The sequence below is a fragment of the Eubalaena glacialis genome, chromosome X, assembly GCF_028564815.1.
Source record: "Eubalaena glacialis isolate mEubGla1 chromosome X, mEubGla1.1.hap2.+ XY, whole genome shotgun sequence".
NCBI lineage: Eukaryota > Metazoa > Chordata > Mammalia > Artiodactyla > Balaenidae > Eubalaena > Eubalaena glacialis.
Genome location: NC_083736.1, coordinates 20,899,244 through 20,971,332, shown reverse-complemented (window position 1 = coordinate 20,971,332; position 72,089 = coordinate 20,899,244). Strand labels below are relative to the sequence as shown.

Sequence of the window (72,089 nt, the reverse complement as noted above, 5' to 3'; positions counted from 1 at the left end):
TTGCAGATAGACATAGATCAATGGACAAAATAGAGAACCCAGAAACAGACCCACACAAATATGCCCAAATGATTTCTAACAAAGGTGCAAAAAGTAATTCAGTGGAGGTAGGAGAACCTTTTCATCAAATGGTGCTCGATCAACTGAACAGTGATAGGCAAAAATATGAACCTCAACCTAAACCTTATACCTTACACAAAAATTAACTCAAAATGGATCATGGACTTAAACGTAAAACATAAAACTATAAAACTTTCAGGAAAAAAAATAGGAGAAAATCTTCAGGACCTGAGACAAAGTGTTCATAGACTTAACACCAAAAGCACCATACAAGGGAAAATGGATAAGCTGAATTTCATTAAAATGTAAAATTTTCTTTTGTGAACAACTTTAGCTAGAGGATGAAAAGTCAAGCTACAGACTGGGAGAAAATATTTGCAAAGCACACATCTGACAAAGGATAGTATTTCAAACTCAACTGTAGAAAAGTAAATAATCCAATTAGAAAATGAGGAAAAAACATGAACAGACATTTCACCAAAGAGGATATACAGATGGCAGATAAGCCCATAAAAAGATGTTCAATATCATTACTGTAAGAGATGCAAATTAAGACAACAATGAGATATCACAACACACTTACCAGAATGGCTAAAATAAAAAACAGTGACAACATCAAATGCTGGCGAGGATATAGAAAGACTGGCTACCTTGCTGGTGGGAAAGTAAAATAGTACAACCATTCCAGAAAAGAGTTTGGCAGTTTCTTGAAAAACTAAACATGCAACTACCACATGACTCAGCAATTGCACTCCTAGGCATTTATTCTGGAGAACTAAAAATTTAAGTTCACACAAAGACCTGTACATGAATGTTTATACCAGCTTTAACTGGAATAGGCAATAACTGGAATAAACCAATATCCTTCAATGGGTGAATGGTTAAACTATGGTATATCCATACCACGAAATACTATTCAGTAATAAAAAGAAGTGAACTACTGAGCTATTGATACACGCAACAACTTAGATGAATCTCCAGAGAACTATACAGAGTTAAAAAAAAAAAAAAAAGCCCATCCCCATAGGTATGATTCTATTTATATAACATACTTGAAATGACAAAATTATGAAAATGGAGAACATATTAGTGGTCACCAGGGCTTAAGGACTGAGGGGGAGGGAGAGCAGGAGGAAAGCAGGTATGGCTGCACGAGGGCAACATAAGAGACCCTTGGTGATGGCAAAGCCCAGTATCTTGTCTATGACAATGTCAACATCTTGGTTGTGAAATGGTATTATAGTTTTGTAAGATGTTACCACCAGGGGACACTGCATAAAGAGTACATGGTCATCTCTCTGTATGATTTCTTAGAACAGCATGTGAATTCACCATTATCTCATAGTAAAAAGTTTAACCTTAAAAATAGGATGCTATGGGGCTTCCCTGGTGGCGCAGTGGTTAAGAATCCGCCTACCAACGCAAGGGACACGGGTTCAAGCCCTGGTCCAGGAAGATCCCACATGCCGCGGAGCAACTAAGCCCGTGTGCCACAATTACTGAGCCTGCGCTCTAGAGCCTGCGAGCCATAACTACTGAGCCTGCGTGCCACAACTACTGAAGCCCACGCGCCTAGAGCCCATGCTCTGCAACAAGAGAAGCCGCTGCTGCAATGAGAAGCTCACGCACTGCAACTAGAGAAAAGCCTGCGCGCAGCAACGAAGACCCAACGCAGCCAAAAATAAAATAAATTTATTAAAAAAAAAAAAAGGATGGTATACAGAGAAAACAGTGCTTACAGGGAAATTTATAGTTTCAAATGCCTATATGAGAAAAAAGAAGATATCAAATCAATATTCTATCTAATATTTAAAGAAGAAATATTACCAATCCTTCACAAATTCTTTCAGGAAACAGAGGAGGTTAGAACATTGACCAATTAATTCTATGAGCCTAACATTATCATTGTCTGGTATGGACCAAACAAAGCCATCACAAGAAAAGAAAACTAAAAATCAGTATCCCAGGAATTCCCTGGTGGTCCAGTGATTAGGACTCCGCACTTTCACTGCTGAGGGGCGGGTTCAATCCTTGGTCGGGGAACTAAGACCCCGCAAGCCGCTTGATGCAGCCAAAAAAAAAAAAAAATCAATATCCCTCACAACATAAATGCAAGAATCCTTAACAAAATATAAACCAACTGAATTAAGCAACATAAAAAGGATCATACACTATGACCAAATGGGATTTATCCTGGGAATACAAGGTTGATGTAACATCCAAAAATTAATGTAATACACTGTGTTTAAAAAGAATAAATGACAACACATATTCATCTCAATAGATGCAGAAAAAAATATTTCACAAAATCCATCACCCATCCATGATAAAAACTATCAACAAACAAGGAATCAAAAGGAGCTTCCTCAACCTAAAAAACCCACAGCTAACATCATACTTAATGGTGATAGACCGAATGCTTTCTCTCTTAAGATCAGGAACAAAACAAAGATGTCTGCTATTGCCACTTCTATTCAACATTGATCTGGACATTCTATCCAGTATAATAAAGAAGAAGAAAAAAAGTTAAAGGTAACCAAACTGGAGAGGAAGATGTAAAACTGTCTTTATTTGCACATCATATGATCCTATTTGTAGAAAATCCCAAGGAATTCCCAAAAAAAGATTAGAACCGATAAACGAGTTTATCGAGGTCACAGGATATAAGATCAAAATATGAAAATCGAAAATCAAATAACCCAATTAAATAAATGGGCCGAGGAGCTGAATAGACATTTTTCCAAAGAAGACACACTGATGGCCAACAGGCACGTGAAAAGATGCTCAACATCACGGAAATACAAATCAAAACCACAGGAGATATCACCTCACACCTGTCAGAATGGCTATTATCAAAAAGACAACAAATAACAAGAGGTGGTAAGGATGTGGAGAAAAGGGAACCTTTGTGCACTGTTGGTGCGAATGTAAATTGGTGCAGCCACTATGGAAAACAGTATGGAGATTCCTCAAAAAACTAAAAATGAACTACCAGACAATCCAGCAATTCTTCTCCTGAGTATTGATCTGAGGAAAATGAAAACACTAATTAGAAAAGATACATGCATCCCTATGTTCATTGCAGCATTATTTACAATAGCCAAGATATGGAAACAACCCTAAGTGCCCATCAATAGATAATGGATAAAGACAACGTGGTATATTTATAAAATGGAATATTACTCAGCCATAAAAAAGAATGAAATCTTGCCATTTGAGACAACATGGATGAACCTAGAGGGTATTACATGAAGTAAAATAAGTCAGACAGAGAAAGACAAATACTGTATGACTTACATGTGGAATCTAAAAAACAAAACAAAGGAACAAACATAATAAAATAGAAACAGAGTTATAGATACAGAGAACAAATAGGTGGCTGCCAGAGGGGAGAGGGGTAGGTGGAGGAGACAAATAGGTGATGGAGATTAAGAGGTACAAACTTCCAGTTGCAAAAAAAATGACTCACAGGTATGGAATGTACAATGAGGGGAATACAGTCAATAACCATGTAACATCTCCGTACAGTGATGTATCCTAACTAGACTTATTGTGGTGATCATTTTGAAATGTATAGAAACATCAGATCAAATTATGTTGTGTAACAGGAACTAACATAGCACTGTAGGTCAATTATACTTCAGAAACAAACAAACTCTTAAAAAAAAAGAGATCAGATTTGTGGCTACAAGAGGTGGGCGTTGCGGGGAGGGGGAATTGGATGAAAGCAGTCAAAAGGTACAAACTTCCAGTTATAAGATGAATAAGTACTAGGAATGTAATGTACAGCATGATAAATATAATTAACATAGCTGTACATTATATATGAAAGTTGTTAAGAGAGCAAATCCTAAGAGTTCTCATTACAAGGAAAAATATATTTTTCTATTTCTTTAATTTTGTATCTATAGGAGACAATGGATATTCAATGAATTTATTGTGGTAATCACTTCAAGATGTATGTAAGTCAAATTATTATGCTGTACACCTTAAACATGTCAATTATATCTCAATAAAACTGAAAGAAAAAAAATAAGATCAGGAGTTTCCTGGTGGCCTAGTGTTAGGATTTGGTGCTTTCATTGTGGAGGCCCGGGTTCGATCCCTGGTCAGGGAAACCTCCCGCATGCTGCATGGCGCAGCCAAAACACACACACACACACAAAAAAAAGATCATATCAACTGCAAAAGAAAAAATAACAACTAATTTTTACATATGAGCAACAAACAATCCAAAAATGAAATTAAGAAAATAATTCTATTCACAAGCATCAAAAATAACTAAATAGGAATAAATTTAACAAAAGAAGTGCAAGACTTGTACAGTGAAAACTAACAAAACATGACTGAGATAAATTAAAGAAAATTTAAATGGAGAGAATTCCATACTAAATGAATTGGAAGAATCAATATTGTTAGGATAGTAATTCCCTCCAAACGAGATCTATAAATTTAATGTGATTCCTATCAAAATTCTAGCAGGCTTTTTGGGGGAAATTGACAAGCTAATTTATATGGAAATTCAAAGGACTTAGAATAGTCAAAGCCATTTTGAAAAAAAGAACAAAGTTGGAGGATTTCTATTACCCGATATAAAAACTTAACTGTAAAGTCGCAGTAATCAAGACAGTGTGTCATACAGATCAATAGAAAAGAATTCAAGAAATCAACCTTTACACCTATGTCAACTGCTTTTCAGTAAAGGTACCAAGACAATCCACTGGAGAAAGGATAGTCTTTCCAACAAATGGCTTGGGACAACTGGATACCCATATAGAAAAAAATGAACTTAAATCTTTACCTCATACCATAAAAAAATTAACTCAAAACAGATCAGATTTAAACGTAAGAGCTAAAACTGTAAAACTTCTAGAAGAAAACACAGGAGAAAAAAAATCTTTGTGAGCTTGGGGTAGGCAAAGAGTTCTTAGATATGACGCCAAAAGCATAATCCATAAAAGAAAAAAGAAATAAATTGGACTTCATCAAAATCAAAAACTTCACTTCAAAAGATACCATTGATAAAATCAAAAGACAAGCCACAGAAACGGAGAAAATATTTGCAAATCATATATGTGATACGGGATTTGTATCGAGAATATACAAAGAACTCTTACAGCTCCGTAATAAAACAATCCAATCAAAAAGTGGGCAAAAGATTTGAATACACATTTCACCAAAGAAATATGAATGGCTAGTAAGCACATGAAAAGATGCTCAACGTCGTCATTAGGAAAATGCAAATTAAGACATTGAGATACCACTGCATATCCACTAAAATTGCTATAATAAAAATCAGATAATACCAAGTGTTGGAAAAGATGTGGAGAAACCAGAACCCCCCATACATTGTTGATGGGAATATAAAATGGTACAGCCACTTTGGAAAACAGTTTAGCAGTTTCTTAAAAAGTGGAACACAGACTTACCATACAACCTAACACTCCATTCCTCAGAATCTACCTACTCAAGAGAAATGAAAACAGGGCTTCCCTGGTGGTGCAGTGATTAAGAATCCACCTGCCAATGCAGGGGACACGGGTTCGAGCCCTGGCCTGGGAAGATCCCACATGCTGCGGAGCAACTAAGCCCATGAGCCACAACTACTGAGTCTGTGCTCTAGAGCCCACGAGCCGCAACTACTGAGCCCACGTGCCACAACTACTGAAGCCCGTGCGCCTAGAGCCCGTGCTCTGCAACAAGCCACGACAATGAGAAGTCCGCGCACTGCAACGAAGAGTAGCCCCCACTCACCGCAACTAGAGAAAACCCGCGCACAGCAATGAAGACCCAACACAGTCAAAATTAAAAACAAACAAATAAATAAATTAAAAAAAAGAGAAATGAAAACATATATCTACACAGACTTGAATGCTAATGTTCATAGCAGGTTTATTCTTAACAGCCAAAAAGTGGAAATAATCCAAATGTACATCAACTGGTGAATGGATAAACAAAACATGGTTTTATCTTTACAGTGTAATACTATCCAGCAATAAAAAGAAACAAACTACTGAATCTGAAAAACATCCTAATTAGAATTCAGATGCCAAAAGACTATGTATTGTAGGAGCATGAGAGAATTTTCTGAGGTGATGGAAATGTTTTATATTTTGTTTGGGCTGATGGATACATGGGTGTATAAAATAATCAAAACTCATCAAACTGAGTACTTGAGATTTGTGCATTTTATTAAATGTAGATTATACCTAAATAAATAATAAGATTTGTTTGATTCTGCTATGAAAGTCCCAAGTGGAAAATGCTTGGCCTTCAGTGTTTATATTAGAAAGAATAAAAGCTAAAAGAAAATTAAATAGTGCAATAAATCCAAAGAAAGTAGAAGAAAGGAAATAATAAAGGTAAGAAATCAATGAAATAAAAAGCACAATAGAGACTCAACAAAGCCAAAAACTGGTCCTTTGAAAAGGCCAATACAATTTTTGAAAAAATAGTCCATGAGGCATAATAGTAGTTGATGAGAAACTTCTGAGACAAAAGATCGTTGGAATAGTGCTTTCGAGAATAAAAACCACTGGACTAATGGGTTTTGTTGTATTTTTTACAACCCTTTGGAGAAGTTTGAAGATGATTTACAAACCATAAAGTCCCTAAGACTTAAGAGAATTTGAAAGGGAAAGATTTTCTTTAAGTCTGAGCTATAATCTGCATCTTGCCATCATTAAATGCATTCCTGGTTAACTGAAGCTCCTACTGCGATATTCTTGACATACATATCATTTATAAAGGGTTGATTTTTAACTCTTGGAGTATACTACTTAAAATTATGATTTCTGCTTAGTTTTTTTATATGTTTGTTGTAGGAAATATATTAGTCACTGTATGCTTGTAACAGGAAATTATATTTTATAGAATGTATTTATTGTAGGAATATAGATTGCAACGGATATACCAGCCTGATGGTGATAAACTTTAATGTATAATTTCACTATTATGTAAGTGGCATGAATTCACTTGCTGGTCTTGGCTTTCCCCCAAAAAACTTGTTTGAGAAAATAAACTTGTCATTCTAATAGATTCAGTGCTAACACCGACAAGGAGCATGTTCCTTTGACACTCCTCTCGATTCTTTTTGCTAAGGTGAGCAACAACCAATACTGTATTACGAATTCTCAAAGCACTTTAAGTCAGAGATTATTCCCTCTCGGGATTTTCATAAAATACCTTTGGGACCAATATTTTCACCTTTCATTTTAACCAGGGCTGAATCAAAGGTGGCTTATAGTTTTATTTCATAACAGAATAAATGTACCACAAAAGCTACTTAATGATCCCCTTTTGACTAACATTTCGGTGCCCTACAATTGTTGCCATACTAAACAATGCTGGAATAAACATCCTGCTACATAGGTCTTTGTGAACATGAGCAAATATTTCGTTATGATACATTCCCAGATACAGAATTCTGGGTCGAAGGGTGAGATATTTTAAATCTCAATAGATGTAATCAAACTGTCCTCTTTAGAGAATGTACCAGTTTATACTTCTCACCAACAATATATCCTCACCAACACTGGCTGCTATAAATCCTTTTAATTTTTGCCAATTTTAATGAGTGAAAGTGAATCACATTGTTCACGTTTCTTATTACTAGCCAGGCTGAACACTTCACAAATGTGTATTGGGTACTTGCATTTCTTTTATAAACAGTCTATACATATTTGCAAGCTGGATTTTCCCTGTTGCCAAAGAGCTGAAGTCAGACATATTGTTCAATAATGGTGCTTTATCCTCCAGAATAGTGTGATTACCCTGCTGCCCAATGTTTGTAAACACTCCCTTAAATGCAAGCATTAAGAGGAGTATTTGTCTAAGTTCTTCCTGAACAGTGATATGATCCCTGAGCATGAAAGTCAATGGCTCAGCACAGAACTAATTTTCTCTGCTCTGCCAAGACCCTACCGTATAAGAGTCACTGGCAGCAGCACAGCCCTTCCCTGTTGTGGAGCCTGAGGCACAAAGAAAACTCTATGGAGATGAGATGCCGTGTCTGCTCCTGCCTGTGGGACTTCACTGCCACTAACTTCCATCTTTGCCCAAATCAAATCAGCAGCACTCAGTGTGCTCATGAGTCTACATGAGTCCTCTTCCTGCTAGTCTTTAGCCCATCTAAAGTGATGCAATATGTATTTTGTCCCATTTCTATTCTAGCTTACTGATTTGTACTAGGAATATTAATCTTTCACATTTCAGGTAAGTTTTAATTATTTTCTCTCAACCTATCATCTTTTAAATCTGGAATCTCCTTGGCTGTAAGTTTTGAACTTTTTATGTATCAGATCTACCAACTTTTCCTTTAGGCTTTTGGGTTTGTTTTGCCTTCCTCATCCAAACTATTAAAATAATCTCCTAAGATTTCTTTGTTCATAATTTTGTCTCAATAAAATATCTTAGGGCTTTCCTGGTGGCGCAGTGGTTAAGAATCCGCCTGCCAATGCAGGGGACACGGGTTCGAGCCCTGGTCCGGGAAGATCCCACATGCCGCGGAGCAACTAAGCCCGTGCGCCACAACTACTGAGCCTGCGCTCTAGAGCCCGCGTGCCACAACTACTGAAGCCCACGTGCCACAACTACTGAAGCCCGCACACCTAGAGCCCGTGCTCCACAGCAAGAGAAGCCACCGCAATGAGAAGCCCGCGCACCACAATGAAGAGTAGCCCCCGCTCGCAGCAACTAGAGAAAGCCCGCACGCAGCAACAGAGACCCAACTCAACCAATAAATAAATAATAAAAATTTTAAAAAAATTAAAAAATAAAATAAAAAATAAAAAAATAAAATATCTTAAATAAGGTTTTAAATAAAAGATCTTTTATCCCCAAATGGCTCACGATTTTGACTAAAAAAGTCTATTTTCTCACTGACATAAAATGCTGCCTATAGCATGTATTATTAAAATTTTATATCTGGTTGTAAAGTTTGTTCCAATGATTGATCTACTTCTGCATCAATACCACACTTCTTATATTGTGGCTTTATCATATGTTCTAAAACATGTCAACTCTCCCATCATAATTCTTTTAAACAAGTTTATTTACTATTCCCCCCAACCCCGTCAAGAACACTTACATTTTTATTCATTCACTTATTTATTTATTTAGCTGTGCTGCGTGGCTTGTGGGATCTTAGTTCCCCAACAAGGGATTGAACCTGGGGCCTCGGCAGTGAGAGCGCAGAGTCCTAACTAATGGACCGCCAGGGAATTCTGGTTTATTTACGATTCTTGTGACTCTTACTTTTCCAAATCCTTAATATCAACTGGACAAGTTCTTTAAAAAACCTTATTGAAATTTTTATTCGGAATGCACTGAATTGGTCTTCCCTGGTGATGCATTGGTTAAGAATCCGTCCGCCACTGCAGGGGACACGGGTTCGAGCCCTGGTCTGGGAAGATCCCACATGCCACGCAGCAACTAAGCCCGTGCACCACAACTACTGAGCCTGTGCTCTAGAGCCTGCATGCCACAACTACTGAGCCCGTGCGCCTAGAGCCCGTGCTCCGCAACAAGAGAAGCTATCACAATTAGAAGCCCGTGCACCACAAGAGTAGCCCCCGCTCGCCACAACTAGAGAAAGCCCGTGCACAGCAACGAAGACCCAACACAGCCAAAAATAAAAAATTAATTAAAAAAATAATAAACTATAAAAAAAATACACTGAATTTATAGGTGGAGAAAAAGGAGTCATCTGTATAACATTGAGTATTCTCATCTAAGAGTACTGCCTATTTTCTCATTACTCATATGCTCCTCTCTTGTCTTTCAACAAATTAGTTTTATTCATATATATCTTGCATAATCTTGTTAAATTTATACCTGGTAAGTTTATACCCATGGCATTTTCTTTTTTTTTTTTTTTTTTTTTTTTTATAAAATTTATTTATTTATTTATTTATTTTTGACTGGGGTCTTCGTTTGGGGTCTTCGTTTATGTGCGAGGGCTTTCTCTAGTTGCGGCAAGCGGGGGCCACTCTTCATCGCGGTGCGCGGGCCTTTCACTGTCGCGGCCTCTCTTGTTGCGGGGCACAGGCTCCAGACGCGCAGGCTCAGTATTTGTGGCTCACGGGCTTAGTTGCTCCGCGGCATGTGGGATCTTCCCAGATCAGGGCTCGAACCCGTGTCCCCTGCATTGGCAGGCAGATTCTCAACCACTGCGCCACCAGGGAAGCCCCCATGGCATTTTCTGATCTGTGTGTGTGTCTGTGTGTACATGTGTGTGGTGTAAACTAATTAGTAAATTATTTAGTAAACTAATAATTTTTGCATGTTTATTTTGAACTGTCACCTCACTGAACTCTCGTAGCAGTTCAAGTTTTTCAGTTTCTGGGTTGTATTTTCTAGGCAATCTTATTATACCTTGTAAGTAACATTCTGTCACTTCCATTCTCAATATTTCTATCTCATTTGCTAAGCCCCAGAGAACAATATTGTAGAATTCAAGTGGTAGCTGATATTCTTGACTTGTTCCAGACCCTAATGAGAATATAGAGAAACCAAACAATAATATGAATTCCAGTGCAATGCAATTGATGACTACTTCCCAACCCTCTGAATTTACCCTTGTTATTTCATTAACCTCACAACCCCACATTTTACCCAATTGAAACTTTATCCCACCTACAGCATTATGAAAGGATGTTACTGCGCTCCAATGTTTCATCATTAAAAACAATGATTCTGATAGTTCTCTAAGTACCTTATATCAAGTTAATAGTGTCCTTCTCTACATTACCTACATTTAAAAAATTTTGAATTGTATCAAATACATCTTCAAGGTATGCTTTTTCCTTTCCACCTCTAAAAGCTCCAGGTACATACAAGAATGCATTACTCTTTCAATAGCATGCTGGACTTAATTTACTAATATTTTAGTATGGATTTTATAACTTTGTGAGAATGGTCTCTAGTGGTTTGCTTTTGCTTTGTTTTTGGTAGTGTTCTCTCCACGTTTGGGCAGCAAGGATATAATAATTTTGAACAATGAATTAGAATGTCTCCTTTTTTGCCTCCTTTTTGTGTCCTACATTCTGGTACAAACTAAACAACAGGAATTACCCATTCCTTGTATTGTGAGTTTGTGGAAACTTCTGCAGAGGAAATTTTTTAGTAACCTCAGTTTCTTGATTATCAATATTTTAAGGGTATCTGCTTCATCTCTGGTAATTTAAAAAATTTTTATGTATTTCCAGAGAAGCATCCATTTCCTTTCACCATATTAAATTTTTCTAGAAATAGAATTTCAGAAGTTTTATGGGAGTGCAGCTATTTGCACACTCTTATTAAAAGAAAAATTCTTTTTTTGCTCTGCAAAAACCAAAAACACACACACACATCATCATCATCATCATCATCTTTGGAGGTTACATACAAAGAGTGAAACAGTAGAGCGAGCTTTCTAGGTCAGCCTGCAAATCATTTGGAAGATGTCAAAGCTACTGTCCTGATGCCCCCCATTCCTGTGAGATGAACTTTATAATTTATCAGAGTGGTACACAGCATTCTCTCTTACAAAAAGGGTAACTCTGGCTGTGTTGAGAACAGACTGCAGTGGGGCAAGTGTGGAAGTGAGGAGTTGTTACAGGGCTATTCTAGGTGAGAGCCACTGGTGGCTTGGACTAGGACAGTAGCAGTGCAGATGGTGAGAAGTGGTCAGATTCTGAAAACACCTTAACAGGAGAGCCAACAGGATTTACATATACAGTGTACTTTCATCAATAACCTCGCATTACAGGCAGATTCTCAACCAGGTACAACTTTTCCTGAGAATCACTGTTCTATGAAAACAAGGCCCACTGTTTTCGTATTTGTGTATTCCCGTTTACACTAAGCCCAGTGCTTTGCAAATTTGTTGAAATTCATGTGGATGTTTGAAATAGAAAAGACTTCTGGTTTCAGTTCTGACATGAGATTAATTACAATAAATTAGTGAACTTGGGTCTTATGTTACTCCAGAATTTCTGGTAGAAGGTGCTTACAAAACACATGGGGACATGTTAGACATAAAATTAATGTTTGGATTAAAACCTCGTTTCATTTAAGTGTGTTCTCTATGCTGTAACACAACCCTTCAAAGTCAAGCAAGTACATAACATTAATATGTTGCCCCAAAACTTATAAACTTACGTTAACAACCAGAACCACAGCTTTTAAACTTCTACAAGGCAGCATGTCCAATGCCCAAAAGAGCACAAGGTTACAACTGTGGCATCAAGTCCCACATTAAATGAAAATTTAAGAAAAGCAAACAAGAGTATTATCAGACTACCAAACCTTAGTAAGATTCTGCTATTTGATACTCCTACTTCTCAACTCTCTAAATTTGTTACTCAACACAGGGGAGCTTTAAAAATTAATGCCTGGGCTCCACCCAAAGCCAATTAAAATCAGAATCTCTGTGGAGCATCTATCTTTTTTTAAGCTTCCCCAACAATTCTAATGTCAACCAGAGTTAAGAACCACGGCTTTAACAGAATTTCATGAAACAAAAATAAACAAAAATTAAAATGCACAACACAGGAAAAGTGCAGGAACACGGAGAATAAGTTAAAAGCGAAAGGGCTCACCCTTTGCTGTATAACATTTTTTGCCTCCTGAAAGTTCCAAAGATTACTGATATTAGAATCTACATCATAACCTTATCAATTAAGCAGTTAAGAAAAAACATAAAATAAGGCCTGGAAAGATCTTTGTTACTTAACTAAAATCATCTGGTGTTAACAGTACTTTCCAATGGGGGAAGGCTGTAGGGTTTTGGGCGTAAAGCAATGCAGAAACAATCGCAGGGCGTCACAGGGAGAGGATGAGAACTTCGGGCTCTAGCTTCCTGCGTTCTAGTCCAGAAAAAAAGGGGAGAGAAAGGTGTGTCCATGGGAACAAGCCCTCATGCCTGAAAGGACAATTTTATTTGAACCTATTAATTTGTCACTCAAAGTTAAAAAGATAAAAGCAACATAAAATATGGGGTAAAGGGAAGTTGGTCTTCAAGAATTTGTCTTCAAGTTTTTACTCATGACAATAATCCTTCAAGCCTGGAGCTACTCAAAGACGAATCATGAAAAATAAGAAGAAAAATTTTATTTCAAACAGATTCAGTGGTATGTGTGCTACAGCAAAGGCTGGTTGTAGCAGTTTCCTTTCAAACCTGCACTGATGTATAAATTAGACATTATTTGGGAATGATTAATTTCTGGTAAAATGTAGATTCAATCCAACATTATGCCAATTTTTACATTTATTGTAGACCCTATTTTAGTACTAGAGGTTAAATTTTCATCACCAAAAAATGAGAATAACCTTACAGCTACTCCTAAGGTAATGAGCTGTGAAATTAATTCCTCACTATTGCTTTGAAAATATACCCCTAGGTTGTTAAGAGAAGTTCCGACTTCATCCAAATCTGTTATTTAATTCTTCAGTCATCATCTACTGTTGGCTTGATTGTCACTCCTCTTCTTATTTGACCCCAACCAATTAAACTGCAAAATGAAAATAAAAGAAATCATGAATTTTATATCCATTTCATTATCATTACCACATAATCACATGACATAACTAGTTTTACTTGCCTATCTGCTAAATCTAAATTTGTTTCCAAAACCTGCTCCTTCAGAAAGCTCACACTATCTTCTTAGACCCAGAGAGATGGGCTCTAGCCAGAAGGAATGATAGGAAAAGCAAACAAAAAGGTGCTAGTACAAATATGCTCATCTTCACTCTTATCAAAATATACCTGCCCCTCAGAACCACTAATGAAGAACATTCTGGTCCGCCCAAGGAGCCACGCTGATACACAAACCACCTCAGTCTGATTTTTTTTTTTTAAATTTCATTCTCTTTTCCTCTTTGAAAAATGCTTTTATGTTTTGTTCTGTTTTGTTTTTTAACCATTCACAGCACTTCAACAGATCACCACGGCTTGCTTTATCATGACTTTTGCTGGTAACGGAAATTAAGAGAAGACCTAGGGGACTAGATAATCTATAAACAGATTACTCTCAAGAGCAGAGGGATTTCTGCTGCTTCTCTCTTTCAATGTCTGCTCTAGTCACTGGTCAGGCCACACTGCTACCTCAACTGTCGCTTCTACAACAGAACTTACCTAAGCATGGGTTAAAAACAACAAACCTAAAGAATATAAGGATCATTCAGATGCTTTCATTTCTTTTAACATACTTGCTAATTTTTAAGCAACGTATAAAGTTTCATTTGGATAGAATCCTCTTACAATATTAGTAGACGGGGACCTCACTGGTGGTCCAGTGGCTAAGACTCTGCGCTCCCAATGCAGGGGGACCGGGTTCAATCCCTGGTCAGGGAACTAGATCCCACATGCTGCAACTAAGAGTTCGCGTGCCACAACTAAAGCTCCCGCACGCAGCAACGAAGATCCTGTGTGCCACAGCTAAGACCCGGCGCAGCCAAATAAATAAATAAATATTAAAAAAAATAGTACACAGACACAAAATGATCATTCCTTTCTTTTAAAATACACTGTAAATCAGTATGTCTATAACAGCAAATAGTATAATCACACAAGAGAGTAAAATCAAGCAGGCATAAATCACCACAAAGCAGAAGTGATTTACTTAAAAGAGAACAAAAAGTTTAACTCTAAATTAGAGAGTAATAATTCATATCTTCTGAACAGTAAATGGTGAAAGACCATCCTGAGGCACTGTACCAGGGAAGCCTTAATAAGGGAGGTAGGTAATGAGAAAAAAACAAAGCCAAGGGTGATTTGAGTAATTACGGCGACAATCAGGACACAGAACAGTCTAATTTAGAGGGTTTATATGAGACAAAGCAGGAGAAACTTAAAATTCGTTCAAGCAGGCTTCCAGAAAGGTCCTGAATATCAGAAAGTAGTGGGAAGCTACTAAAAATTACTGAGTACAGCATGAAAAAATGTTTTACGAAGATTAATTTTGACTGAGTGCTTAAGTAACAGTGGAAGAGGCAAATTAGGAATCTTTTGCAATAACTTTTATGTGTGAAATGATGGTGGTAGGGGCTATAATGAGGTCACACAGAATAGAAAGGAAAGAGTAGATTCAGTAACTAACCAGGAAAAGAGAAAAGAGACAGGAGTCAACAATATGTGCATGTTTCCTAGCTCTATCCACTCGAAGCGCCCTGAAGCAACAGCACCTTAGGAGCAACAAGCACACCTAGCACCCGTATCTGCATTGCTAATACCATTTCCCACTAAGAGGAACCAGGGCCCCCTCAGGAGAAATGACCAATTCTAAACTGGAGCAGGGGAGACGTACAAGATGATTCCAGAACATCTTGTGCCACAAAGTAAGGAACTGTCAAAAAAACAAAAACAAAAACAAACCCAACGGGGAAATATTGAGGCTTGCGCAAGTCCCAACCTGTCCATGGGGTTGCTATCTGCTTCGTAAAACAAAGCAGAGGGTTTGTCTTCTAAGAAAAGTCATCTTCTCTGAAAAAGCCTCTTATGTAGTTGGCTTTGGCATCTTCCCAAGGTAGGAGGGCAGGGACTGATTCTGGGTTTTCAGTTGAGGTAGAGAAGACAGTGGCTATTACCAGAAAGTCCAGAGTGGGATGTAGTTACCTCCAGAATGCATCACTGCTAACCTAGCCTGGGTTTCATGACAGTCATAGAAATGGATTCCTTAATAAAATAATAGGGTAAAAAAAAAAAGGGGAAATGTCAAAAGGACATAGGAGTCACTTAAAGGGTCTCTACTGGACAAATCCTCGACAATTTGGGTATCAAAATAAATAAGAATAGGTTATCACCTCACACCAGTTAGAATGGGCATCATCAAAAAATCTACAAACAATAAATGCTGGAGAGGGTGTGGAGAAAAGGGAACCCTCTTGCACTGCTGGTGGGAATGTAAATTGATACAGCCACTATGGAGAACAGCATGGAGGTTCCTTAAAAAACTAAAAATAGAACTACCATACGACCCAGCAATCCCACTACTGGGCATATACCGAGAAAACCATAATTCAAAAAGAGTCATGTACCAAAATGTTCACTGCAGCACTATTTACAATAGCCAGGACATGGAAGCAACCTAAATGCCCATCGACATACGAATGGATAAAGAAGTTGTGGTACATATATTCAATGGAATATTACTCAGCCATAAAAAGGAACGAAATTGGGTCATTTGTTGAGACGTGGATGGAGCTAGAGACTGTCATACAGAGTGAAGTAAGTCAGAAAAACAAATACGTATATTAACGCATATATGTGGAACCTAGAAAAATGGTACAGATGAACCAGTTTGCAGGGCAGAAGTAGAGACACAGATGGAGAGAACAAACTTGGCGGGGGGGAGGTGGTGGTGGGATGAATTGGGAGATTGGGATTGACAAATATACACTAATATGTATAAAATGAATAACTAATAAGAATCTGCTGTATAAAAAATAAATAAAATTCAAAAATTCAAAATAAATAAATAAGAACAGTAATGAATCATAACCTACTGAATAAAATAGGATGTCATGAGTGCGTATTATAACTAGATAAGTAAATAACGGGGCAGAAAGAATGACAAATGATAAATGAGGAGTGGTGGAGTTGGGGGATGGGGATCACCATTTTGTAAACACCATAATCAAGCTCAATTCAGACAAAAATCTTCAGTGGATGCTAAATCCAGCGGGGTGGGATTTGATGAGGAGCAGGCTATTTGCATAGAGTCTCCCCACAGAACGCTTATTCGCAAGGGTACAAAGAGTAACCATATAGTGGAGAAACTGGCTAACACCTTGACTGCGTGATCAAAATTAACCTCAACAAGGAGGAATCAGATATCATGTGTCTCTGGCTGTGACTCCCTAAGGAGAGACATCACCACCTACACGGAAGTATTCCAACCAAGAATACATAACCTGAACCTAATCTTAGGAAATACCAAGTAAACCCAAACTGAGGAGCAGTCTAGAAAGGAACTAGCTTGTACTCTTCAAAATTGCCAATGACAAGACAAAGAAAGGCTGAGGAGGGATTCCCTGGTGGCACAGTGGTTGAGAATCTGCCTGCCAATGCTAGGGGACACGGGTTCAAGCCCTGGTCTGGGAAGATCCCACATGCCGCGGAGCAACTAGGCCGGTGAGCCACAGCTACTGAGCCTGCGCGTCTGGAGCCTGTGCTCCGCAACAAGAGAGGCCGCGATAGTGAGAGGCCCGCGCACTGCGATGAAGAGTGGCCCCCACTTGCCGCAACTAGAGAAAGCCCTCACACAGAAACGAAGACCCAACACAGCCAAAAATAAATAAATAAATAAATAAATTAATTAATTAATTAAAAATAAAAGAAAGAAAGAAAGAAAGGCTGAGGAAGTTCCAGATTAGAGATCAAGAGACATGAAAACTAAATGCAATGCATGATCCTAGATGGAGGACACAGAGGACATTACTGGAAGAAGTGATAAAACTGGAAAAGACTGTAGATTTCAGTATTTTAACAATGTTAAACTTGTTAAGTGGTTATATAAGAGAATATCCTTGTTTTTAGGAAATATACACCAAAGTATTAAGACATCAAGGGGCAACCTATTCCTCAAACGGTTCAGAAAAAGATAAGGGAGATATTAAACCTAAGTTCACTGGTTTTCGCATAGGCTGTGTCTATCACAAATCAGGCCTAGAAACACAGATTTCGAAGTCATTCGAATAAACAGTTGAGAGTTGAAACCACAGTACAGTAACTGTTGCGTTCAAGGTAAAGTGTGTTTGTGCGTGTGTTAAGAAAACTGATTCTGTCTTTTTTATTAGACACTGACAAAGGCTAATAAACTTACCGCCAGTGTTTCTCAACTCTTCGGCTAAGTGCAATTTTTTCTCCTACTTCTGTGCACACAGGATTAGTCAAAACGATTTTGCCCAAATCAGCCTTGACTGCACTAACTCTTCCTCCTGTCGACAGGGATCCTATGTTCACCATAAGCACTTCATTCTTAGACAGCTTTTGCACCTAGGGAAATCAAGGGGGGAAAAATAAACCCCAAAATCAAGAAAATGCTTTCCAAATAACTGCTTATTTTCCTACAACCTTGCCAACAAAAGATGTCAGCAATTTTCCATCTCTGCCAACCTGATCTCAGTAAGACTTTTTAAAAAAGTCACATGGATAATAGGAATTATCATGTCACTGTCATACATGACGTACTGTTTCCTGTTTTGTTTTACTTTGAACTGACTGCCATACCGAAGTTCTCAATTTTCAGGAAGTCAAATTTATCTACCTCTTCTTTTTTCTTAATCCCATGTTAGCTGAAAAGAAATGAACCTCAAAACTGGTCTTAATTTCACTGTCACTTTTTTTGGAACAGGAATTACAGAAAGCACTTACTTTTGCTGCTTTCTTGTCTCCTTCAGTGCGTACACCTAGAAGCCGTCTAAGCAGGAAATAGGAAATTTCCAGTTCTGTGAAGATCTCAGGTAAAGCTCCAACTGCACCAAGTACCTGCCCCACCATTCTGTCAGCCCGGCACAAAGTGGGGTCAATTTTTGTTCCAACTCCTAATACAAAATAAGATATACATTTTATTGTTCAACATTTTATTTCCTATAAAGCTGTTTACCCAAAAAACTTAGTCAAACAAGTACAGCATATACTTATACATTTTAATACACACTTATATTTTCATACTCATGTATTAGCTACATAGATGTGACAAAATACCTGTTTTATCTGAAGAAACATAACTGTAAACCTATGGGTTAGTTGAGCATTTGAGAACAGAAAGATTCTCTTGATTTAAATTCTAAGCAAAGGACAAACAGAGCTAAGAGCCTAACTCAAAAATGAGCCTGAATATCCTTAATGAAGGTTGAAAAGATACGAAATTCATAATGAGTAGTTTTCAGGATATTTGCCTGCCATTTCTCCCCTGGAAGGCTGATCAAAAAGATAGCTTAAAGACTTTATATGATTCCTGGGATCCACTTCAAAATATTTTAGCTGTACGTCTTTCAAGGAGAAGAGGGAAGAAGATACAAAGATGAGGCAAGAATAGTAAAGTATTGGGAATTCCTGGCAGTCCAGTGGTTAGGAGTTGGTGCTCTCACTGCCGTGGGCCCAGGTTCCGGGGAACTAATATCCCACAAACCGTGTAGCGTGGCCAAAGTAAAAAAAAAAGAGTGGTAAAGTATTAACTGTTGAACCTGGGTGGTGGCTACATGACCACACATTACACTACATTACACTAATCTACTTTTATGTTTGAAAAGTTCCATAAGTTAAATTTTAGAAGTCTCCAGAGTTTCCTTGTTTACAAAACAAACAAAAAGGATAAAATTATACACGGTAAACTCCTAATTACAAGATACAATAGAAAAATGAATTATATAGCCAAACACCAGAGAACAAAAAGACAAACTCCTTCACCATATGTTTTCTTCTTTAATCCAAAAGTTATAATACCTCTAATTCTCACTGTACCTTGCCTTTTTCTGGGTATCTGGTAATACACTATTGTATGAGATCAGAAGATCCATAAATTATCTCAGTAATTCCAACATAACGGAAGTTATCTTCTTTAATTCCCACCTCAGTGTAACTATGATCTGACATGATTCAGCTGACATTTGTGGGTAACTCTCCATTTGCAAAACATACATTAAAAAAAACAAAAACAAAAACAAAAAACCACCACCACTCTACCCCCAAAACCATGTAAGCTAAAAAAAAAGTATAGTTAGGTATTTTAAATGATAGGACATAAAACTTACTTTGTTACTGCTAAAAAGGAGCTACTTTAAAAACTAAACCAAAATTCTACTTTATGTTTAAAAATAATTTTTACAAACACATGAAACCATCTTATGACCTAAAATCAACAGCTTAACCACATATGTTCCTCTACCCCATTCAATTATTAAACATCAAATTAAAAATCTATAATATATAATAATAAAAATCTATAATATATCTTTATGAGTAATATGTTTCTCATGAAAAGTACCATGAATATCCACAAATTAAAAACGTAGGGATGAGAGAAAAATCTTTACCAATAAGACCTCCTGGAGCAGCATACTGAAGATCATTATGCTCTGCGAAAAGTGATACAATTTTGGAAAAGATGGGTTTACACATGAGCTTTCCTTCACTATCTTTGGAAACAATACCAGGTCTGACTTCTATCTCCTGGCCCACCTGTAAAAATATAAATTAGTGATTAGAATTTGTGGGACAACACGATTTCCATTACATACAAAAAGTCTTAACAGGAAGAAAACAAAACTGAAAAGCAATCCTTTCTCTATTTCAAAGATCACTATTTAAAAAAAAAGATGTGGGAGAGATCTTCAAAACCAGAACCATCCAAATGTTTCAAACTACCTACCACACAGGCCTATCACCATATAAAATGTGCTCCATATTCATAGAAGCCTATCAAGTTAGAGGTCAAACACACTCAAAAGATATAATAGTAAACAAAGAAGTCTATATCAAGTACTAGACACCATGAAGAAAAAAATTATTTTTCAATTTGGAGTGTTCATACTATTTTCCTAATTAAGACAAGAGAAAAACAAACAAAATAAAAACACAACAACCAAAACCCAGTTTACCTTTAATACTCCTTTTAGAATACTACCACCAGCTACACCCCCCTTAAGGTCATCAACTTCACAGCCAGGTTTGTTGACATCAAAGGATCTAATAACTAAAAAAAACAAAACAAATTAAAGCCAATTCTATTCACTTTAACTTCAGAAAAATTTGATTAAGTTAACTTCTCTAAAATAGTAGACACATAAGATTTATACAAGGGGGACTTCGTGACAAAATCTAATATTATTCCAACTAAGTATACTGCAACCTTAATTACGATGGAAAAAGTGGAAATAACTTAAAAGTTCATTGATAGGAGGCATATTATGGTACACCCATAGTATGGAGTATCATGCAGCTATTAAAAAAGAATGTTAGAGCACATGTAATGATGTGGAAGGATAACCTTCATATACTGTTAAGGAAAAAAGAAAAAACTAGTTATGCATAGTATGATCCCACTTCCACAAACAAAAACTAAAACAAGAAATGTGTATATGTTTATACATGATGATATGAACAAAGAGAAAGGTGCGGGAATAGTACACACCAACTGTTTACTTTGGTTACTTCAGGGCTAAGGGGTGAGGCAGGGAGATTGTAGACCTTTTTCTTCTTATACCTCTATATTACGATTTCTGCATTAAAAATGTAGTTTTAAAACTTCAAAACAACCCTAGGATTGGACTTCCCTGGTGGCGCAGTGGTTAAGAATCCACCTGCCAATGCAGGGGACAAGGGTTCGATCCCTGGTCTGGGAAGATCCCACATGCCGCGGAACAACTAAGCCCATGCGCCACAACTACTGAGCCTGTGCTCTACAGCCCGCGAGCCACAACTACTGAGCCCGCGAGCCACAACTACTGAGCCGGCGCGCCTAGAGCCCGTGCACCGCAACGAAGAGTAGCCCCGGCTCACCGCAACTAGAGAAAGCCCACGCACAGCAACAAAGACCCAACACAGCCAAAAGATAAATTAATTAATTAATTAAAAAAAAAAAAACAAAAACAAAAAACCCCACAACCCTAGAACTATGTGACCTGCACTTCAGTCCTGAGAGCAGTGATCATTAACAAGGGGTACACATCACAATCACCCAAAAGAACCCTTCCCACAACACACAGGGGGGGGGCCTGGATGAAGGGAGGGGTTCAAATATCCGTTTTGAAAAGGCTCCTATATCTATGTAGAAATCACGAGTTTAGATGATCAAATTATACCAATATTGGTACTATGAACTTAAATAAGTTGAAAGAGATGAAAATCTTCATTAATGGTACAATGAAATAATTTATATGGAAATTCTAATATCCTGCTCCTGACTAAAACATAATTCCACACAGAATAATGCATTACTCCATCTCAATCACGTAACATATCACATACCAAGCACAAAAAGACTAAAAGTTCCTTCTGTATTCAAAACTTTCTCTCATCAGTAATGCAGTCTAGCACTGCTAATACAATCTCAGAATTAATTGAGTTCAAAAAAAATTTTATGGAGATTGTAATTTATTATCACCTCTGCAGAAATCATTGCTGATTCCCTTAAAGAGGAATCACCAACGTGGAAAAGATCAGACAAAATCCTATCACTTACCAATAAGTCGGGGTTCTGAAGTAAAGTCTCTTGGGGGTACTGGAATTTTCTTTACTATGTACTCACAGACAACTTCAATATTGTATTTTAGCTGAGCAGAAATTGGAATAATAGGAGCTCCTTCTGCTACTGTACCTATAAGACAAAATTCAGAAAGATCAAAATTCTTCAGTTTTACAGAACTTGTTCTTTACATATTATAGGAAACAGTTAAGATTACTAAAATAGATGCCTAAACATCCCCACACAAATGCCAGCAACAGGTAGAAAATGATAATTCTTTTTAGAAAAGTGCCAGTATTCTATGTTTGTTTTTGCTCCTGAAAATGAATACTATTGCATTTAAGGGAAAAAAAAATCAAAATATATTAATAGATATATTTAATACACCAAAATGATAAAACTGCTCAAAAGAATAAAATACTAACACTCCTGGGAAAGAGCACTTTACTAGTTGAAAGATTTCTAATAACATGTAATTAACTTCCCAATAAATGTCAAGATAAAATTATAGACTCTGCTAATCAAAGACTGATGGCATATATAGTATTTGCTCCTTATTAACTAAATGTCAAACAGGCTGGTGAAAGAAACGGACCAAACACAATGATATTTTAATCAAAATGATTTATTCTTTTTTGTTATGAGAGAACTGGGTGCATAGGAAATCAACCTTTCTAACAAGAAAAACAAGGCTAAGAGAGGATCAAATATCAATAATAAGATGTCTTCCCTGAAATGAAAAACACTATGCTGTTAGAGGAAAGGAACACTAAAAGATAAAATAAATCATTGTCAGTTTCAATTCTAAAAGTAGCTACTCAGTAAGAACAGTGTAAGACTGAAGTTTTTTTTTTATGGATTTTTTTTAAGTTAATTAATTAATTTTTTTGGCCATGCCACGTGGCTTGCGGGATCTTAGTTCCCCGACCAGGGATTGAACCCACTCCCTCAGCAGTGAAAGTGCAGAATCCTAACCACTGGACCGCCAGGGAATTCCGAAGACTTAAGGTTCTTTTTCTTTTTTTTTAAATGCTTTCGTTTATTTTACTATCACTGAGGAGGATTTTTATTAGATATTATGGCTTCTTACCTTGTACAAATGCAAGGATCTGTTCATACTGTTCTTTAGCCTGGCTTTCTTTTACCAAATCAATTTTATTTTGTAGAATCAAAATATGCTTCAGTTTCATGATTTCTATAGCAGCCAGGTGTTCAGAAGTCTGGGGCTGAGGACAAGACTCATTACCAGCTAAATGATAAAGAATAAAAAAAATGCATGAGAATTAGCTAGAAATATTTGCCAGAATAGGCAAATCCATAAGAGACAGAAGGCAGGTTAGTGGTTGCCAGGGACTGAGGGAAAGGGGGATCAGAGTGATTGCTTAATGGGCACAGGGTTTCCTTTTGGGGTGATGAAAATGTTACAAAACTAGACAGTGCTGACACTTGTAGAACACTGTGAATGTACTTAATATCACTGAATTGTATACTTTAAATGGCTAAAATGCTAAATTTTGTGTTACGTGTATTGTACTACCAAAAAAACACTAGCTGACATCTAAAAAAGGAAACGCTTGAATGCCCTAGCCCTACTCAAGGCAAAAGTCCTGGATCGTTGCCGAGCATCCACCTTTGCCCCTGCTTCATCCACTGTGTCTGGATTCACTGGAGCCTCCTGATCATTTGGCTCTCTTCCCTGGTCCTAAGCCAAAAGCTTGGAATCCACAAGTTTGGCATCTCAGGGTCTGCCCTTAGCTTTTGCTCAGGCATAAGGAAGAGCCCTCTGGCTCTGTCTAGTCTTAGAGACGTTCTGGCCCAGTCAAGCTCCTGAGAGGCAGAGAGTAATTAAGGGAAGACACTTAACACAGTCCATGAATTTCAGCTACTATCAGAGGCTACTCCCTAACAAACCGAGGGAAGAACACTAAAAACAACCATTGGTATTATAAAGAAATAGGTATGTTTTTTGGGCACCTTAATGACCATCCTAAGTGATGATGTTCAGGTGTCCTGTACTATATATGCTCGGCATACTTTTAAAAATTATATCCCATAGCAACAAAATCTCTTGACAGCTCACATAAGGAAGGTGGCACAACACCAGCCTTGAAAACCCCAATTCATCTAGACTTCAGCACTTATTATGAGATTTGCATCTAAATAAAACCATTATACACCAGTGTTGCAGTAGACAACTCAAAGATGCACACACAAAAATAATACATGCACTTTTACATGTAAATATAAAACTAATAAATCATTTCATGTGATCTAAGGGCAGAAAATGCTATTGATTTTTTCAAATATACACTACCAAAAGAATTCTCACAAGACATCTGCCCTAGGTCTATCTTTAGTATTTTGTGATAGCTGGTAGACAAGGATATCATCCTGGTTGACATGTTAGTTCCCATTTCCGTCACCTTTAGGTACTGGATGTGGCCCTTAAAGGCCTTAGTTTCCCTTTAAATAGTCCATTTTGGATTTGCTCCACAATGATTTGTCCAAACCAGTTCTGACGTATTTACCTATCAACAGAAGAGCTGCATCCATCACTGCGGCACCATTCAGCATAGTAGCCATCAAAATATCGTGGCCAGGACAGTCAACAAAGGAAACATGTCTAACAATTAAAAAACAGCAATCAGTCCTAAGACCAATCAATACTTCAACATTTGAGTTACAGATTTCCTAAAATTAAATCCCTTTGAATACAGAATATGAATATTACATATAAATATGAAATAAGAATATGGAAATAATTCTTATTTCTGTAAAGTCAAGTGGTTACAGGACTTGGTGTTTCTAGACCTTAGAAATAAGATTACCTACTGGCTCAATTATACTTCAAAAACAAACAAACAAAAAAACTCATATAAAAAGAGATCAGATTTGTGGTTACCCGATCTGTGGTTACCAGAGGTGGGGGATGGAGGGAGGGGGAATCGAATGAAAGCAGTCAAAAGGTACACACTTTCAGTTATAAGATAAATAAGTACTAGAAATATGACGTACAATATGATAAATATAGTTAACACCACTGTTTGTTATACATGAACGTTGTTAACAGAATAAATCATAAAAGTTCTCATCATAAGGGAAAAATTTTTTTTCTACTCATTTAAGTTTATATGAGATGATGTATGTTCACTAAACTTATTGTGATCATCATTTCACAACGTATGTAGGTCAAGCCATTATGCTGTATACCTTAAGCTTATACAGTGCTGTATGTCAATTATACCTCAATAAAACTGGAGAGAAAAAATAAAATATGAAAAGAACAACAACAAAAATTACCTACTGGCTGAGAGTAAAATCACTGCAGATGATTACAAAGCAAATGAAATTAGCTATGTGTAGAAATAACTGGATACAAAAACTCCCAAATCCAATCAAAGTGAATATGGTATAAAGTATATACTGGGAATGTCATTGATTTGAAAGCTAAACCAGTGTTAACAGAATGGGCAGTGCCATCTGAAAAAATTTGCCAAAAACTTCTCTAGCATCTTGAAAAGCTGGAATTGCCCATCTGAAGTGCAGACGGCAGCACCATTTAAACAAAATTATGCTACTCATTCGGAATCATTATTTTTAATAACTGTATGCTCACACTCACGATCTAAAATATGGGCAGCAGACTGGCCCACTACCATAACCACTCATGCACATCATGTCTGCTTTCACAACACAAGAGCAGAAATGAATAGTTGCAAAGAGAATCTATGGCCTGCAAAGCTGAAAATATTTACTATTGGGCCTTTTGCAGGAAAAGTCTGCTGATATCTGATAAGGGCCACAACTAGGGTGAGGCAAGTGAGCCACTCGCCCTAGGTGCAAAATTTAAGGGGGTGCCCCAAAAAATCCAGTAATCAAAACAATATTTAAATTTAATATTTAAAAAAATCAAAATTCATGCAAAAAATCCATGATGAACAAAATATCAAAAATTTAAATGAAAACAGGATCAGCAACAATGCCATGACAAAAGCAAATCAAACAAAAAACCCCAAGTGATAATGAAAAGCAAAACACTAGTAGTTTGAGCTGTCGGGGAACTAAGATCCCACAAGCTGCACAGTGGGGCCAAAAAAAATTTTTTTTTTAATTTAAAAATAAATAAATAATACTATTTATCTTGATTACCGAAGCCCTTTTTTTCTTTTCTTTTCTTTTTAAAGCTTCTCCCTCCCCTTAAACTTTGGGCTTCATTCGCCTCTCCCTAGTCCCAGCTCTGCCCCAATCTACAATTTCTTTGTGGAATATCCCCAACCCCCATAAACATCGCTGGGTGGATGACAGTATCCTCTAATAAAGAATAAGTATACGCAATCATATTCAGAAAACAGATGGGTAACAAGCCCGTGTATTTAAAAAACGTGATTAAGAATGGCTTTGTTCTCCTCTAAGAAACAGAAACCACACTGTTTAAGAGAAATTTAGGAGGCCTGGCAAAAAGAATCCCTTAAATCCAATGAGCTGTGTTTCCCTCCATTTCATTCTGCTTATGTGATACTTTTCCTTTGGAGAACTTACATGTACATCTCTTAATGTAGGTTTAAATACTTGACTTTTCAAATTATTGTCATTATGGACAAGAAAAACAAAATAATGCAAAAATAAAGCCATTCAACAATTAGGTTCACTGTTTAAAATCTCAGTTAAATATTTCAAAAAGCACAAATCACACAACAACAAAATATGAAGTGTAAAGTGTTTTTAGCAGAAAAGAGGTCACCTGACTAATTTGAAGTTCCCTTTGGTCCCTGGAATATCTGTAGGAAACTCGTCGGGTGTACTACTTCCACAGGATCTATAACATTCTGGCCGAGGACAACTTGGGTCATCAAGTTTATAAATCTAAAAGTTCCAATGAAAAAAAGACTTGGATTTGTTATCTGCACATTCAACAATTAAAGTTAGTTTCTAATTTCACTGTACACAGCTCACCTTAGCATTAGCATAGCCAAGTTTGATTGTAATATTTCTTTCTAGTTCATTTTTGAACCTGACAGTGTGAACTCCAGAAATAGCTTTTACAACCGTAGACTTCCCATGAGCTACATGACCAATTGTACCTATAGACAAAGTACAAAAAATTAATTCATGTGCATTCAGTTACACAACATATTTTTTCAGTTTTAGAGTAGAAAACCCAAAGCCATAACTCACTGTAAACATCAATGTAAAACCAATAGTGACTTTAATTTCTCCTCCTACACATCCTTGATTACAAAAAACTTACTCTGATACAGGACTGAGGAGAACTTTCCATGTAACCGACAACCTTGTTTTAAACCATACTCAGCATAATAAAAGCTACCCATCTTATGTTTTTACTCACAGAAAAGAATGCCTTCATTTAAAATAAACACTTGGTAAAAAGTACATGAAATCTTGTATATCAAGAAACTTTCCAGCATTTTCAGAGTGAAGTAAATAGGTATGAGGAGCCCTCACACAACAAAAAGGAATCCATGAAAACAAGAAAACAACTCAGGTATCATTACGGTAATGCTGTCAAGGGTAGCACATATCTTATAAGTTTTTAACAGCCTCATGGTAGAGCCTTACTTTTAACTAGGTTTTACTGTGTTGTTTGTGCAGACTCTCAAATACCCCAAATTTACAATCAGTCAACATAACTTCTTCTCTAAAGTTCTATGTGCCAATTAAGAAAATAAAATTATCTAGTTAATAATAGCTTATATATCAAACAAAACTTCCGCAAACTCTGCCCTTGCAATAACCCTATGTGGCAAGTACAGTCGCGTTTCCCCCTCTTCTTTAAAATGCTACGTGACTACAATCACCTTATGCTATTAAACTTTTCTTATGTATTTATCGCTTCTTCTCACCTAGTCTGTAAGCTAGGCACGGGCAACATGGGCTTCCCAAAAATATCTAGCAGGTGCTTGGCTCGCAAGAGCTGAACATCTATTTATTGAATATCTGCATCTTCACGTAATTCAGGTAATCACACAAAGGGAGAGGTTAAAATTAGTGGCCGGAGATCAAATAAGTCAGGTCTCCAAGTTATTCTTATCTTACCTATATTAATTGTGGCCTGTCTGCTGATAACTTCATGTGAAAGTGGCGTCAACTTGGTAACATCCTGCAATCGAACATTTTTATTTTAAATCGCTGTACATAAGACAAATCACAACTTTGACTTTACATTTGTTACCTACAGCTCTCCACCATTTGAATAGCCCTCTTCTACTTCTAAAGCGCTTTTTCTGTACAAGCAACCTTGGACTCTGATGACTGGGAAGCCCTAAAAGTCCTTCATCGTTACACACTGACTATGAGCGATGTGGAAGCTTGAGGTCCCCCAACCTCGAGCGCATTAGCACTAAGGACAGTGTAGATACTCCCTTCCCAGACCTTCCGAACTGAAAAGCCTTAATGACACTTAACACTGTGACTTTCCAGCCAAATCATTCGGGAGGCTCGGGGTCCCACGACCGCATAGCCTCATTCCCAGCTCGCACACTAGCAGAGGCGCATGGAGCGGCGCGAGCACGACTTAGGGCGCCGGGCTCCGGGTCTCCCTCCTAACCCATGCTCCCGACAGCTCGGCACTGCCTCGTCTCAAAGCCTCCCGGAAGGCCCGGTCATCCCCACTCCTGAGCTCCTTCAGCATCCTGCCAGAGCGATGACTTACCAAAGTGTTGAGATCTTGCCGAGAAAGGTGCGGCTGCCCTAAAGTCACACCAGCCTCACCCCCCGCCATCTTGCCCGGAGAGGAAGGAAGTCGTCCGGGTGGCTGCCTGACCGTTCGCAAGCCCCCTTGTGCAGGGCGGGGCAGCGGAGGCGGGAGGGCCGACTAGGGCCCAGGCCTGGGAGAGGAGGCTGGCCGGTGCAGCGGAGGCCTCACTGCTTGGACTTTTCTCCCCATGGATTTGTACAGTGCCTGCCGGCAGGCTGACTAAAAAACACAAGGCCAGTTTCAGGATCTATTCGCAGCAGACCTGTTGCATATTTGTGCAGGCAACGGTGAGGGCAGCCCTAAAAAAGGCCCCTTACTAGGCGGGTGATGCAACCGACGCGCGCGCTGGGGAGGGTGTAGCCATTTCCGTTTCCCGTGGGGAGGGCCGAAAGAGTTTCCCGAAACCTGGGATTCTTATCTGGGGTGTGAGGATAGGCACTGGGGATGTCCTTCTTTACCGATTTCTATAATTTAATAAGGCGAGATCAGCTCCGGGTCCGGCCGGTGTCCTTGGCCGGAAAGTGGCCGCGCACCGAGCTGGCGGTGGGGAGGGCGCCCTCACGCGGAGGTTCCGCGGCCCAGGGAGGGCAAAAGCAAAGTCTCTAACTTGTTCTCGGGGGGAGGCTTCTAGAGCCAGGGAGGTGGTCCATGGTGGCGCTAATGGAGCTAGCACTGGATAGAAGTTAGGTGTCGTGAGAGCGCCCCAATTTTTTTTTTAAGTCGATCCGAATTTCCATTTCTATTTTCTTTACTCTTTCTTGTTTCTAAATATTCAATGTACTTTTTCTGCAGCTAATGAAAAGTGAAGGTCTTCAAATGTCATGTTTGAGAGTACAGATAGTATTCAGTGGAAATTGGGAGTCATCAAATATGTTTTTTTTAATCCCAAGAACGTAAAACAATCTGTACATACATATTTTTTGTAAATCTTAAATGTAAGAAAGTATAGTTAAAAATCACCTGCTCTAAAATCAAATGTAAAATTATTCTTTGGGGATTTGTTTTTTAAAACAGTGAAAAAAGCAAAGAGTAGTGAATATACTAAAGATATTTATAATCTCTGACTTATTTTAATATACTTGGAATTTTGTTTCTAGTAAGAGCTATTGCTTTCTTGTTTGACTTCCTGATTTTCAGTAAAATGTGCATATAATAACAACAAACTATTCTGTATGAAAAAAACAAATCCGAGAAAACCCACTTCTTCACTGGAACGATTACCAATAAATCGGTATTTTAAAATTTAAAGATTTTTGAGACTTTCTTAACCCCTTTTTCGTCGTGTTAAAAAGAATTACAGTAAGTTTCATTTCTCGTCATGCATTTCTACACTTTACAAATTTTCTATCATGTACAGGTCTTCATTTCCAGCCAGAAAAAAATGTAGGGAGAAATGAGTATTTCAGTTACCTGTGGTCATTGAATACTTAAGCAAGATTAAAATTAATATATGTTTTCTATCAGAGAAAGACAAATACCATATGATATCACATATGCAGAATCTAAAATATGACAAATGAACTTATCTACGAAACAGAATGACAGACATAGAGAACAAACTTCTGGTTGCCAAGGGGGAGGGAGAGTCGGGGAGGGATGGATTGGGAGTTTGGGATTAGCAGATGCAAACAATTATATATAGAATGGATAAACAACAAGGTCCTACTGTATAGCGCAGGGAACTATATTCAACATTCTGTGGTAAATCATAATGGAAAGGAATATGAAAAAGGATGTATATATAACTGAATCACTTTGCTGTACAGCAGAAATTAACACATTGTAAATCAACTATACTTCAATAAAATAAACATTTTGTAAACATATATGTTTACATATATAAAACATATATATGTATTTATATATATATATATGTTTTCTATCACACAAGTTTTGGGTACAACAGTTAACCTAAAATAGGAAGTTACATTTCAATAAATGCATTCATTGGTTAAGTGATGGTAGAAACTGTACAATATATTGTATTTGGGCGGAGGCATTTAGTTCCTAAATTTGAACAAATTTAACTTCTAAATTTATAAGTTCCTACATTTCGAATTTATCTTACATTCTAAATAGTTACACCGTACCAGCCAATTCAGAAAACCCATTGAGGTAATAAAGATGTGGAATTAGTGGTGATGGTTACACAACTGCAAATATACTAAAAAACAGTGAATTGTACTGTTTAAAAGGGTGAATCTTATGGTATGTGAATTATATCTCAATAAAAAATATAAAATTTGTTGGTAATAGTATATAATGTGCTTCACTGTCAGAAAATTTTATTGGAAATAGAAATGTGACTGAAAATAATGCTATTAATAATAGTATTAACATTGGCTCCAACTTGGGGAATTCCCTGGCGGTCCAGTGGTTAGGATTTGGCGCTTTCACGGCCGGGGCCTGGGTTCAATCCCTGGTCGGGGAACTAAGATCCCACAAGCTGCAAGGCGCGAGAAGAAAAAAAAAAAGTATACAATTCAATGCTTTTAAGTAAATTTACAGAGTTGTGCAACCATCACCACAATCCAGATTTTAAACATTTCCATCACCACAAAGAGATCCCTCATGTCAATCCCATTTGCAGTCAATCCCCGTATCCATCTCTGGCCCCAGGCAACCACTAGTGGTCTCTCTATATATAGATTTTATATAAATGGAATTTTATATAAATGGAATATACATTTTATACAAATGGAATCATACAATATCTGGTCTTTTGCTTCTGGCTTCTCTCACTTAGCATAATGATTTTGAGGTTCATCCATGTTGTAGCATCTATCAGTAGTAGTTCATGCCTTTCTATTGCTGAATATAATTCCATTTTATGGACATACCGCTTTTGTTGATCCATTCACCAGTTGACGGATATTGGGATTGTTTCCACTTTTTGGGTGTTGTGAATAATATTGCTATGAACATTTGTGTACAAGTTTTTATGAGAACATATTTTCCTTTATGTTGGTAAATATCTAGTTGTGCATTTGCTGAGTCCTATGGTAAATGTATGTTTAACATCTTGAGGAACAGCCAAATTTTTCCAAAGTGGCTGCACCATTTTACATTCCCAGCAGCAACATATGAGAGCTCCAGTTTCTCCACACCCTTGCCAATGCTTGATATTCTCTCCTTTTATTGTAGACATTCTAGTAGATGTGGTTTTAATTTGCATTTCTCTAATGACTATGTTGAACATCTTTTCATGTACTTAATAGCCATTCATATCTCTTCTTTGGTAAAATATTTAAACCCATTTTAAAATTGGGTTATCTTATTATTGAATTGCAAGAGTTCTTTATATATTCTGGATACAAGTCTTCATCAGATGCATGATTTGCAAATGTTTTCTCCCAGTCTGTAGCTTGTCTTTTCATTTTCTTAATGGTGTCTGTGAAGAACAAAAGTTTCTACCTTTGATGAAGTCCAATTTATTTCTTCTTTTATGAATCTTGCTTTCGGTGTCAAATTTAAGAACACTTTGCCTAACCCAAGGACACAAAGATTTACTCCTATGTTTTCTTTTTTTTTTAATTAATTAATTTATTTTTATTTGTGGCTGCATTGGGCCTTCATTTCTGCGCGCGGCCTTTCTCTAGCTGTGGCGAGCGGGGGCTACTCTTCTCTGCGGTGCGTGGCTTCTCATTGCGGTGGCTTCTCTTGTTGCAGAGCACGGGCTCTAGGCGCGCGGGCTTCAGTAGTTGTGGCTCACGGGCTCTAGAACGCAGGCTCAGTAGTTGTGGCACACACAGCCTTAGTTGCTCCACAGCATGTGTGATCTTCCTGGACCAGGGCTCGAACCCGTGTCCCCTGCATTGGCGGTGGATTCTTAACCATTGTGCCACCAGGGAAGTCCCCTACTCCCATGTTTTCTTCTTAAAGGTTTATGGTTTCAGCTCTTACCTTTTGGGTCTGTGATCTATTTTGTGTATAGTGTGAGCTAAGGGTTTAACTCCATATTTTTGCCTGTTATCCAATTGTACCAGCACTATATATTGAAAAGACAATCCTTTTCCTATGGAATTGCCTTGGCACCTTTGTCAAAAATAAATTGACCAAGGACTTCCCAGGTGCTCCAGTGGCTAAGCCTCCGTGCTCCCAATGCAGGGGGCCCGGGTTTGATCCCTGGTTGGGGAACTAGATCCCACATGCCGCAACTAAGAATTCGCACGCCGCAACTGAGAAAAAAAAAAAAAAAAAAAAAAAGATCCCGCATGCCATAACGAAGATCCTGCATGCCGCAACTAAGACCCGGTGCAGCCAAATAAATAAATATTTTTTAAAAAGAAATTGACCATAAAAATGTTTATTTCTGGACTCTCTATTCTGTTCCATTGATCTACATGTCTATCCTTATGCCAGTACCACAATGTCTTGATTTCTGTAGTTTTATAGTACATTTTGAATTTGGAATGTGTAAGTCCTTTAACTATGTTCTTTTTCAAAACTGGTTTGGCTCTTCTAGAGCCTTTGTATTTCCATATAAATTTCAGGATCAGCTTGTCAATTTCTGCAATAAAGCCTGCTAGGTTTTTGATAGGGATTTTATTTTGGGGGGGATTATATCTTTTTATTCCTTTGGATGCTCTCCTCTTCCTAAATACCCCCAAATTCTTAGCATATATTTCTTAGTAATAATAATATAAATAAATATTTACTGTTTACCAGGCATGGTGCTGAGTGGTTTACAGTCCTTATTGCATTTGTTCCTTACAATTACCCTTGGAGGACCCACAACCGATCCACCGACGGATTGCCGATCTGCCCAGCTCTCGCGTGCGCCATGTCTGGTTCCTCCAGCGTCGCCGCTATGAAGAAAGTGGTTCAACAGCTCCGGCTGGAGGCCGGGCTCAACCGCGTGAAGGTTTCCCAGGCAGCCGCAGATTTGAAACAATTCTGTCTGCAGAAGGCTCAACATGACCCCCTGCTGACTGGAGTATCTTCAAGTACAAATCCCTTCAGACCTCAGAAAGTCTGTTCCTTTTTGTAGTAAAATGAATCTTTGCAAGGTTTTTAAACCACTTTTCATAAACCGGTGAATATTCAAAGGAAAGCTAAATTTGAAGCCTGTACAAAAGCCTGTCTCTATAACACGTGCCATACTATACAAACTTCTACTTTTGTCAGTCTACCTCTCTGAATATTCATGAATTTGTTTCACAAGGGTAATTATTTCATATACACTGGTGGCAGCATACAATAAAATACTTAGTATAAAAAAAAAAAAGAAAAACAATTACCCTTGGAGATTGTCCATATCCTTGGAAAGGTGAAATTAATTGACATGTACACACTGCTATATTTAAAATAGATAACCAACAAGGACCTACTATATAGCACAGGGAACTCTGCTCAATATTCTGTAATAACGTAAATGGGGAAAGAATTTGAAATAGATACATGTCTATGTATAACTGAATCACTTTACTGTACACCTGAAACTAACACATTGTTTATCAACTATACTCCAATATAAAATCAAAATGTTTTAAAAATAAATTGCCCCAAGGCATAAAGCAAAAAAATGGAGGATCTAGGATTTGAACCCACGCAGTCAGACCCAGAACCCACATGTTGAAGCACCGTGCTGCACAGTCTCCTGCACTGCTCTCTGGTGAAGCTGACCAAAGTGCCACAGGCACATGGTGTTTGCTTGTATCAGGAGAACACTTCTGATAGGGATTGTTTTAAATCTGTAGATAAATTTGAGGAAAATCACCATCTTCACAACCTTGAGACTTCCATTCCCAGAGGGCCATCCTGCCCCACTTACGTTTAGCATTCCAGTGTCCCTCCCAAGTCATGTTCCCAGGACAGCGGAAAGTTCAGCCGTCCTTTCAGCCAGGCCTGGGCCCCGGTTGTTCACATGTACCTCCCCTGCTTCCACTTCAGCTACCCCCGCCCCAAGCTGAAGAGGCCAGAACTGACTTACCTGAAGTCCCTCCGTGCCCTGTATTGACAAAGACATTTTGTCCCAAGACAGCTATGCATAGCTGTTTTTTTTTAAGAACTTAGTTTTAGAACCAATAAATAACCTCAGAGCCTAGATTCAATCCCGTCTCTATCCTTAACCACAGTCCCCAAACCCTGAAGCTGTGCTCTGGCAACAGTAGTTACTGGAGGCTTTTCTTCACTTCTTTCATCAAGCAAACACCATATAGCAGCTCTTCATTGCTCCCACTCACCTCAACTCTGGCGTTCACACTTAGGATGTGTGTGTGTTTGCATGCACATCTACTGAAGTGCAGTATTGATGAATATGCGGCTTGTGTCTTGAGGCTTCTAAAGTATAGTGTTGCTTTTCATTGGTTCATAAAGAACATAAAAATGATTAACTTTAGGGGAGGATTTGTTCTTTTTAACATTTTCATTTACAAGGGGGTATTGTCTACATTGTGTTTCAAAGTAAATACATTTCATTAAAATGATGGCATTAATTTTATCTTTGATTGATAGTGGGTGTTTAACAACTTACAGTACTTTTCTAGCCAGCTTAGCATACCACACTCTGTTTTACTCTGTCACTGGCTACTCCTTCTCTGTCTCCTTGACAGCTATCTTCTCCCAGATGACTCCCTAACGTTGGAGTGCCCCAGAGCCCAGCCCTTGCTCTACTTACCCTCAGCCCCTTGGTAATCTCCCAAACACCTCATGAATATGTGGCTTGCATGTTGAGGCTTCTGAAACACAGTGTTATTTTTCATTAGCTTGTAAGGAGCACAAAAGTGGTGAATTTCTTTTAAAATTTTATTTTTTAATGTTTTCATTTTCAAGGGGGCATTGTCTAGACCGCATTTCAAGGTAAATATTTTCAGTTAAAATGGACCTAGAGATTGTCATACTGAGTGAAGTGAGTCAGACAGAGAAAGACAAATATCACATGATATCGCTTATATTGTGGAATCTAAAAAAATGGTACAAATGAACTTATTTACAAAACAGAAATAGAGTCACAGATGTAGAAAACAAACTTATGGTTACCAAGGGGAAAGGGGGGGTGAGGGATAAATTGGGAGACTGGGATTGACACATACACACTGCTATATATAAAATAGATAACCAACAAAAACCTACTGTATAGCACAGGGAACTCTACTCAATACTCTGTAATGACCTATATGGGAAAAGAATCTAAAAAAGAGTAGACATATGTATAATTGATTCACTTTGCTGCACAGCAGAAACTAACACAACATTGTATTTTTTGTTTGTTTGTTTTTTGGCCGTGCCTCGCGGCTTGCAGGGTCTTAGTTCCCCGCCCAGGGATCAAACTCCGGCCCTTGGCAGTGAAAGCACAGAGTGCTAACCACCGGACCGCCAGGGAATTCCCTAACACAACATTGTAAATCGACTACACTCCAATAAAAATTAATTTTAAAAAATGGCGACATTCACTGTATCTTTTATTGACGGTGGATGTTCAGCAACTTACAGTACGTGTCTCCCCAGCTTGTAGCGTACCACACTCTAGTCTCCTAGACCAGTTCCTGATGTTCTCTGGGATGGCTCCCTACCCTTGGCACGCCCCAGGTTCTATTCCTTGCACCTTCTCCTTTTTCCCCCATTCCCTTCAAACCTGCTCCTTCTTGAAGTCTTCCAGATCTCAGGAAATGAAAATTCCATCCTTCTTTGCTACCTTTCTTTCCTTTATCCCTACATCCAGGAAATTCTGTTGGTTCTACCTTCAAGAATATTTGCAGACTCTGGCCAGTTCTCACCGTCTCCACCGTGGCCCCCATTCCACTCCATCGTTGGAAAAGTCCGTCTCCTTACCCATCTCCCTGCTTCCACACTTGTCTGCCTAATTCTTTTTTTAACTGCTCATTTTATTTTTTTGTGTGTATTATCTTCCAGTGTTTTTTTCCCCTTTCAGTTCTATTGAGATGTAACTGACATACAGCACTGTATAAGTTTAAGGTGTACAGCATAACGACCTGACTTACATATATTGTGAAACGATCACCACAATAAGTCTAGTTAACATCCACCATCTCATACAGATACAAGGGGGAAAAAAAAGAAAAAATGCTTTTTTTCCTTGTGGTGAGAACTTTTAAGATCCACTCTTTAAGTAACTTTCAAATATACCGTACACCAGTGTTAACTATAGTCATCATGTTGTATATTACATTACGCCTAAATTCTATGTTCTACACAGCAGCCTGAGTGTTAATCATATTACTCCTCTTCTCAAAACCTTCCAAAGGTTCCTAATTTCTCAAAGGCCAAAGACCTTATAATGGCCAACAAGGCTTTACACAGTCTGGTCCCTCATCTCCTTCAAGTCAAGGCTAAAATAACAGAAGAAAAAAAAAAAAGGGACTTCCCTGGTGGTCCAGTGGTTAAGACTCCGCCCTTCCACTGCAGGGGCATGGATTCAATCCCTGGTAAGGGAACTAAGATCCTGCATGCCGCGCAGTGTGGCCAAAAAAAAAAAAAAAAAGGCTAAAATGACTACCCTATTATCCCAGTTAAAATTGGAACACCTCTCCCCCTTGACACTCATAATCTCTTTATCTTGCTCTATTATTTCCCATATGGTCACATTCTAAGAGAGACCATATAATTTGCTTATTTATTTCATTTATTGCCTGACTTACGCAGTCTATAAGAAGGCAAGAATTTTTATATGTTTTGGTCACTGATAGATCCGCAGTGCTTAGAAGAGGACTTGGCACATAGTAGGTACTCATAAATATTTATGGCATGAATAAATAAATTGGTATAGTAGATTATAAGTGAACAATTTATTGAATTAAGTAGGAGTAAAAAAAATGCAAGTGTGACGATCACTGAATATGTTAATCAGTATAATAACAAAATACAGTGGAAAGAGCATGGGGTGAGAGGCAACACAGGAGGGGAGAAACCCTGTCTGCCAAGGTCTATACATGCCAGCCTTCCTGATTTTTGCTTCTTTTCCCTCTGTCCTTCGGGTCCTACTGTAACCCTACTAAATTTTCAGCGGTTCTCTAAATAAAGGTGCCTCGCTGCCTCTTCCAGGATTGGAAGGCACTGCCCTGTGAGTATCCTTTACTCTTTCTTTTTCCCTTTCCCCCTTCCCTTTGGACTGAACTTAGCAATCACTGCCTCCAAGTAACCTTGCTTGACACGCTGAAGCCCAGATTACATCCCCCCGTTTGTGCTAGCTCACACAGCACCCCATGTTGTCTAAATCTGTCACAATGTGTTAGGGACTCTGAAACCAAAGCTGAGTGTTTTTGAATCCTTGTTGGCTGGCCACAGGTGCAAAGCAGTTACTCTAACAACTGCAGGCAGAGAATTGTTTGCTAGGGCTTTAAGGATGGAAGTGAAATATGAAGAAGCATTTGGTTCCTGGAAGAATTACAGTGTTGAGTCCCCTTGACCATAAAGATATGTTATCACTTCATTTTCCTTGAGGTAGCTCCCCACATTGGTGAAATAACACAAATGAAAATATTTCAGACACACCTGTTTCATGGGGGGAGTGCCCTGTGAAGGGCCTTTGCTTGTTTGTTTTTGTGTCCACATCCCTTTTGGATGTTTAGGAATTTCGTATTCTCCTAGCTGGGCCCAGGGGATGGGTCTGGGGGCTCATGAGATTGGGGAAGAGAGAAGATGGGAGAAACAATTGATATTTTTGGGCTTCCCTGGTGGCGCAGTGGTTGAGAATCTGCCTGCTAATGCAGGGGACACGGGTTCGAGCCCTGGTCTGGGAAGATCCCACATGCCGCGGAGCAACTAGGCCCGTGGGCCACAACTACTGAGCCTGCGCGTCTGGAGCCTGTGCTCTGCAACAAGAGAGGCCACGATAGTGAGAGACCCGCGCACCGCAATGAAGAGTGGCCCCCGCTTGCCGCAACTAGAGGAAGCCCTCGCACAGAAACGAAGACCCAACACAACCAAATAAATAAATAAATAATAATTAAAGGTGCTAATAATTTTTTTTTTAATTGATATTTTTAAGAATGGGTTCCCACCAAATAGTACAGATCTTAGAGATGACCAGAAAGAACATCCCTGTGTAAGGATCTCTAGAAGCCATGACCTGTTTAAAGAGATTGCAGTTTCCTTGTGATGGCTTTAGGTTTTTGCTTTGCTAGGGAAGTGGAGGGAGAATTAAGTTTGAGTCACGAAGTGCAAAGAGAGAGTTGGAGAAATATGGAGAGGTGGTGAAAGACCAGAAGGCCAGAGGTAATAATAGGAGAGAAGCTAAGAAGAGCCATTCCAAGTGACAGGTGACCAACGATGCCCAAGATGTGTAAACATTAACCAGGATTCCTCCAACATTCATGAAGACACTGATTTCCTATTAGTCATGCAACATAATATTCTGTTTGGCTGTTAAAACAACAAACTTTCAAGGCTGGAAAAGTTTGGGATCAAACAGGGGATCCTGATTGCATTTTGAAGGTTCCATCTGGGATAGGGACCCGGAAATAAGGCCTAGGACAACAGCCACCATCCTGTTGGAATGTGTCAGTGTACAAGTCTTGGTGTGGACCCGCAGAAGTTTGTACTGATTTGGGGGATACCGGTGTACCCTGAGGGGCTTAGAAAAACCCCCTGAAGAGCTACAGAGTGCTTGGCAAAAGTTTTCAAGAGGAAAGAAAATGCATATGCAGCTTTATTAGAGTTTGCTGAGGGTGTAACTCTTTGATTCCCTGAGACTGGGGTGGAGGCTAGTTACGTGAAAATTGATTACCAAGATAATTACCATAGACTCTGGATTTCTGAAGAGCCTCAACTTCTTTTTTAAAAAAAGAGGGGAGAGGGTATACAGTATCCTAAATCCTCAGAACCCCTGGCTATGAACTTCCTTCTAACTCCACTACCACTCCCAGCCCCAAGCCTCTAGCATGCCTCCGGACATCTCTGGACTGCTAGATATCGGGTTTGAGGACTGTACTCTCAAATACTTAAGCTAGACGGCTGGGAAAAGACAGCTTCCAGTTGCACCATGGGGCTTTTTCAGTGTGAAAGGATGCCCTCAAGGCATTTAGGAGCTCCCATTACCCTCCAGTAGTTGGTGGGAAAAGTAATTGAGGACAGGAATTACCTGGAGGAGTTAGTTTATTTAAATGATGTGGTTTTATTTTGCTTGGTCTTGGAGAAGCAGAATGCTTCTTATTATACTAGACCCTTCCATAAAACACTCATTTTTTAAAATTTATTTTTATGTTTCTTTTTAAAAAAATTTTGTTAAAAACGCTCATTAGGGGCTTCCCTGGTGGCGCAGTGGTTGAGAATCCGCCTGCCAATGCAGGGGACACGGGTTCGAGCCCTGGTCTGGGAAGATCCCACATGCCGCAGAGCGACTGGGCCCGTGAGCCACAACTACTGAGCCTGCGCATCTGGAGCCTGTGCTCCGCAACGAGAGGCCGCGATAGTGAGAGGCCCGCGCACCGCGATGAAGAGTGGCCCCCACTTGCCACAACTAGAGAAAGCCCTCGCACAGAAGCGAAGACCCAACACAGCCAAAAATAAATAAATTAATTAATTTAAAAAAAAATGTACTTAAAAAAACAAACAAAAAAAACGCTCATTAAAAAAAAAAGATAGTAAAGGAGACATCAGTGATTAAAGATAACTTTTTTTCAGGGGTGGGCTCTACATAGTAAATATATAGATTGGTGGAAAGACACAGCCCAGTTTCAGAAACTGTATATATACACACACACACACATAATTTGGACTTAATGGAATGTCACCAGACCGTGTAATGTCATAGTAAGGAGCACTGTGATGACAATGGCTCATGACACTGTAAGTATGTATACACGTGCTACTTAGAACACAGACACACACACATTTCAGTCTCCGCTTGAACAATTCTCTCTCTGGACAGGTCAGTGCCACACTATGTAATACATAGTTCAAAATGTATGTCTATTAGCTAATGTACAAAAATCAAAATCCAGCGCTTTTAGATGTTCAAGAATAACGCATGAAAACTCAGATGTTCAAAGTTGAATCTATAACTTTTTTTTAAAATTTTATTTATTTATCTATTTATTTATTTATTTTTGGCTGAGTTGGGTCTTTTGTTGCTGCGCGCGGGCTTTTTCTAGTTGTGGTGCGCGGGCTTCTCATTGTGGTGGCTTCTCTTGTTGCGGAGCTTGGGCTCTAGGCGCGCGGGCTTCAGTAGTTGTGGCTCTCGGGCTCTAGAGCGCAGGCTCAGTAGTTGTGGCCCACGGGCTTAGCTGCTCCTTGGCATGTGGGATCTTCCCGAAGCAGGGCTCAAACCCATGTCCCCTGCATTGGCAGGCGGATTCTTAACTACTGCGCCACCAGGGAAGCCCCATAAAATAACTTGAGAATGTTATAGAGGTCTTCCCTGGTGGCGCAGTGGTTAAGAATCCGCCTGCCTAAGCAGGGGACACGGGTTCAAGCCCTGGTCCAGGAAGATCCCACATGCCGCGGAGCAACTAAGCCCGTGCGCCACAACTACTGAGCCTGCTCTCTAGAGCCCGCGAGCCACAACTACGGGAGCCTGTGCTCCGCAACAAGAGAAGCCACAGCAATGAGAAGCCCGCGCACTGCAACAAAGAGTAGCCTCCACTCGCCGCAACTAGAGAAAGCCCGCGCACAGCAATGAAGACCCAACGCAGCCAAAAATAAATTTATTTTTTAAAAAGTTATTTATGGCTTACAGTTTTTTAAAGCTTGTTTCATAGTTTAAATCAGAAAAGGGACACGTATTTCCCTATTTTCAAAAGATTAAAGTGATTCACTATTTTTTCCCACGGAGTAGTCTACTTCAGCAAAACGGTACACAGTGTGCTATTTTGACTTCTTGGGAAACATGACATATTCAAGTTTGCTAGAAAGAGATTAATGATCGTTTTTAGCCATACATCTCCCAATATCTTCGGGATACTGGTCTAGAGAGAAAATGGTGGCAGGGGGTGGGGGTAGGAGAAATCTCTCAGTTTAGGATCAGAAATGGGCAATGGATGACTTAATTTAAGGTTAGTTGTAGAACCAGTGGCCTCCAACTGTGTTTTTCTGTCATCTACACTTTTCCCACAAAGAGATTTCACAACAATAAATTTACAAAACAGTCCTGTAATGTAGTTTTAAATTCTTAAATCAAGAAAAGGTGGTATGCAAAAAGCATTAGCTACAACTCTAGAAACGATTTGTCAAAAGCGAACAACAACCCCCAAAATCACTGCCCTCTGAATGTTCGTTCTTGCCGTCTTATTTTGACGCAAATAGAAACAGAACAGCGTTTTTAGATCCGGCATTTCTGTGCGGTGCAGACATGCCGTTTTCTATGAATTTTCTCACCTCTGGGAAATGTACTTCTGAAACGTGTAACTGCTGTGCAACTAGCCAAGTGGAACTATGACGCAACAATCCCCTGCAAGTTGCCTTTAAAACAATGATGTCATTTGGCGCAGATGTAGTCACGTTTATAACACAGGTACATACCGCAAAGCTCCCTCCACGTCGTCCCTGATTCCCCCACCCCCACCGTGTGCAAGATGCAAAAAGACATTTCCCGGGTTTCCTAACTCTCAACTTGTCGAGGGTGGGCGCACCCCACTGGCTCGAGCCCACCGCTCGTGCAAACGAAGTGGGACCGCGGCGAGGGGACCAGCATTGCCGAGAGTTCGCAGCCCCGACGGCGAAGCCGCGGGGGAAGCCGCGTCGGGCCGGGCCCGCGGCGGCAGCGTCGGGCCGCCTTCTTCCCTCGGTGAGGCCCGCTGGCGTGGCCTGCAGAACGTGGGGCCCCGCGGGCGTGGGACAGCCCTGCCCCCACCCCGCTCCCACACCCGCTCCCGCTCCCGCGGCGCCGGAAGTGACGCGCGCTGGCTGAAAGATGGCGGCATTGGCGCTCGACCAGGGGGAAGGTAAACACCCTCCGGGCCGCTCCCCGCGCGCGGGCCCCCTCGAGGCGCCGGTGGGGGCCGAGGGCGCCTCCCAGGCCTCCGTTCCAACTCTCGGCTTCCCACCCCACGACCTCCCTACCCGCGTGGCAGGCTTCCGCTTTGCAACGACGGCGGACGGAGCCCCATGCCGGCAGGCTCCGCCTCCCTGGGCGGGCCCCGGGCGGCTCCCGTGGCCCGCAGGGGGCGCGCGGCCCGGAGCGGCCCCTGGCTCGTGGCCCCGCACGCTCCGCCCCTTGCCCGCCCCTTTCCCGCCTTCCTCCACCCCCGGCGTGGGTGATCCTGAGGCTCGGCGCGCTTCGGGGCAGAAGCTCAGAGACGCCGTCGTCGACGTCGCCGTTGCCGGCGCCTCTGCTGCTGCCCGCGACCCCCCCCCCCAGCCCCTCTCTCCGCCCGAGGCCCCGAGTCGGCCCTACCGCCGACCCCCGCCGGGCGCTGCGAGGCCCCTGGCGTTGGCAAGGCCGGGCCCGGCCCCGACGCCGCTCCGCCTCGCGCAGATCCCGACTATCTCGAATCGCGTCTCAGCGCTGTCTTCTTTCCCAGGACTGGTTTCGTGGGGGCCGCAGGCGCGCAGAGTCGCCCCCCGCCGGAGCGCCCCGGCCCGGCCCCGGAGCGGCCCCTTGTAGACGTTCGAGGAGCCTGCTGAGTGCCGTCCCGGCGCCCGACCGCCCACCGTCCGGCCCGCTGGCCCGCTTCTTCCTGATGCAGACTGCCGTCCACTAGAGGCTGGACGGACCCCCGAGGTGCGTAGCCGCCCCTGGCCCTCCGGCCTGCGGGAGCCCGGGCTTCGTCCGCGGCCCCGCGCTAGGCACGGATTCGGTAGCCCTTTCTGCACCGACCCGAGTCACACATTTGGTTGACGCCGGGATCTAATTTGTCTTTGAGTGTACTTAAATTGTTTGAAATTTAATTTTTTTCAAGGAGAAAAAAAAAAAAAGGAAGAAGCATAATTCAGCCATTTTTTGCAGCACACAGCTGCAGGTACCATGATTATTTTCTCCCTAACCCGTTTCTTCCCTTTAAAAATTCTGTGTGCGCCTGAAATAGAACTATGCGAAATGCGAGGCATAAAACGCGGAATCAGAAGGTCTGGGTTCGACTGGGTGACTCCGAGAAAATCGCTTACCGAACCTCGGTTTCTTATCTATGAAATCTAGTCAGTTATAGCCACATCACAGGGTAGTGAGGACTGTATGAGGTCATATATGTGAAAATAATCTGTAGCTGTAAAGTGTTGTAAAAATGCAAGGCAATTTTTAAAGTAACCTTTGCCAGAGTGGTGAATGTTGTAGTGGCTAACTGTTGCTGCCTCTTTATTTCTATATTATAAGTATAAGGAATAAGTGCGGGATAGCGAAGCAGTGCTGTGAATCGACTAGATATATAATAGTCACGTTGCTTGGCCTTCTTCCTACGAAATGCTAACTGCTTATTTAAATAACGGTATTCTTTAATTCAAATTTAACGTTACTGTAGTGCTTTGCTTTTCATTTTTCTAGGCCGCTTATGCCCTTTTTCTTACTCGGAATATTAAGCACCTTGCATTTGTTTAGTCTTTTCTATTTTTTGAATTTACATTTTCTTTTGGTAATCTGATTAAATTGTAATTTAGAAAATGCTTTTAAGATATATACCCTAATTTTAATGCCTGTTTTTCATATCTAGGAAACAAGATGCCTGAATATCTCTACTAATGTGAAAATTGTTTTTGGAGAGCTTGTAAATGCAGTCAGATTTCTGTACTTAATAGATCTAGAAATGTATAGAAAATTTCAACTTTGGGACACTTAATGTAATATTTATGTAATTTAATTCTCCTTTTTAATCATCACAACACTTAGTAGGTGCTTAGAACCGGTTTTTCAGTGGTAAAGGATGTTAATTTGCACTTTTTATTGCCGATTAACTCGGGGGGGATACTAGGATATATAAGCCATAAATATTTGTGGTTTGAAAATCGGACTTATTTGTCAGAATTTGTGATACATATGTGTAACAGATCAGTATGAAATCATTTTTATTTGGCACATCAAAATGTATGGCTTTTTAAAATGGTCCACAAAAAGTGAAAGAGAAGCTTTTTTTTTTTTAAGTATATTGTTATTTTTAGCTAACAAATGGTTTTCTGAGTTTTTTTCTGAAATGTTTTATTAAATTTATAATCCAATACCAGTTGTCTTTCTGAATATGCTTTTTTTTTTAAAGCAGAATAATATAAGGCGGGCAGGATTAAATTAGCAAAGAAGAGCCTATTTTAATGTGCTAGCTTTTATACATTGGACTTATCGCTTGTCCTGAAGATAAAATTTTGGCAAATCAGTGCTTCATTGGGAATTTCAAGGTTTGGCCTTCTCTCTGCCTTGATTTGGGTTACCTGGGGCTAAAACCTTGGAACCAGGGCTGGTGTGGCTTCATGGGTGTCCAGAAGGACCCCAAACTTGGTTTAATAATCTGCGTGTAAAACTGGCATTGTACAATATAAAGGTGAATAGTAAAATTCGTGGTAATAATGTAAATTTTTTATTTTTCTTTACTTAGAATGCATTAAACAGCAAATAAAAAAACACCATGACATGTCGAGAGAGACCTCAGAAGAAAGGAGAAAGCTTTGTACTTTACTACCTTTAACGACACTTTTTTCCTGCTTTTGAGCGAGGGCCCCCACATTTTCATTTTGCCCTGGCCCCCAAAAATGATGTAGCTGGCCTGTTCTGAAACTTGCCCTTTCCTATTTTAAATGTTTTCAGAGTGAATAACATTAACTGTGAAGAGAATGAATCTGTAGCTTATGAAGGGTCGGATTAGTTTATTAGCATATATTTCCTCTGAATTGGTAGCTGGTGGGCTTTTTTATTGAAGAGAAATGAAAGGCAGTTATTGGTGAAGCATTGCAGGATAGTGGTTAAACTCGAAGGCTCTGAAGTCAGGCTGACCCCAGCTTATGAAGAATCATAGCCTTGGGCAAGTTACTTAACGTCTGTGAGCTTTGATTTTTTTTCATCTCTAAATCAGGGATGGTTACAGAACATGGAGGGTTGCGAGGGTTAAATTTATTTATTCATCCCACAGATATTTATTAAGCACTTATTATGTGCCAAGCACCGTTCCTAGAAAGGTTCTGGGGATACAACAGTCAATGAAACAAAACAAAACAAAAAAGAAAACAACAAAAAAGTAAACTAAATAAGGAAAATAGCCTGTATCTCCATTTAATATTACTATGGAGAAAAATAAAGAGAAAAGGAACGGGAGGATTTTCTGTTGGGTGGGGTGGGTGGGTGGTTTTCGATTTTAAAGAGGGGGTTTGGGGAAGGCCCCACCGAGATAAGACACGGGAGTACAGACCTGAAGGGAGCCATGTATATTGGGATTAGTGATCCAGGCAGAGGGAATGGCAAGTTCAGAGGTCTTAAGGCGGGTGTGTGGCTGTTTTTCAAGAAACAGCAAAGAGGCCAGTGTATCTGGGACAGGGTGAACAAGGGGGAGGAATTAGGAGAGGAACTCTCACAGTTCATTTTTGCCATGGGTATATGTTGTGCTGCTGCTGGTCTGAAAGCGGAAGGCCTTTTCAGAATTAGAAATTTTAACTTTGGAATAAAGAAACTAGAAAAGGCAAGATATTTCCTCAGACTTTTTGTTTTTAATATAAGACCTTTAAAACTCATCTGGCTGAATCATTGAAGCAGATAAAAACAGATAGAAGATTTATTCTTTGTGATAAGATCATTGAATTTAGTTAATGATTCTGCATCGTTTTAAGATTTGCAGGAAATCTGTATCATAACATCAGGACCTTCCAAAAGGTTCAGTTTAGTTGTTTATTTCTTATGTAAAACTAAGGTGTTAACATTATAGTATTGATGATTTCATGTTAGGAAGTAACTTAGTAGAAGATTTGGGGTTTTATTCCCCAATAGAGGCTTTTCCTAGAATTCTCACTGGATCCAATCTCTAAAGGCTAGGGAAGCTGTTTTCCATGACATCACTCTTGGACTACTTTTACTTCTAGTGAGGAATAAGCAGAGGAGCATTAAATTAAAATCTTCTGATGAAAAAATAGCATTGAAACAGGAGTGGCTTTTTCTTATAAGGTTTCTTTTATTATAGGATGACTAAATGCTAAACATACCTGAAAAGTGAAGTAATTTAGATATTAGGTGCCAACCGGGAGGCTGGAGGACCCAGAGCCTTTCTAAAAGCTTAGTTAATGGTCATTTGCAGTTTGGTACTGAGTTATAAAAACATTTTGATGGACAAGAAAGAATTTCCAGTACTAAACAAATTAGTTAACTTATGCAGCCTTTCCTCTAGTATTAGACTTAGTTGTTTCTCAATTTGAGTAGTATATCTCAGGATAAAATGACTGCTAATAGAGCTAATAAAGTTAGTCTGTTTTTGGAATTTCTTTCCTTTTAGATTGAGAAGTTGGTTGCTTTGAGATTGTTGAATAAAAGATTTTTACTTTACAGGTTACAGAAATTGTGAGAAATTTTACGATTCAGGAATTAATTCTATTTTTATCCGTAGTAAGCTTTGCATTTTCTTTTTAGTATGCAAGTATGGCATTTTCTGCATAGGCATCAACATTGGTAGGCTAACAGTTTGAGGATGAAGGTAGTATGAAATAATTCAAAGTTTTCATTGGAGATACGTATATCAACCTCTGAGAATCTAGATTTGTACTGAATAAATTAGGGTTTAGTATGAATTTTCAAGCAGCTGTAGGAGGAATGTGAAAGCATTAAGTTATTGCTTATGGCATAAACATGGAGGTTAGTTAATTTTGAAATATCTTCTACTTAATTGCCCAGAATTTTGCCCTCCAATCAGAATGACAGCCTTCTAACTGAAAAGGAAGCATTTACTTTCTTTGCCTTTAATTTCCTGTCCAATTTTACCCCCACCAGACTTCTTTCTTTACTGGTCACTAGAGAGTTTGAACTGTTAGAAATTTCTGTGATACAAATAGCAGTAGTGGTCTTCCAGGGCAGAGGTAGGAAGAGGTTGCTTTGTGTATGTGTGTGGTGTTATTTATCTCTTGTACAGTCAGTGGTACTTAAACTTTTTGGTCTCAGAACATCATTATACTCTTAAAAATTACTGGGATCTCAAAGAGCTTTTGTTTATGTGGGTTGTGTCTATTTATATTGACCATATTAGAAATTAAAATTGGAAAGTTTAAAAAAAATACTTGTAATTCATTCTAAAAACCCATTACATGTTAATAATTAAAATTGGGAAGTTTAAAAAAATACTTGTAATTCATTCTGAAAAAACCCCATTACCTGTTAATCTAAATAACATTTTTTAATGAAAAATAACTATTTTCCAAAACAACAAAAAACTTGGTGAGAAGAATGGCATCGTTTTACATTTTTGCAAATCTCTTTAATGTCTGGCTTAATAAAAGACAATAGGCTTCTTATTGGCTTCTGCATTCATATCACATGTAGTATCTGGAAAACACTGAGAGAAAGAAAGTAAGAAAAATCGCTTTTAAAATTATTATTATGAAAATTGTTTTGATCTCGCGAAGTTCTCTTCGGGGACTAAGGCCCCAGTTTTACCTGGACCACACTTTGAGAAATGCTATACCAGTCATTCTCATGCATAGAAAATGTGAGGCTTTCTTTTTTCTTTAGTCAGTGCCAAGTTTATGGAACAGGACAAACTCAGTATTTTCTTTCCTCGTAGTATCAGTATGCCGTATCATTTAGTTTAAGTTGGTTCCTCTTTTGAAAAACCCTACCGTTTGAAATTCTGAAGGCCAAGTGTAGAATACAGAAGCGTAGAAGGCCAAGGGTATACAGGTTTATAAACCATGATTTCTCTTAACCTGATAATGTGTTTTGAAAAGTTAGGATACATAATTTTTGTACATTGAGCATTTTGTATGTCAGTAAATATCTTTTCTCAAAGCCCCTTAGCAGATTATTTTTCTCCAGCCCTCATCGATTTATAGTTATTTTTGTCTACTTTTACAGTGATTAGTTCTTATAATTATTAATTTATTCCTTAAGTTCCTATAATTCTCTATCTTACACTTAAGATTTTGTATATTTTTCTTTTTGTATTCTTCTTACACTTACCTTTTTCTTGTTATTTATTTTATTTGCTTACATGTGTGTTTTTGTGTTATTTTTGTTTTATTTTAATCTAAGCCTCACTTTTTTTTCTTCTCTTTATAGCTTCCAGGGTATGGATTGTGAACAAGTTGGCTTTGTTTCACATGTTCATTTGTAAGTTTGGTTTTTTGACACCTTAAACATTTATGTTATAGATCTGTGCTGTCCGATAGAATATAATGCAAGCCACGATATGTAATTTAAATTTTTCTCATAGCAGCAGCTTTAAAAAGTAAAAAACAGGTGAGATTAATTTTAATGTTTTATTTAACTCAGTATATCCAAAATATTACTTCAGCATGTAATCAGTATTAAAAATTTGTATAATGAGATATTTTACTTTTTTTTTTTTTTAAGTCTTCAAAATCTGGTGTTCATTTTACACTTAAAGCACATCTCAGTTTGGTCTAACCATATTTCAAGTGTTCAAAAGCCCCATGGGTAGTGGCTTTCATATTGAACAGCACAGATACAAAGAGTAGTTACTCTTGTTAGGGCAGAAAAGCCTAAGGAGCCCAGAAAAGCTAGAAAATTATACTTGTGTGAAGAGAAAAAATGGAAAACAATGCCATTGCAAATGAGGTCCAGTGTTTTGACTACCAGTACATCTCCTGATCTCTTATAAACTTGCATTGTGATAAACCTTAGGGAGGTATGGCGTCTGTAGAGGGAAGTTTGAAGGGTGTTAAGTTCCTGTGGTTCTGTGGGTGATAAGGAGCATTAGGTAAGAGTTGGACAGGGAAGGCAGCATTGATTGACCTCTGGTGGGGTGCCTCCCTCTGGGCTAGACATTTAACTTACGTCAGTTTATTTGATCATCACCCCAACTCAGTAATAATAGATGATGATTATTCCTAATATATGGATGGAAACTGAGGTCAGGAAGTTAAATTTCTCCAGGTCACACCGATGGTAAGTACTAAAAGCGCTCTGATTTCAAAGATTTTGCTCTTCCTAACCACACTATTTTGTACTTCTTGCAGATCTAGTCTTAACTCTATTTCTAACTAGTTGTATGACTTGGAAGAAAAATTTCACCTGTGGACATTAGTATCTTCATCTCTCAAGTTAGAGTTGGCCTGGGTCCTAAGAGACTTTACTGAGAAAATGAGCTGGGGTTTGAAGTGCTGTTGCTAAGGAGAAGGTTTCTCCAGAATTAACTGGACTATTAAAGGGTCAGGTTTATTTTATTGGTTCCAGTAGCACCAAGTGAAGGGGCATAATAATAATAAGCCCTAACGTTATGGTGTACTTAAGGGCCATATGCTGTTTGAAGTCGTTACGTGTATTAACTCGTTTAGTCCTCACAGCCAACTGTGAGGTAGATTCTATTAATGTTAGAATCCCCTTTTTACACATAAGGACATGAGAACGCAGAGAGGCTAAGTAGCTTGCCCCGAGGTCACAGAGCTAAGAAGCAGTAGAACCAGGATTCAAACACAGGCATCTGACTCCATACCTGTACTCGTAACTCACTACCATTTACAGACTGTATCATGTTGGTCAGTTAATCACTGAGTATCATTTTCTACTTACATACATGCTTCCTATAAAAGTGTAAGATACTGCTGCTTCTCTAAAGCTGTCTTATTGATAGATGCACCAAGCTTTTTCATGTAGAAAAAAAATTACTGCAAATTTCCCAGCTATTACAAATTAGTTTTAGAAGAACTTTAGATCAGATAAACTTCAGAAGTGCATTACTAAGACTTAAAAAATAGCTATAGTTTATTTACTTTGCATATCTTTATAAGTGCTTTACACATCTGTAAAATCATATAAAAAGTAGAATGAATAAGAGTTTTATGACTAAAAATTTTTAGAGATCATCGTGTTGAATGCTTTTATTTTATAGGTGCAGAGATAAGGCCAAGAAAGTTTGAGTAACTTACTCAAAGTATAGCTATTTCTGCTCTAAAACTGTATTAGTTAGGGACCTTGGTTATACGTAGGAAAAACCCACCTGAGGTAGTAAGGGGGGGGATCTATTCTGAGCATGTAAGGATTTCTCTCAGCACCCATGGGTAGGAATAGAGCTGGGCCTAGGAAGTGGAAAAATGAAGGAGTTAGGGAGCACTCCCTGTCCTCTCGTCTTGGCTTTCCTCTTCTTTCTCAGTTGACTGGCTTTCTCTGATACTCAGCCCACATGGCAGGCAGAAGTTGGTGCCCACAGCTGCTCTTTGACATGTTCTAGTTCCAGTCATACATAGTCAGTGCACGTCTCTTTTTCTCTTTCTCTCCTCTTCTTTCTAAATTCTTGACACAAGAGCGTTCATCTTGATTCATATTTCCCACCCCAATCTGACCATATGTAACAGGACAAGATCACAGGGTGGATGCCTGTCTGCTAGGAATCCCACTTGGTGGGCTGGGTGCCCAGAGGAGAGTGGGTGCTCTCCTTACATCTTTAGGGTCTTTTGCCTCACAGCTTATCAATCCTCCTCGTTCCCCAACCCCCCAACCCCCGGCTTCTTTGCCCTATGATGTTACCACCATATTAAGTATCTGGAACCTAGGTTACTGTTTTTGAGAAAGCATAGTATCTCCTTTAAAAACTTTCCTTTAGATGGAATCTTTGTCCGAAAGGTGAATATTAGCTGTTTGAGACCATGTCACATAGTGATAACTGTTGAATAGAGAGGGTTACTTTGACAAGAAGTGAAATGTATGGTATTTTAGGCACTGTCAAAATAACAGATTAATGAAACAAAGGAGTTTCCTCTCAAGTATATGAATGCTGATGTCCAACCTTCTACTATTAAATCCACATTAACTGTGACCAATAAATCTCGATGAGTCAGAGTGATAGTTGGTGTCCTTAATGATCCTGAGAAAGATAATGAAATATCAAAATTTTCATCCAGTTTAATTTGTTTTTTATTCTAATTATTTTGAAAATTGATAGTTAGTATGATGTTGATAGCCTTCTACTAACCAGAATATTTGATTATTCAGATATGTTCCTTTTGTTCGCAGTATGCATTTGTGTACATGTGCCTTATATCACTTGGAAAATTCTAAGTTCATTCATTTTACCTTTAAAAATAATTCAGGAAATAAGATCTGATAGCTTACTTTAGTCTTGAATGTGTTAGTAAAGTAGTTCTGCCAAGCATTGATTACAGTGTCTAAAATATTTTATATCTATTTTCCAAATTATAGACAGCCCTCTTGTGTTCTACCTTTCCAAAATGAAAGTATATAGCTTTTGGATTAATGGAGTGCTAATAAAAATTTTGATATTAATTTCATCTTGTGCATACTTTGCTGTCTTAGGTAAGTGAACATATTATGTGGGATAATCAGTAAGACTTACAGGTAAGTTAAGGACAAAGGGGGAGAAAGAGGCACCTAGAATGCCTCTTGATAAGACGGGGAATACAAAAGAAAGAACTGATTGGGGAGAGAGTAGAATTATGATTCTGTTTAGACACAATTTTGAGATCCCTGTGGGGCACCCAGAGGTATCTAACAGGAGATTTGCTATGTATAGTACTAGTGTAAGGATAGAGATTGGGACAGTGATGGTGAAGGCACTGATAAAGGAAGGTATTAGTAGAAACCATGGGTTTAGATGAGATCGTTGAGGGAAATACAGTGTTTAGATGAGAGGAGAAAAGGTGCAAGAACAGAATCCTGGGGAACACCAGTGTTTAAGGGATAGCTCTCTTAGATAAAAATCCACCTTCTATTGCTCCTTGTTACTTATCATATACACATATCCTGATCTCTCTCTCTCCCCTCCATATTCACGGATGACTGTGGTACCTGGCTAAGAGTCATTTTCTCCACCTCTTCAATGTTCACATAAGACCACTTATCCAAAAACTGAGAGGCAAAGTTCCCTGACCACCTGAACTCTTATAACCTCCCCACCTTGCTCCATTTTTTTTTTTTTAAAGAAAGCCACGTGGAGAGGGCTGTCTTTTTTTTTTTTTTAATTAATTTATTTTATTATTTATTTTTGGCTGTGTTGGGTCTTCGTTTCTGTGCGAGGGCTTTCTCTAGTTGTGGCAAGCGGGAGCTACTCCTCATCGCGGCCTCTCCTGTCGCGGAGCACAGGCTCCAGACGCGCAGGCTCAGTAGTTGTGGCTCACGGGCCCAGTTGCTCCGCGGCATGTGGGATCTTCCCAGACCAGGGCTCGAACCCGTGTCCCCTTCATTAGCAGGCAGGCTCTCAACCACTGCACCACCAGGGAAGCGCCCCCTTGCTCCATTTTAAAACCTTATTCTCAAACCTGCTGGGCCTTGCCACAATCAGGAACTGATCGACACCTGAAATCTTTAACTGTCGGCTTCCCAGTCTCCGGCTTAATCTCCTCTCTTTTCATTTGGTCTATCATCTCCAAACTTTACCTCTGTCCTTCTCCAGCTTAGACCTTCTTTCCTTTTCCTGATTGAGTGTTTGGGTGGACCACGAGCCCTACAGCGAAGCAGCTGGCACCACAGTCACTGCTGGCACCTGCTCTATCTCCTTCTTCAGGGAGGCCATCCTGGCAGCCTCACCACTCTATTACCAGTGCCTTCCCCTTTGTTAACCAAAAGAAGAGCACCTCTGTGTGCCAGGCATTACGTTAGATATAGCGGTATATGCCTTTCAGGAATCCCCTCTGCCATATTTTAGAAAAAGGACAGTAGAAAGCTAAGAGAAGGCTTATTAGAAGGTAGGTCGTAAGCTATAGAAGAGCATTTTGTTCTAAGAAGAACATAGAAGAGGGTTGTTTTGTTTTTTGTTTTTAAATCAGAAAGCTGAGAAAACTTTCTGTGACCAGCATGAGCCTGTAAGGGAGTTTGTTTACACTGAAGCAAGGTTCCACAGGGCACAGTGGAAAGGGTTGGGAGGGAATTCGTGGATGGGAGGATGTGTCATTGTGGAGGAAGCTTGGAGCTGTGTGAGGATGAGAGTTGAGAGGATAGATAGTTGGCCTGGGGGGGTTGTGTGGAAAGAAAATTACTTTGCTTCATAAACAGTCTAGTAGACTGAATTAGTTTATTCTGCTTAAGAGATCTAATTATAAGCCCACTATTTGGCTTCATTTCTCTGATATGCAGAAATGCGGTTTAATTTCCTTTAAAAATTATGTATTTATGTTTTAAATATATAAACAATACATGGTCATTGTTTTTAAAAATAAGGTTAATGAGGTAAGTAAGAAGGAAAAGATAAACCTCAAAATTTCTTGAAGTCCCACTACCCCAGGGACATCATTTTGGTATATATTCCTCCAAACTTTTTCTCATCGAAACATATATATTATATATGTATATTTAATTTTTGAAAATATACTGAGTATACTGCAGTTGCCTGCTTTTTTTCCCACATAACAACAATACCTAGTAAATATTATTTCTTAGAATAGGTAGATTGCTGCCATCATTTTTAGTTGTTAAAGTAATCCATTGTAGGACTGTACCGTATTTATTTCTATTGTTGGGCTTTTGAATACTTTCCAGTTTTTTATTATAAATAAGGTTAGAAAGAAAAACCTTGTGTGTGCAAGTTGGCATATGTATCTGATTATTTCCTTTGGGTAAGTTTCTAGGAGTTTTCAAGGTCAACAGTGTACCTTTTGGTTTAATTTCTTTCTTATCTCTTTTTCTCCTGATTTAGTATTTGGCTGAGAAATCCTTTTTGGATAATTTGGGGACGTGTTTAAATATATTTGGTAAACAGTGTAAAATCACTGGGATAGGCATATATTTGTAAGTTAACAATTTACCATTGTTGAATAGATATTTAATAGATTTTTTTCCCCCAGGTAGGGAAGCCAAAAATATTAGCCCACAAACCTTTAAGTTGTTTTCTCCCAAAGGGTTTCTACATGTAGGACTTAGGCAGTGGAATTGAGATAATTATAAAAACTTTTTAAGCTCTAAGTTAATAATGTCTTCAGAATGCATGGAAATGATTAACACAGTTTTCTTTGATTACTTTTTTTCCAGGTGATTCATGGCAGGGGACGTGGAAGGATTCTGTTCCTCCATCCATGACACCAGTGTCTCTGCTGGGTTCAGAGCACTGTATGAGGAGGGATTGCTTCTTGATGTCACTCTGGTTATTGAAGATCATCAGTTCCAGGCCCATAAAGCACTCTTGGCCACCCAGAGTGATTACTTCAGAATTATGTTTACCGCAGACATGAGGGAGCGAGATCAGGACAAAATTCATTTAAAAGGTCTAACTGCTACCGGTTTCAGCCATGTCCTTCAGTTTATGTACTATGGAACTATAGAACTGAGTATGAGTACTGTTCATGAGATTCTTCAGGCTGCCATGTATGTTCAACTTATAGAAGTGGTGAAGTTCTGCTGCTCTTTTCTATTAGCAAAAATCTGCTTAGAAAACTGTGCAGAAATTATGAGACTCTTAGATGATTTCGGTGTAAACATCGAGGGAGTCAGGGAGAAGTTGGACGCCTTTCTGCTAGACAACTTTGTACCACTCATGTCCAGGCCTGACTTCCTGTCTTATCTGAGCTTTGAGAAGCTCATGTCTTACTTGGATAATGATCATCTGAGCAGGTTCCCAGAGATAGAGCTGTACGAGGCTGTGCAGTCTTGGCTGCGGCATGATAGAAGACGCTGGAGACATACCGATACCATCATTCAGAACATCAGGTTTTGTTTGATGACCCCATCCAGTGTTTTTGAGAAGGTTGGTGCATTTGAAAGCAATAGACAGGACTCATCGTTTAGCTAATAAGGCAGTATGTTTTTATAGATAAGATTCTCAGGCTTGGTCAGGAGCCAGAAAGAATGAATAGTTTTTAAGAATAGTTATGTGTAAGAAGTCTAATTTGTTGTAGCTTGTGTATTTAGGTTTTTTAAAGCACATTTTGTGGGTGAAAGATGGACCAGGTAGGTGGTAGAATAGTTTCATTTTGAAAGTACTTTTAAAGTTGAAGCATAATTATTTAACCCCAAATATTATAAGTTTGCTTTAGCTTCTCTTTCTTTTCACAGAGTAATTAAATTTGAACTGGGTCCGTCTAGCTCTCTTTTTAAAAATGAATTTAAGTGATACATGCTGAAATTAGAGTTGAGAGGAGTTTTGTAGTTCTGAATGATAAGTATTAACACAATTTCGTATTCCTCTAAAATGTAGTGAGGAAACATAAAATAGCTCTTGAAAACCAGTAGGCCCTGGTGGTGATCTTCTTCCCTACTCTTGCCTAGTTCTGCGCCTCCCCGTCCTTCTCCCCCACCCCCCTTCACTGTGAATACTAACTGAATTTAATCATGAAAACATATGTTTGTCTAAAACCGTTGTTTTGGCATTTCTAAACAAATAGACTATAGATCCTCTATCTACATTGATCAAACATCCCTGTGCACATTTTACCATGTAATAGTTCTGCTGTCTTAAAATTGTCTTTCTCCAAAACAGCCTTGGCCTTTTTGCATGTAAGCATTTTTCATTTTTATATCAGAGTCTCAGTTGTGATGCTCTCTTGCCCAAAGGAGAGAAAGCAGTTTCAGTAATTGCTTAACTTAATTGGTTTCTAATCACATGGTTACCTCTGGCGCTCTGTTTACTTCTTGCATCTTTTCTTCTTTCTAGAAAGCTCACTTAAAGCTTTGGTCGACACCCTTCATGTTAGGTGGTTCCTCAGCTTTAGTTACCAGACCTGGTGATAAAAATATAATATTTGCAAAGGAGGGTTGTTTACACCATTTGAAAAATAAACAAATTTGCGCCTTCGAATAACACTCAGCAGCCTGGCATGTCTTTTTTTTTCCTCTCTGAAATGCTGTGAAATATCATTAACTTAAACTTTTACTAGATAACTCAGTTTTGTGGGATTTTATCTTTATTCTCAGAATGTACTGATATGACAGAAATAATTGAAACTGAAGAATACATTTCTTAATTATTTTTTGTTCAGTGATAATCAGCCCCACATCAACAATGTAAATCATTTTTCTCTGATGTTTTGATTTTTTTCCTTACTATTGTTTTTATTGCTCTCTTTTCCTGGGGAATCCTGTTTTGTCTTTACATGTTAGATGGAAATGCTTTCCCACTATTAAAGCAAACAGACCCCCCTCAACTTCAGTCTAGATGGAAGTGCTCATGAAATAGAGAATAAAATTTCCCCTCTTGTAGGACATTATGATGGATAATTGATAGCAGTAAATGATTAAGTGCTGAGCTGCAGAGCCTTTTTATATTCCAACTATCAGTTCAGGGTGGTCAGTAGTGACAGTGGCTGGAAGTTAATACCATCAGGTAATTTTGTAGGTTTTTTTTTTTCCATCATCTTCTTTCTTTCTTTCTTTCTTTTTTTTTTTTTTTGGCCGCACTGCGTGGCTTGCGGGATCTTAATTCCCCGACCAGGGATCGAAGCATGGAGTCCTAACCACTGGACCGCCAGGGAACTCCCAATTTTGTAAATCATATAAAACATCACTTGTACCTTCTGATGGTTCTGTTTGCATATATAGCGTAGGATGTGGTTATTACTTATTGGCCAGGTATTGGGAATCTCATCAGAATAAAAATGTTGTTAAGGCTTCCTTCTTGAATTAATTTCTTACGAAAACTTAATAAGGCCCTGGCTACAGAGAAATCTTTCTGTTTTTTATAATATAAATCTTCCAGTTTTATTTGTGATACTGGTAAGGTAAATGGAAGGGAAGGTAGTCGGTGATTCTTGTCTTAGCAGTGTGTGAGAGATAATGTTTATCAAAGGAATGTGTTGTAAAACACTTAAGCAGATTTGAGACCTTATCTCTAGAAATTAAACTTCAGAATCTAAAGTGGAAAATTTGGTTGGGAAATAAGAATTTGGACTGTTTCACACCATACTGTTTTGAGCTCCTTGAAAATAGGGCCCATCTATTTTTCCTGTACTCAGCACTCTGCAGGTCTCAAACAAGGCCATTTTAAAACCATTATATATGCATGGAACCAGAAAGGGCACAGAAATAAAGACATAGTACATCTGTGCTGGTCCTTTTTTAGTATGAGAATCTACATGGGGAAAAGTGTAGGCAGTTTTGATTTGTGGTTTTATCCTATTTGCTGAAATTTAGAAAAATGGAATGTTAATATGCACTTTTTATTTTTAGCTTTCAATTTTTAAAAACTGTCTATTAGACTTTGTAAACATACAAAAAAGCTGAAGGAACAGTAGAATGATCACCCATAAACATATCTTGTAGGTTAATAGTTGTTGTCATTTTGCCACCCTGGTTTTAGATAGAGAGGAGAGTGTGTGTGCCTTTATGTAAAATTTTTGTTTTTTGCTAAACCATTTTAAAGAAAGTTGTAGATGTGACGTTTCCTCCTTAACTACTTCAGCAAGCATCTTATCTCCCAAGAGTGAGGAAATTCTACATAACCATAATAGCGTTATTGAAATTAACAGTCATTCCTTAATATCGTGTAATATCCACTTCATTTTCTGATTTTCTCCGTTGTCCCAAAAATGTCTTTTTTAAGCTGTTTCTTAAAGATTTAATCAAGGTTCATACAGCACATTGGTTATTATGTCTCTCTTTTAATCTGAAATTGTCTCTCCTTTCTCTCGTTTATGATGAGGATGCTCAAACATACAAAAAGTTGAAAGAATAGTATAATGAATACCTATATAGCTATCACCTAGATTCAAGAACTGTTAACATTTTACCATATTTTCTTTATGTAGATTTTTTTCCCTTTGCTGAACGTTTGAAAATAAGTTGAAAACATCATGACATCTCGTCCCTTAATACTTATTAACATGCCTCTCCTAAGAATAAGGACTTTTTCCTACCCAGGTTCAGTACCATTCCACCCAGGAAAATTAACAATAAGACCCTGATATCATCTAACAGCTAGTTCATATTCAGAGTTGTCCCCCAAATGCCCTAGAATCCAGTCATGGTTTACACATTGCTTTTGGTTATCATGTCTGTTTAATCTTTCTTAAAGAATCTAAAACAGTCCCCCACTTTTTTTTTTTTTTTAAGAAAGATCAGATTACCGATTGTCCTAGTGTGTCCCCACATTCTGGATTTATCAGATTATTTCCTTGTGTTGGTGTTAACTTAGTTCTTCTCTTCCTTATATTTCCTGTTAACACACCTACTTTTTAGCATCGTGTATTTTCAGGAACAATTACAGGAAAATATTGTTGTAATGCCAGAGAAAGTCTTGGAAAACCACTTAGCAACTCTGATCAAACTTAGAATTTGCCATTCTTTTTTGTATTAGGAGGCTAAGTAGCCCAATCCTATGACTAAAATCATCAAGGACTTTATTCACACTACTCTGCATTAGGTTCCTTTTAGATTCATAAAATTTCCCGCCCTTTTAAAAAAAATTTGGAGCCCTTCCATTCAATTTATTGGAATTAAAACTAGCTAAAGTGTCAAAATTAAAAGATTATTCTTTTTATTAAAAAAGTAGTGTATCTCTAGAACCATGCTATTCAATACAATCACTGCTTGTGGCTTTTGAATACTTGAAATGTGACAAGTCTGATTTGAGATTTCAAAGGTTAAGATGACAAAAAGGATATAAATTACCTCATTACTAACTTTTATATTGATTATATGTTGAAATGATATTTTGGATATATTGGGCTAAAATACATTATTAAAGTCAATTTCACCTTTTTGCTTTTTAAACTATGGCCACTAAAAAGTGTAAAAATTACATCTTTGGCTTACATTTGTGGCTCAGATTATATTTCTGTTGCACAGCGCTGCTCTACAAGTTCAGGGAGTAAGTTGTGCTCTAGAAACTCTAAATATGCATACATTAAACAGCCTTTCTCACTTATTTAACCCTCTCCTGGATCCTTAGCCTTTAGAAGTTCTGTACAGTTTAGTGTTAAGTGAACCTTCCTACTTAACTATTCTGTGGAATGGCTGATGAAGATAACTTAAGTATAGCATCTCTTTGTCAGAATCCTTTCCCTGGCCTCAGGAAAATAAAAAGTGATTGAACAAAGCTTCGTGAAGAAACCTTTAGAGATTTTAATTCTTCCTTTGGTAGTAACGATCAGATCTGAGCAATGGCTTTGTAAGGGGCCATTCTGCCTCTCCCTAAGGAATAGCCCCCACTGATTCCAGGGACCCGAATCATGCCCTCTAGCTGTGCCGAAATCTTTGGGTTTATTCTTCTGCAGTATCTTTTCCCCTAGTCGTCTACTGGATTTTCTCCCCAGCTGAAAACAGACTGTCTTAACTTTTGTACTGACTCTGTGGGACAGGATCATCACCCAAGAGACCGAGACTTCCAGATTTCCTCACCAAGTTCCTTAGAGGCAGTGATTCTACTTATCTGAACACCTTACACTTAGATGCCAGGCCTTGCACCGAGTGCTCTACACATAGGTAGAGTCTACAGGTTATCTCTGTTTTGTAGGTAAGAAAACAGGCTCAGAAAAGTTAGGAGTCTTATCCCAGAGTAAGTGGCACTGTCCAGACTGGAACCCGGGTCTGTTTGCTTCTCAGTCCAAGCTACTAGAGTAGGGAGAGGACCCTCATGTGCAGGAAGCATGTAGTTAACCCTGTGGCCCTGCTTGGGTGGTTTAGAAGTTGTTACAGAGTTGTGAAAATTCTAACATGTTTGCATGAACGAAACATAGCCTAAGAATTTTAATGGCACTGAAAAAAGTGTAAGATGTGGGAACACTTTAAGGTGTGAAAGCAGAATTCTGGAGTTTTCACTGTATAATCGAGGAAAGCTGAAAATAAATTTAAGGATCTTGTCCTTTTGACATGGTTAGGAGTATGATTCATTTTAACTATAGTCCATTCTCAGTTTTAATACTAGACTTCAATCTCAGTTTTTACGTAATGCAAATGTCTGTGTCATGTATTTTTACTAACTCTAATGGTCTTTGCATCTGTTAACAGAGATAAGGCCTGACATTTGTCATTCTGAATTTCAGTGATGTGAAGATTTAAATAGTTTAAACTTTGCTCTCTTTGGTCTTTTGGTTTTTAAAAAACAATTATTGCTTTATTGAAAACATTTTATTAAGTAAATGTATATTTGGCAAAATGCCTCTTTTACTTTTTTGTACAGAAAAGACCTTTTTAGCAAAATTGTTAAATTATTCATTAAAATACCCATATGTTGATTTTTTAGTAAAGTGACATTTTAATATTTTTGAACCCAGGGCATCTTCAGTATCATAAATATGCGTAAGGTAAGATTTAGCATACCAGTGATCCCCTTAGAAATTATATTAATCATCATCATAAGATCTTACAGTTTTTCAAAAGGAGAGAAAATTATTTTTTAAGGAATCAGATTATATAGATGAATTCTGCTTTATTCCAAATATTTTGTTTTATAAACTAGCTCATGATATTCAGATACCCTAATGTGCTTTTTTTCCCCCCTAACCTGTTAAATGTAATTCACCATATCCCCCCAAATTAGGTTTATTTAACTTTTGAAGAGCAAAGCTAATGTTTTAATGAGAAAAGATGTTAATTCTCCTTCACTGAGAATATATTTGGATTTAGCAAATCCTATCTGCATTTTATAAAAGTTTGTTGCTATAAGGATATTTACAGCCTTGAGATAATTTTGATAGTCCATTGAAAAAAGATAAGTTCATTACTAGTGAATATTAATCCTAGGATCAGAGTGAAAATGCTTCAGAAAGGCCAACACTTTTTTTTTTAAATGTCTTTTACTTAAGGACCAGAATTTGTGGCTTTAAAAGCTACAGTTTAAAATGGGGTAAGGTGTCCTGGACTCACCTTGAAACTGATAGAATTTAAGGATTACAAATTAAGTATCCAAGTGTACCTTACTAAGACCCTTAGTACCTTCCTAAGAACGTGGTAGCTCTCAGAACTGGTCTTCACAAAGCACTGATAATCTTCCAAATATTTCTCTATCAGCATAGTTGGTTTATATAGCATTAACAATGGACTATGACACATAAGGAAATTTATTCTTAATGTGTCGTGCTTGGGTGGTGCGATATTTTGGTTGAGGCACAACCCACTTGGTAATGAAATTGCCTGGGCAAGGACACATCTATGTAAAATGTAGGTGCTGTGTACCCTTCAGAATTCCTTCTCTTAGGCACTGCAACATGTTTTGACTAATCTAGCACTTGACCAATCCAAAATTTCTGTCCAGAAACCAAACCATTAACTTTAGTGTTACCACAGTTTAGCCCAAAAACTCGAAAAAAGTAATTATTTCTAATGACTTAAACTACAGCCAGACAAATCTAGAGGAAAAAACAAATTTCCCTCTAACCCTCAGTTTTAGAAGAAACAAGCAGTGCTGTATTTGACAATAAAAATATTTTTTAGAAGACAGTAACCTGGATTTCCAATGTGAAATTTGATTAGAATTTCTAATAAGCTTGAGTTTTTGAAAAAGTTTAAAATCCCCTTCATATATTAAATAGCACTTATACAGCTATAAACTTGAAATTACTTAACAATCAGCTCACTTGCCCCTTGGAGTGAAAGCACAGAGATTAGCAGGTTTTTGTTTGAAACTAGGTCAGTGGGTTAAGCGTACTTTCTCAGTCAATGTCTTTTTCTGCATCAGTCTCTTTTTTACCAACCCCTCCCTCCCAGCCCCATGGACTTGGATGATTGTAATTAATACATGTGCACTTCTTTAAAAATCACCCAAGGTGTTTTTCTCCTCTCCAGTCTTCTGCCCTTTGTGTATAGATATGGAGTGCTCTTATTTTCCACCTTTGACTTGCATTCACTCCAGGTTCCTGGAGTTGACTAGGTGTTGACTGCTGTGAAATCCCCTGGGAAAGAGACTATTAGAAGGTTGTATTAAGCTGGTAGGAACCTATTGAAAATGGGAGTTAAAAAATTCAACCTTACTTGCTGATTTTCCTTTTAAATAAAAGGGAGATGAAAACAAAAGCATAGAATTGGAAATTGACTGTGGAGTAACAGGAAAGGAAGACATGGAATGGGGACAGCCATATTTACTTGTAAAAGGAGAAAATCTTTTTAATGAATTGGGAAATAAAGAGAGGGAGAGAAACCAAATGATAAGCAGAAATCGAAAAGGATCAGAGAATTCAGAAAATGACTGGAGAAAAGGTTAGGAGCAGGAAAGGAACCAGGGGGGTATATTAAGATTTTAGGCTTTAAAGTTTTAATTCTCAAATTTAATATTTACCCAGAAAATGTTACATGTGTCATAGGTAAGCCTTGCTCATTCAGAAGTTAGTTCTAGGATTAAACCTTTTATTTGACTTTCCTTCTGCTCTTCCGTATTTATAAATAAAATATTGACATAGTTGAGAGTATTTCCATAAGTAGGGAAAAAATTGTGTAAAAAAAGTTATGAATTCTAGAACTTAGTTGTACTATCTAAATATTAGTGTAATCAGGTGATAAGATATTCTTAAGTCTTTTACATTATTTTCTACCTTTTAGGCTTGTGCACTCATTTAATTTCTAGTGGTGCTCTGTTACTGTTGTACCAAAATTGGAAGGAAATTAGACTTTCTAAACCCATTTATTTATCTGTCTATTTATTTATTTTTGGCCTTGCAGCGCAGCTTGTGGGGTCTTAGTTCCCCGACCAGGGATCGAACCTGGGCCCTTGGCAGTGAAAGCGCCAAGTCCTCACCACTGGACCCCCAGGGAATTCCCTAAGCACATTTATTTATTTATTTATAATTAATTTTTATTGGAGTATAGTTGATTTACAATGTTGTGTTAGTTTCTGCTGTACAGCAAAGTGAATCAGTTACACATACACATATCCACTCTTTTTTAGATTCTATTCCCATATAGGTCATTACAGAGTATTAAGTAGATTTCCCTGTGCTATACAGTAGGTTCTTACTCGTTATCTATTTTATATATAGTAGTGTGTGTATATGTCAGTCCCAATCTCCCAGTTTATCCCTCCCACCCGCCCCCCTTTCCCCCTTGGTAACCGTAAGTTTATTTTCTACATATGAAGCACATTTATTTTTGAGTTAAATATTTTTCACTATCTATAGAAAAGTTGAAGGGATAGAGGACTCACCAAATTGTGCTGAAACTCTTATAAGAATATTGTCCTGAGGGAGTCCTTTCCCTTGCCCCCATTTGCCCTGGTCACTTGCCTTCTGAAGCTGTCAATACTTTAGACTCTTGCCTACTTGGAGAGGACAGGATGTGTAAATCCTTTTTAAAATTTGTTTTAACTGTTTGGTATTTGACTGCAATTATAGTGTTATTGAGAGGATTTGTGCTTAACAGGAACTAATTTTTTTAAATAGCCTTATCCCTGGTCATTTTTCAGTTTTTCAGGACAAAGGGATTGATTAAAGGCATTTTGTAACTAGCTTTTTTTGTGATGATTTTGTTTCACATAAATCAATACAAGCTTCAGTTCTGAGCATGATTTTATAAGTGAGCCTCTGATATCAGGGTAGATGCTTTTGCAGTACAACATATAAAGGCTTCCACATTTTACTGAATTACCAAAATTAATATCAAATGTAGCTGTGGTTCCCAAAGACATAATTTGTTTTCGCACTAAAGCTCCATGACAGTAACTGCTTTATTTCTGGGTATTTCTTTTGAGAGTACTGAATCATGGAGGAAGGATGATAAAACTGACAGCCAGGACTCAGTCTTCCTTCCACATGACACCTTATACTCATCATTGCAAAAATTAGGTTAGCAGTTTTGGATGTAGGAGGGCCAGAGAGATGTCTGTTCATGCAACTTACTCCTTTTATAAAGGGAAAATACCTAAACTGGAGGCTCCATGGTCACACAGTGACTTGGGGACAGTGTCAAGTCTAAGACCTGGGATCTTGAGTTCAGAGATTATTCTAACCCTCAGTCCTCACCCCTCCCACCTCCCTACAACTGGATAAACTAATAAAAGGCCTTTTGTTTCTTTGGTTTAGTATATTGGGCATTTAAAAAATCCTTTTGAAAGGTGAAACAGCGGATAATACCTTAAATTGGCTGGCTGAAAGCCTAAAATCATTTTTTAAACTATAGCCTGTTTTAGTAGATACTTTTAAATTGTAGATTTTTAATCAAATAAAGGTAGTAAGCTCTATGGAAATGCCTGTTTTAATTATATTGCCTGCTTCATTTTAATTCTTTCAAAATTAAGAGCAGTATAAACAAATTACCTTTAAAAGTTAAAAATTTAGTAAGTGGATTATATAACATTTTGACAGTGAGAAGAGAATCATGGAATTTTTACCCAGTGCTAATGGCTAGCTATTATTTCTTTGACTTAATAAATATATTTAGAGGAATCACATTCAAAATTATTAATTTCTCACATTTTCTCTAAATGCATATGTGCATGCACACAATTTCATTAAACCAAAAGATTAGAGGAGGAAATGGCCAATTTAAAATTTTCAGATCACTGTTTTTAAGAGGTAATAAATACTTTCACTTCAAAATGCTTTTCATAATACAATTTTTTAAAGTATCGAAGCAAAAAAAGTGATAATCTTTCCAAGTTTTAAAATAAGACAGCTTTTTAAATCCTAGAAAGGATAAGGAAAGTATTTCAGAACATGAAAGAAATGTCATTCTTTCCATATCTTTCTTTTGAGAGAGCCTGATACACAGATAGTTAAACTGTTATATGAGGAGCAAATGATGAGAGAAATGCTTTCTCTGTGAAAAGATGAGCCCCACGTTTCTTTTTGGATAGCTCCCTTCATTAATGCATTTTAAGTGATTCCATTCACAAAGAAGCTTTTGGCCCTACACTTTTTGTTTTAAAGCAGAGTGTATCTGTAATTACTTTGTCCAGGATTATCACAGAGGCATTAATTTCCTGTTTCTATCATGAAAGGAGAAGCTAGTTATGCTTATTGATATTGTGTGGTTTTAGAGGAAAATTGCAGCAATAAGTAGCCCTGGGAAAAGGCAAGGTAGATCTAGAACTTCTAGCCTTGGCAGAGAGAAGTAGGAGCTAAATTTCTTTGGTTAGAATATCTTTTAGGGTATAATAGCTATCTCAAAAGGCACAACTTCCATTATTGTGGGCTTAGAGGTAGAACAGATCAGGTAAAGATGTAGCTTTGACTGGGACTTCAACATAGTGCTGAAGTGATTCTTGTAAACTCATTGGAACCCAAATATCAAAGGAGCACAATAGAATGAATAGGGAGAGGACAAAGGGACCAGAAGATTGGGTATATAAAAAAAAGAAAAGACTAGGAAGTGACTCTAGGAAGCCATTAAGCTGGCCCAGTTTGACGTGATCTGCAAGAACCTGGGGTTGGAAGGTGGAAAGCCATTATAGGCCATTCTGCCTAGTCCTCGTGTGATGCTGGAATTTCTCTCCAGCCCTCCTGATAGGTGGCCACACCTGGACTACCTTCAGTGGCAGGATGCGAGACTCTAGAAGTAGACAGTTCTTCACTTTGGGAACATGTACCCGTACCCTTTTTACTGTAGTCCCTGTAGAAAAGCCCAATACAGACCTATTTCAATTCTAAAAAGGGCAAGCCCCTCAAGAGCTCACTGGTAACTATATGTTGTACACGTATTATATACATTTTTCCCCTGCATATACTGCTGACTGTGCAAAACAGTCCATTTTTATTTTTTGAGAATATTATATATACAGTTCTGCAGGTTTTGTCATTTTGACATTTTGAATGTCTGTGTTACTGCATGTGGATTAATCTCATTCCTTTTAATGATTGCATGTTATATACCAGAGTTTGGTCAACCAATTTCATATTAATAGATATGTGAGTTGTGCCCAGTTTTTGTGCTCTTACAAATAATAATGCAGTGAACATCCATTATGTTGTCAGTCCTAATTGCAAAGCTTTTCCTTATATTGGCCTAAAGTCTTTCTCTTAACTTCTACTTATTCGTCCTGAAAACAGTTGCCATCTTTCTCTCCTGAGTCTTCTCTTGGATTGAAACATTCTTCATCTGTTTGACCACTCTTCCTGTGATTTGGATCTCTTTGCTGTCTTCTCGACATGATCCACTTTGTTGTCTAAAGTACACTGGTGGAATTGAACACTGTCTTAGTTGTGGTTTCACCTGAACAGAGGGTGGGACTGTCTAATTCAGTCCATGATTTTATTAGTTCTTGAGACTGTCATATCACATTGTTGGTTCGTAGTGAGGATAGAGTCAGTTAAAGCTTTACATTTAGAGTTTGTGGATCCCTGGAACATCTGATAAAAGCTGTAGATTTCCCCCCTCCCCCCCCAAGTGCATTAACATAATTACTGTTGCAATTTCAGGTGGTTCATGGGTCCCTAGTGCTTCTGTTTTCTTTATGACTAGGCTTTGTTGATTACTTTGCTGAAGTCATAGGTTCTCTCATTCTCTAGCAGTGTTGTTACATCATCAAAAATTAAACCAGAAATGGTCAGTCTTGGCATTACTTGGTGAGTCTGTGTTGCCTCCTAGTTTGTAGTGCTTTCTTATATGCAAGCGCTAACTAGTTTTTAACAATGCAGGATCAGGCTCAAGCTAACCAGTCTTAGTTCGGAAATCTGTCTGGTTTCTAGTCCTCCGCCATCCTTCATGATTCCACACAGATTACAGAAAGCAGTTAAACAGCCTTATCTGTGAAGGCTCCTAGGATCCCAGGACGTGATTTGTGAGATCAGATGACTTGAACTCGGTGAGAATATCTAGCTGGTTTTTCTTTTTTCTCAGCCATCTTGGATTTAAGTTTTTTCTTAGTTATTGTGTTTGATCTTCAGATTGGAAAGAATATAATATTCTTAGCCGAGAATGGAAATAAGATAGGAGGCTGTTTCTCTTTATCTTTGTTAATATTGCATTAACCACCTCATCCAGGGGGGAATTCACTTTTTCCTCTACTTTTTTTTTTTTTTTTTTTTACTTAAACCTGTAAAATGCCATTTATTCACTATCTGGCACTTTGTAAAGTCACAATTCCTCCTTAGGCTTTAGCTTTGTTCACAATATTCTTACAGCTCCATTTCACTCTTCATAATACTTGTTTTATGTGCCTGTTTTTTACCATCTGTCGTAAGTGGTTTTTTAACATCCGAATTCCAGAAAGCTCTCTGCAGCACATCAGATTTTTTAGATACTTTCCCCCTTTCTTCCCCTCATCAGTATGTTTTGCAATTATGCAGTCAGCATTATGCTTTTGAGAGCCTCCAAGCCTTCTCGAGCTTCTTTACACAGTTTCTGATCTTGGAATTGATCCTAATTTTCCTTTGAAAATCTTGAAATCTGCCTATCCATTATGGGCACCATTCCCCTTCCTTTCTTTCTTGATCTCTAAACAACACGGCTGCTTCCTCTAAAGCTTCCTCCTACTTGCATGTCATCAGTCATGCTTTTCTGGTGAGGATTAGGTACAAAGTAACAGTTTTTCTCATTTCTCCTCTACTTTCTGGAAGACTGAATATTTACACAAACAAACGCACATCATCGGATGCATTAATGTAAATTGAGTGACACTTCCACAGATGTCCCCTGGTCAGTAGTAATAGCTAGTAACAGCTGTAATTTTTTCTGCACTGCCACATGACAGGCACCATACTAAGTCCTTTCCGCGTAGGATTATCTTGCCTGTCTCCTACCTTAGGGTTATGAGGTGTAGGTGCTATTGTCCCAGTAATACAGATGAGGAAAGTGGCTTAAAGATACTGAGTCACTTGCCCAAAATCACACAGCTTGTGAGTGGCAAAGTCAGATATTTCCTAAATTGAATTCTTAATCACCATACTGGGCTGCTTGATGTGGTGCTTAATTACTATGCTGATTCTGTTACTTCAAAACCTGTGTAGCAGTCGACTACTGGCTGTGCACAGTAGGCACTTAAATATTTAATTTGTTAGCCTAATGACCCCTCTAAGAGAAAAGATAGTATAATTGTTCTTAATACAAAGAATTAATCATACGATCACAATGATTGGACACACAACCTAATTCTTCCTAGCAAAATAACTGTGAAAGAAATCACAGCAAATAATAATAGTGAACAATTTCAATAAAGAGAAAAAGTGTAAAATCTGTCGATTTTATCTCTACAGGATCCAAATGGTAACCATCCAAATCCTAGCCCTCTTATCTCACCCTTGTCATTGTGATACAGGCTGTTTCTGCTTGGTTTCCAACTTCCTACCTCTTTCACAAAATATCCCTTGAATGTTTTAGACCAGTTTGATATGTTCTGTATCTAAAGTTCGTAGCACTCACAGATGTGCTATACAGCTTCATACCTGTCAGTTGCCTCATTTACTTAAAACTGGTAGATGTGTATTTGTTTTCATTTCCTGAAATATACTCTAAGTTCTTTGAGGAAATGGACCACATCTAATACTCTTTTTTTTTTTTAATCTCCCCACAGTAGTTAGCATGATACTTAAAAGTGCTTCATAAGATGTTAGCAGTCATTATAATTAGGTAGTTCCAACCCCAAAAACAAAAAGGAAAAAGTTTGACCTTTTCTTGTCAACTGAATTATTACTATAGGAGTTAATGATATCAGACCAAGTTTTTATGTCAAAAACCAACTGAGAATTTTGTGTGTATTTAAATTTTTACTAACTCACTAACTTAATTCCCCAAATTATTCAGTCATGGGTGTTCTTACAGTGTTCCTTGTGGTTAAGAAAACCAAGGCCAACGTTTCCTCTACCGTGAAACCTCTACTTGTCCTCGTATAGCCACCACTTGTAGCCCAGGGCCCGACATATATTAGGTGATTAATACATTTTGTTAGGGGAATTTAGCTTGTGCCTGGAAAATAACTTGTTTACTTTTAAAAAGATTGGGAATGTGCATAAATTAGTACAAATACAAATTACAAAAACAAATATGATAAAAGCTTTGTAAAAAAAATAATAAAAAGAAAGTATGTGATCTTAACAGGAAATCAGTTTTAGTAAAGTAGCTTAAAATCATAAGCTAATCATCTTAGTGGGCTTTGATATTTTGTTTGCCATTGATGTTTTGTTTTTTGTTTTTGTTTTTTGTTTTTGTTGTTAAATTCTTTTACTTGTATTCTTAGGTTAAGACATCAGAATTTTATAGATACTCCCGACAGCTGCGCTATGAAGTTGATCAAGCCTTGAATTACTTTCAGAACATTCACCAGCAGCCTCTGTTGGACATGAAATCAAGCCGCATCCGCTCTGCCAAACCCCAAACTACAGTATTCCGAGGCATGATTGGACATAGCATGGTTAACAGTAAAATACTTCTCTTAAAGAAACCAAGAGTCTGGTGGGAACTGGAGGGCCCACAAGTACCTCTGCGTCCGGACTGCCTTGCTATCGTGAATAACTTCGTGTTCTTGTTGGGCGGGGAAGAACTGGGCCCAGATGGCGAATTCCATGCTTCTTCCAAAGTGTTCAGGTATGACCCGAGACAAAACTCTTGGCTCCGGATGGCAGACATGTCTGTACCACGTTCAGAATTTGCAGTTGGTGTTATTGGAAAGTTTATTTACGCTGTAGCAGGCAGAACCAGAGATGAGACTTTCTATTCAACAGAGAGATATGATATTACCAATGATAAATGGGAATTTGTGGATCCTTATCCAGTTAACAAATATGGACATGAGGGGACAGTGCTCAATAACAAGTTGTTTATCACTGGTGGAATCACCTCATCTTCCACCTCCAAACAAGTGTGCGTGTTTGACCCCAGTAAAGAAGGGACCATAGAACAGCGGACCAGGAGAACTCAAGTAGTTACCAACTGTTGGGAGAATAAGAGCAAAATGAATTACGCTAGATGCTTTCACAAGATGATTTCTTACAACGGCAAGCTTTATGTCTTCGGTGGTGTCTGTGTGATCTTGAGGGCCTCTTTTGAGTCTCAGGGATGCCCTTCCACAGAAGTGTACAACCCAGAGACTGATCAGTGGACCATCTTGGCGTCCATGCCAATTGGTAGAAGTGGCCATGGTGTGACTGTGCTGGACAAACAGATAATGGTTCTTGGAGGCCTTTGCTACAATGGTCATTACAGCGATTCTATTCTCACTTTTGATCCGGATGAAAACAAATGGAAGGAAGATGAGTACCCACGGATGCCCTGCAAGCTGGATGGTTTACAAGTATGCAACCTGCATTTTCCAGAATATATACTGGACGAGGTCAGACGTTGCAACTAATGGCATCTTTCTCCCTTCAAAAAAGCCAAACAAAAAATTTGTTTGAGACAAAGTAGTTAATTAAAAAACATAAAGAAGAACCTCACCAGTTTTACTATCAAAGCCATTGGTCTAATATAAAAATGTTTTCATTCTGTGCTCGCATCCTTTTTTTTCTTTTTAGTGGCCTCAAACTCATGCAATAAGTCAATTCTAAGCGCTAGCTCTTGAAACTACTTCCAGAAGCAGTTTAATAGAACGATTCACTTATCTGGGAAGTTGATGTTATGCTTTAAACATTTCTTTCAAATGTCAGTGTAGGAGTCATGCATCTTCTAAGAGAAGACCTGATAAGTGTCACTGGATGTAATTTCAGTTCCTATCTATCTGAAATCTTTTTGAACATTTATTTCGGTGTATTGCAGTCTGTTAGACTTTTTGATTTTATTATTTAAGTTTAAAACTCTTGACCTTTTTGCATGGCTTTTTGCTGAAAATGCAAAAATATAAATTTTCTACAAATTTAACTTTTTTATATTCAAAACACTATTTCTAAGCTGCCTTCTCTTATCTGCATTGTGTTAGTGAAAGCATATCCATACTTGCTTACATCTTATGAATATATAAGGCACATCCCCTTTTATGCGTGGTTAGGATTCTATATTTTTAAGCTAGTGCACTTGCACACACGGTTTGCCATACTTGTTGTATTCTAGATGTAACGTCTTTTCATGTATTAACATTTTTAGAAAGTTAAAATAACTGGAGTCCTCGTTTGGTATCAGAGTAGCCTATCTTCAGTCCATACTGATTCAGTAATATTCAAACTCCTTATATTCCTGAAACATGTATGGTTTTATGAAAACTAACATTTTATGTTTTATTTTCAAAAGTAAACGTTAGTGTTGCTTATCGATGTATGTCTTCTTTTTGAAAATGTTTTTCTTTGCAGTCTGTTTAATGTTACCCTGTTTTTAGTGAGAATCGGAGTGGTATATGACAAGCCCTGGCCCTGCAGCGTGCAAGCACTTTTAAAGAGAACTTAGGTAATACCAGACTCCTAAATAAAGGCCCCTTAAAAGTAAGTGCAACTCCCCGTTCTTTACATTCAAT

The 72,089-nt window shown here is 38.4% G+C and overlaps 3 protein-coding genes across 4 annotated transcripts; 2 read left to right on the top strand and 1 right to left on the bottom strand.

Annotated features, from left to right (window-relative positions):
• Positions 1-13,137: 13,137 nt before the first annotated feature.
• Positions 13,138-29,163, bottom strand: EIF2S3 (eukaryotic translation initiation factor 2 subunit gamma). The gene is made up of 12 exons (XM_061177926.1): positions 28,900-29,163; positions 28,284-28,347; positions 27,183-27,310; positions 26,971-27,092; positions 24,758-24,852; positions 23,320-23,478; positions 22,227-22,361; positions 20,644-20,738; positions 20,080-20,224; positions 18,416-18,585; positions 17,865-18,037; positions 13,138-13,553 (listed from the first exon to the last, which is right to left on the bottom strand). The coding sequence occupies exons 1-12, from the start codon at positions 28,966-28,968 to the stop codon at positions 13,490-13,492; spliced, it is 1,419 nt and encodes a 472-aa protein (XP_061033909.1). The 5' UTR covers positions 28,969-29,163; the 3' UTR covers positions 13,138-13,489.
• A 4,515-nt stretch (positions 29,164-33,678) lies between these two features.
• Positions 33,679-34,077, top strand: LOC133082469 (guanine nucleotide-binding protein G(I)/G(S)/G(O) subunit gamma-5-like). Its single transcript, XM_061179065.1, has one exon. The coding sequence runs from the start codon at positions 33,728-33,730 to the stop codon at positions 33,932-33,934; it is 207 nt and encodes a 68-aa protein (XP_061035048.1). The 5' UTR covers positions 33,679-33,727; the 3' UTR covers positions 33,935-34,077.
• An 8,655-nt stretch (positions 34,078-42,732) lies between these two features.
• On the top strand, positions 42,733-71,243 carry KLHL15 (kelch like family member 15). Of its 2 annotated transcripts, XM_061177924.1 has the most exons (4): positions 42,733-42,785; positions 43,365-43,564; positions 54,890-55,601; positions 69,888-71,243. In XM_061177924.1, exons 3-4 carry the CDS (start codon positions 54,897-54,899, stop codon positions 70,995-70,997), a joined length of 1,815 nt encoding a protein of 604 aa, XP_061033907.1. In that variant the 5' UTR covers positions 42,733-42,785; positions 43,365-43,564; positions 54,890-54,896; the 3' UTR covers positions 70,998-71,243. The 2 variants fall into 2 exon arrangements, with proteins under 2 accessions (XP_061033907.1, XP_061033908.1); XM_061177925.1 differs by lacking the exon at positions 42,733-42,785 and having other exon boundaries at positions 43,103-43,564.
• The last annotated feature ends 846 nt before the right edge of the window (positions 71,244-72,089 follow it).

Coding starts and splice junctions, on each gene's coding strand:
- LOC133082469 (XM_061179065.1), top strand. CDS start 33,728: ATGTCTGGTTCCTCCAGCGTCGCCGCTATGAAGAAAGTGGTTCAACAG.
- KLHL15 (XM_061177924.1), top strand. CDS start 54,897: ATGGCAGGGGACGTGGAAGGATTCTGTTCCTCCATCCATGACACCAGT. Junction 55,602..69,887: donor CATCCAGTGTTTTTGAGAAG/GTTGGTGCATTT, acceptor TTGTATTCTTAG/GTTAAGACATCAGAATTTTA.
- EIF2S3 (XM_061177926.1), bottom strand. CDS start 28,968: ATGGCGGGGGGTGAGGCTGGTGTGACTTTAGGGCAGCCGCACCTTTCT. Junction 23,479..24,757: donor TGCAGCTCTTCTGTTGATAG/GTAAATACGTCA, acceptor TTTATCATTTAG/CTGGTAATGAGTCTTGTCCT. Junction 18,038..18,415: donor GAGACAAGAAAGCAGCAAAA/GTAAGTGCTTTC, acceptor TGATTTCCCTAG/GTGCAAAAGCTGTCTAAGAA.